The 60948-nt window shown below is 42.3% G+C and overlaps 2 protein-coding genes across 12 annotated transcripts in view; both read left to right on the forward strand.

Annotated features, from left to right (window-relative positions):
• med25 (mediator complex subunit 25) overlaps window positions 1-6461 on the forward strand; it is a 16111-nt gene extending 9650 nt beyond the window's left edge. For 2 of the 10 annotated variants that reach the window (XM_081353137.1, XM_081353139.1), the window contains exons 16-20: window positions 1744-1833; window positions 2015-2086; window positions 3498-3653; window positions 5650-5758; window positions 5939-6461. In XM_081353137.1, the coding sequence (XP_081209263.1) occupies window positions 1744-1833; window positions 2015-2086; window positions 3498-3653; window positions 5650-5758; window positions 5939-6045 (534 nt within the window). In that variant the 3' untranslated portion in view covers window positions 6046-6461. Of the gene's footprint in view, window positions 1-1743; window positions 2087-3497; window positions 3654-5649; window positions 5759-5938 lie in introns of all 10 variants that reach the window. The other 8 variants (XM_081353140.1, XM_081353142.1, XM_081353133.1 and 5 more) reach the window with 6 other exon arrangements.
• A 13001-nt stretch (window positions 6462-19462) lies between these two features.
• lrrc4ba (leucine rich repeat containing 4Ba) lies at window positions 19463-58671 on the forward strand. 2 transcript variants are annotated; one of them, XM_081386897.1, is made up of 4 exons: window positions 19463-19592; window positions 30219-30378; window positions 51989-52504; window positions 54660-58671. In XM_081386897.1, exons 3-4 carry the CDS (start codon window positions 52259-52261, stop codon window positions 56610-56612), a joined length of 2199 nt encoding a protein of 732 aa, XP_081243023.1. In that variant the 5' UTR covers window positions 19463-19592; window positions 30219-30378; window positions 51989-52258; the 3' UTR covers window positions 56613-58671. The 2 variants fall into 2 exon arrangements, with proteins under 2 accessions (XP_081243023.1, XP_081243024.1); XM_081386898.1 differs by lacking the exon at window positions 30219-30378 and having other exon boundaries at window positions 19496-19592.
• Window positions 58672-60948: the final 2277 nt, after the last annotated feature.

Genomic DNA, 60948 nt, shown 5'->3' on the forward strand with positions numbered 1-60948 from the left:
AGATGCACAGATGTAATCCACATCTAAACTAACACAATCATTTTGTCTCTGTAAAATGTTTACATGTAAAATAGCAAAAGTTATTTAAAAATGAAATCAATCCAGTTATGTGTGATGCGTCTTGTTGCCCACATAATGCACACAGCATCTAAATTAACACTTTCTAAGTGCTTATTGCGAGTTAAATGTAGCTTTGGCAATTTAAAACAAAGGTCCACAAGGTTAAAGACAACATTGCAAAATTGTATCCATGTGTCACTGGCGCATGTCCTGGTTGGCATCAACATGCCAGCTAAACAGCTAACGGTTTTAATGATCACTAATTGAAAGGAGAGAAAAATCGAGGATCATTCCAGCCACTCTAAAGGTAACCTGAGACAAAAGGCCCTGTTTTACCATGACATTGTTGGAAAAAATGCTTGAATTTCACTCTTAAGGAATATTCTGAGTAAAGAGCCAGTAAAATGGAAGAGCCAGTGAGACTTACTAAGTATATGTGGAATTTGGAGATTATTCTTTCGCAATAAATTCCCAATGAAGCTTTTCCTCAGATCTGTCTCACCTTTTTTGCATCCCCGGACATTGTTGATATAAAAAAATAATAATAATTTCAACTTGTCCCTCTTTTTAAAAATAGATAAATAAATAAATAAATAAATGTCTGGGTTACAGTGAGACACATACATTGTAAGGGAATGAGGCCAAATTGTAAACGTTAAAATTACATGATTTTAATGAAAAAAAATCACTTACCTTTCCTGTGTTAAGTTCTCTGTTTTTTCAACTTCATTGCAATGACAATGGAATGCCTTAAACCCTAAAATGGCGATAAAAATGACAAACTGACCCTTTTTACTTCTATTGTAATCATCTCACCATTACATTGACTTGGCACCTTAACATTATGCCACAAATGCTGTTGATAACTTGGATTGAACCCTACATTTGAAAACTGCATTTTCGTTTTAAAACGCTTTCCATCCACACTAGTGTTTTCAAGCATTTTCCAAAGGTTTCACGGCCACACTAAAAAGTCAAGTGAACCTTATTGTGCATGCGAAAAGCCTCATAAACGCTTGCTTGGATTATGCTGACTGAACAGACATAATCAAGTACTCATAGTATTCTTCTGCCAGGATCATTTTATTTAGCAAAATATCTCACCATTTACTGATGTGTTCAATTGGCACACACACACCATTATATGTTTGGTCTAAACACAACTGCCCTCATGTTTTGCCGCAGAACAGCAGTTGGGAGTATATATTGTCGTCTTTGCAGGACTGTGATATGAAGAGTGTACAAACGGAAACATATCTTTAGCAACAGGCACAATACCGGTATAAACATAGGTATCTGTCAGTACAATATGATTCACATGACTAAGAATGTGTCATTGTTTTCAAATACCTCTGTTGTCAACGACATTTTCAAATTTATCCACTTGGGAGTGCATTTTCAAAAAGCTTTAGCAGAGAGAAAAAAGATGCGTTTTCAAATGACAACGTAGTAGTGTGAACAAGGCCACAGTCACACTCTTGAAAATGCGCATGCACATGAACTCTAGCGTAATAACGTACAATAATGAAAACGCATACACCATCATGAAAAGAACTGCATTTTTGGACACTTCAGAGAAACCAAAAAGCTATTTTGCTTGAGAAGTGTGCTTATGCTACATTTGTTTTAATTCTGTCAGTAATTCATTGTATGTCCTTTTCTCGGATGAATAATGCTGGTCAGATGCAACCTGGACAGGTCCCGTCCAATCAGAACTTCCTCAACAGACCGCCGGGCCCCATCCCTGTTACGCATGGCAACGTGCAACAGCAGGTAAACCAGCAGTGCCTCTTCCCCTCTCTTCTCTCCCCTGCCCTGCTCTTTCTCTCTCTCTCTGTCTCTCTTGCCCTGTGCACTCACCCGGTTTGTATTTCTCCTCGGCCTGAGATGGAATGTGCATGCTGTTCTAAACCCTCCTCGTCTCCTCCTCTCTGTCCCTCTCTTTCTGCCTCAGTCTGTGGTGGTGGGCTTGCCCTCCGTCAGTCAGGTCACACTGATGGAGGACCAGCAGAGACAAAACAACATGGTGAGAATCAGAAACACAATTATACACGCATGCATGCACACACGCTGGACCACGATTCCTGCAAACACAGGATTTCACCACTTGATTTTCTGCCATTTCAGCACCAATCTTGTGAACAGCGCCATGTGTTAAAGGGGACATTGCTGAAACTTATGTATCAAAAATACAGTAAAACAGTAATATAAAGAAACATTACTTATTATTATCAATTTTAAAAACAGTTGTTGTGCTGTTTAATATCTTTGTGGAAACCTGGATACATTTTTCTGGATTCAGAAATCTTTTGTAACAAATATCTTTACTGCCCCATTTGATTTAATACATCTTTGCTAAATGAAAGTAATAATTTCTTTAAAATGAAATAAAAAATACTTAACCCAAACTTTAGAACGGTATTATGAAACTAAGCTGCAAAAGCGTGTCATTAAAAATGTGCCATAGTCACCTACATTTCATTTACATATCAACACCTTTTCAGTATTCAGCATCTAGACAGTGGAGTTGTTACTCATTTCAAATGCTAAGAGGTTAGCCAAACATAACAGAAGTCATTTACATATAGATGTCTTAAAGATACAGCCTGATTAAAGGTCAGAAAGAGGATAGTGTCACACTGACATGAAGTCTGGTCTGCTTTGCAGCTTATTCTGTCCAAGAAACTCCCAGTTAGACAGCAGCCGACATAAACCAGACAGCACAACCAGTGCAGTGCAGTCCATCCCATTCTCGGAGAAATTACTCTCATGAGTCCGTTCTTTTAAGTGAATACAAATCATACTGCGAGACCAATGTAGTCCGATTCCTGAATTGAATGACTGTCGAGTTGGTTATTTTTAATGAATCAAAAACATTCAGTTTTACATAAGGCTGTTGAGCCTTCAGTCAGTTTAGTTTCTGTTCTTATGACAATGCTTAGTTTGAAGAAGATGAAATTTGTCGTAGTATTTTATTTATACAAGTAAATAAAGAATGCATGAAATATGCTACTACGTTGTTTTGTATTATGTAATATTGAATCGCATTTATTCCGCCCCTGGAATCATTACATTTTCCTATGGTTTCCATCCCTAGAAGAAACAATTCTGCTTGTGAATATCCAGTTTACTAACTGTGTCAAACAAAACTCTATATAAAATGATATTAAATTCTATATAACAGAGGGAAAATGGTTATGTAAGTAAAACAAATAAGTTACAACTGTATTTGATGCAGGAAGCCTTGCCTTGTATTATAAGTGGACTTCTGGGAAAAAATGTCCCCTTTAATACCATTAACACAGTTACAGTGGTCTGTATTCACAGCTCTCTCACACAGAACTACCACTTATGTAATATAGTGTTTTACAGCAGTGCCGTCTAATGTTCACTTACTTTCTTTTTTCATCACTGTGTGTGATTTTGGTTTCCATTAGCTGAGAGCAGCCGCAACAGGCAATCAACAGCCGCCAGTCACTGGTGCTCCGCCCAATCAGGGCCAAGCTCAAGCCCAGGCTCCTGCTGGCATGCTCCGGCTCCCAAACCCAGGCGCAAACCCCCAGCTCCGCAGTCTCCTCCTCAGCCAACAACCTGTAAGTGTGTGCAGTGAATAGCACATGATGCCCTTCCACACCACTTCCTTAAGCCACTGTCACACTAGATTTTGAGCATGCAAAATTCCAACAGACGCTGCAATGGTCGTAATATGACTTCACAATCGGACGGGTCTTTTTTTTAAAAACATGATTTAAAATACTATACATCCAAAATGTAAAAATATTTAGTCTGAAATATTCAGTAACCCCAGGCTATTAAAAGTGCTGTGTTTTTTCACTGTACAAAAGCATGAAAATACCATAATATTTTTGCAGATATTTAGGAAAAATATGAAGTTCACACACTCGTTTCTCTGAAAACCAGTGCTATAGCCAGTTATTCTACTTTGAAACGTGCGTTTTTGTTTTGGTCTGTGCCATACCGCACATTGCCAATTTACCCAATAGTATTTCGACACCCGAGTTGCCAGTTGGCGGAAAACACAGCGTATTGCAGACATGGAAACCAGCAAGCAAACTCAGAGATCACAGATTCTACCCGACATAAAAAGCCTTGGCATCCATCTTAAAATCTCTATGAACGGGAGCATATTAAAATAAATCAATAAATCAACTCATAAACTTACAAGTCTCCTCGCCTTCCATTGTCAATTGCGCTTGGTTCTGTTGCATGTCCTCAATCTGGCAACCCACATGAGCACTGAGTCTGAGGAGGAGGGGGCGGGGGAAACAACTCTCTCCAATATTTAGAATTTGGATTGCAGTACCCATTTCAACCAATAGCTGTCAATATTACACACTGCTCCTTTAATTACAATAACAATTATTATTAAAAAGTATTCATTAGAATTAGGCTCTTAATACATTGCTCATTCTGAGCTTTTATACTGCTAAGTTCCCATCCGAACTGAAGCCCTGTTTATTTATTTTGTGCTTTCGCAATGTGCGAATCACCTTATACTGTTCACCAGCAAGCTCCAAGATTTGCGCGAGCTGTTCCTATTGTGATGCTGGCAATAAAATGTGGGACCCTTTTAAATTCTATGGAGAATTTACAACTTTAAAATGGTATAGAGAAAGCTAAACGTGATCTAAAACAGCCATATCAATTAAAAACATAAATTAGAAACTTTTTAAACTACTCACGACCACCCATACTAGAATTTATCACGTTTTATTGTATTTGTGATAAATTTTGACTAACTTGTAGAATTTATAATAGATGATCTGTTAATTAAATGTATTTTTGATTATAGATTTTTATTACAACTGTGGCATGTTGTAGCTATAGTTTCTAAATGTGTAGGTTTCTGTTTTTCATAACAAATGCTATAGATCTATACAAAAAGAAAGACGTCAACATTGCCCTAAGCATAGTAATGAGTCATCATCAATGGCCTTACCTGTAATTATAGCCTTATTGTAACAAATGCTACAACTGAAAGATTACAAGAACTATGGTACATTGTCATAAGGGCAAGTACTTTAAAGTCTGGACAGAACAATCAGTTTTTCCCCATGTGTAAAATGTGTTTTGTTCTAATGATGACTGACAGAAAAAACCTGGTGTTCAGACATAGCCAAAATCATTAAGAGCCTTATGAACGGTCAGGAGTCGGAAATAAACATTTTCAGTGTAAAAAAATGTTAAGTAAATTCATGTTGACTTCCCATGGGACTTTGAAGTACATAATTATGTCAAACTGATAAGGTTCCAGATGCCTAAATAATCTAGAATACACCAAATATCCTAAGTCATTGTTAACTAGGCTATTACCTAATTGCAGTTATGTTATCAACCAACTTTACATGTGTAGATGATTTGCACAAATAAATAAATAAACAAACAAACAAATAAATCTCAAGAGGGAGCATGCCCGGGGATCCCGCTAAAATGGTTCACTTCAACCCTCCCAATGTTCAAACCAAAACAACGCCCTTGAATGTGAACCCCTTCATACCTGTGAAATCATCTCTCCAATCACAGTTTGGCTTGCATTGATATGCCGTCATCTCATCTCTCTCTCTTTAGCAGGGTGGGATGCAGGGCATGCAGGGAATGCATCCCATCCAGCAGATGGTCCATCCAGCACCAGGAGGGGGCGCTCAGATGCAGGCACAGTGGAGGCAGCCTCACCAAGGTAGCACTTCATTTCCAGTACGGTATCATTAGCACAATTTATTTTTATCACATCTGTGACCTTGTTAATTGTGTAAGAGATTTCATTTATTTGCTGTGGTTTGTACAACTATTTATGTTTCCTTTTTTTTAATTAAAACCTCTTAGATACATTTATTTAATAAGTTTCACATTCCCACAGGTCCACTGATGATCCCTACAGGTCCACGTGGGCCAGTCGCACAGAATCCCGGGATGCCTTCAGTTTCGAGCGTCATGGAGGATGAAATTCTTATGGACCTTATCTAAGGACCACTTTACCCATCATTCTTTGCTTCAGAGGTTTCATTATGGAATACGAGAGTCATCTAAGCTCTGTTCTTTTTACTTTTTAGTTATGAACAAGTACGTAGGGGAAGAATATCAGTGTTTAGAGATCAGGACATTATTTTGATACTCATGTATCCGTTGATGCATTTAAACACGAGCCTCTCACCGGATCATGCGAGCGGTAACGCGATTTTTCACACAGATGGGACCGAAGAGCAAGACATTTAAAAAAACAGGCTCTTTCGTCATTCTACACCTCTTCTCGCCTCGAGATGAATCGATCGAATCTGGTTACTGTTGTATTTTTATGAAAGTTTTACTTTTTCTTAATTTGTCTTTTGAAATCTAGTAATGTTGTTTTATGAAAATAAAATAAACTTAATTTTCTCAAGCAATTTTTGTATTCAAGGTCTTCCTTAAAGGCACAATATGTAACTTTTTTGCTTTAAAAATAGCAAAAATCACTATATATGGTCCTTAGCGGCGATGAGAGAACCACACGCGGCCAGGCAGGCTCGTCGTGATAGGCTCGTTGTGATAGGCTGTTCCCCGGAGAAGCGGCGGTTTAGACAGTCACATAGCCATGGGTGGGCCAGCGGTGAAGAACTCGGAAAAATCTGTGGCGGGCAGCCATGTAAGGAGGAGCAGGTGAAGGACAGCGAGAGCGCGGGCGGCTCCGGATGCAAAAAACACAGCGGATAGGCTGAAGAAACGACTGCCACTCACGTCTGGCGGAGGCTGATCTGGCGATATGTCGTCCTGAAGACTCGAAAGTGAGCAGCGTAACGTAATCCAACCGAACTGTGTCAGTGCAGAGATCGCGAGAAGCGAATGTCAACTGAGGAATAGCAGCGCGCGGAGAAGTTATATGCCTTGGTAAGGGGTGTGGCCTTACCTGGCATTGGCTGCGCGCTTCTGTCTGTCTAGCCAGACTTGGTGCAATTGGATGCTTCTGCAGAGGTCAGGTACAGATGCCCTTCCTATAGGTGGATCTCGAAACGAGATGATGAAAGAGAATAGGTTACTGTCGTAACCCCGGTTCTCTGAAACATCGAGTGGAGAGATCCACCAGCGTTGCCCCGCTTGCCGCACGAGAAGCGAATATACTTACTGAGGAATAGCAGCGCGCAGATAAGTTATATATGCCTGGGTAAGGGGTGTGGCCTTACTTGGCATTGGCTGCGCGCTTCTGTCTAGCCAGACTTGGTGCAATTGGATGCTTCTGCAGAGGTCAGGTACGGTGTACCTGGTGTAACCAAGTCTGGCTAGACAGAAGCGCGCAGCCAATGCCAAGTAAGGCATAACCGGGGTTACGACAGTAACCTATTGTTCTCTTTCATCATCTCGTTTCGAGATCCACCTATGGGAGAGACATGGACAACTCCCCGATTGCCCAATACACTCACAGTGAGGTTCTGAAGGCCAGAAAAGGACGCAAAACTTAAAGGTATAGCGGAGGATGTTTTACTTCCTGGTGGGTAACCTATACTATTGGTCCTCCTAATTGTCAATCATTCTGGTGAATCAATCAAACTTTTCAAAAAGTGGAGAGGGCGGGTCTTATCTAAAATTTGGAAAGATCCTCCGCTATACCTTTAACTTAGAACCGAGACTCACAATGAAAAGAGAGGAAAACTTAGAAAAGAAAGGAAATTGAGACGAGAGTAGATGATGGCTTGAATGAAGTTGTTTAACCCATGTTCTTCTGATCTTGATTTGGGTTCTTTCGTCTGCGCGTTTACATGGTTACTGGTCTGGTTTAGATCTTCATCTCCCGCTGCATTTTTGGTTCTGCATTTGTTGAGAGCTCTTCTAAAACTTTGTTCGGGTCTTAAGATTTTAAACTCAAAGTTCGTCCAACCTCCAGGATGAGTTCTGGCCAATTAGACACTGGCTAAATTTAGGAGTTGGCGTTCTTTTCAGTTCTGATCGTAAATCATGCTTATCTGTGCTCTCCTTACTCATAGAGAGAACAGAGGCCACAGTTTAGACATTGTCAGTATTATAAGAATAAGAAACATTTTACACAGATTTCAATCAAGCCATCTTTTGAATCACGAGCATACGATCATACTGATATGAAACACAACACACTTTCATTCAAACATCTAACAGTTATAACCATTAAATGACTTACATGGGATTTAAACTTATTAAAAATGCACATATGTGGTAGAAACAACACAGGATTATGTAGTTGCATGATGTTCATCGAAACTTGTTCTGAGATGATTTTATTTATTTTGATATGTAAAGTGTGTTGGTGTGTAAAGTTTATGGGGTTTAAGAAATTCCAATCTGAGGTCATGTATAGTTCCTGCTGACGTCTGTTTTGTTCATCTCCTTGGTCCTTAAGAAAGACGGGGTCTGTTAGTCGCAGGGGTCATGTGACCTCTTGTTAGGGCCCTGAGCAGTACCATTCTCTGAACCGATCATTCTTTTAAAAACCATCAAACGTTGACAACGTTCGTCCTTAAAGTTAACCAATAAAAGTCTTTGGTTGCAGACTCTCTGGAGCCTGGGTGATTTGAGGCTGGAATGTGAGAACTCTGTGAGGGACCTTGGTCTCTGTCTTTCTCTTAACCAGTCAGTGTTTTGGCAACAAAGCTAGCATTGACCAGTTATTTCGTTAGTGCTGGGGGCTCTTTTAATTAGTCAGACCGGTGATGCCTGGACCCCATGACAAGATTGATGAGGATACGAAGTCCTGACCAAATCTTCCCCTTTGTTCGGCAGGAATTGGAAAGTTAGAATTAATTTTCTGGAAGAAGATTAGTTTGTGTTTGGTTCATTCTCGTAGTTGTTACAACGCTGTTGTTGTTTTGTTCAAACATTATGGACCATGACAAGCAGACTTTGGATAAAAAAGGAGAACTAAAACAAGAATCAATATCAGCGCGGTGTTTTCGAGATGCCTAGAAGACATATCCAAAGGCCATATTCCTACATATCCATATCCATATCCGTACATAAGAACGATTTTGTCCTCTCCCTGAAAGAAGGCGGTGAAGTGCACCAAAGACACAGCCATGTTTAGCGGGATCCGTGAGCTAGTGTCCGTGTTCGAGTGGTGGTGACGTTTCAAATGCGTCGAAAGCAGCGAAGAGTTGTAGTCCACAAAGTGCTCTCACACAAAGTCTAACCGTATAAAACTTCTACCCGCTAAATTGTAGCATTCTTTACACGAAAAGTTGTATAAAAAATTCACAGACAACATATGTTCACATTCATGGCAAAATTCAAACGGGACCAGAAAATAATTATTTTCTCCCATTCACTTGCATTGACGATTTTTCAACCTAGAGGTCCAGTGGGGTTAGCGGAAGGGGCGGGACTTACCAGCTCTATAAACGAGAGCTCCACTTCCGAGACTTCGACTGCTCCTACATGTACTTTATTAAACAGGTGAGCACATTTACATAAACTAATCAATGTTATATAGTTCAACAATGATAAAATGTTAGAATATGATCTGTATGTTATTCTAATGTTGATCTAGCTTACTGCTAGTCTCATACAGACAAACTAACACATACATTTCAACACATTTAAATGCAGTTTAGTGTGCTAGTGTAATGTTAGACCAAGTGAAACAGCGCTGCGTTACCTCACAAGTTTAATTTGTCTAATAAACTGACCTGTGTGAGTAGTAATTCTGCACTTGCGTGTAGTTCGGTAACGTTAGAATGAAATGTCCATATTCCTTTTATATCCGCGGGACTCGCGTCGCGTGTGGAGCTGATAGCTGTCTCTTAGCAATCCCGAACTGCTTTATATCACAGTCATGATAAAAGCATCGATGTATTCAGTCATCCATAAACATTATTAGATCGGTCAGCTTGACGCTGACGACAAGATCCATAATTCTTAGCAAATGTTGCGTCATCAAACTACGCCTTTGTTATTGTAAAGAGGTTAGCGACCCCTAGCGGCGAAAAATTCCATACTGTACGTTTAAAGTGATAATTCACCCCAAAACGAAAATTTTATCATCATATACTCGCCTTCGCAAAAAAGACGATATTTTGAATGCTGACCAGCAATATCCACACAATGGAAGTCAAAGGGAACCGAGACTTAGTTACCAACATTCTTCTCTTCTCTCTACAGAAGAAAGAGAGTCCTACAGGTTTGGAATGACATGAGAGCGAGTAAATGAGCTATCTCTTTAAGGCAAAGTATTTGTGTGTTAACCTGGTAGTGGTGTGATGGGGGCGGACGAGTGACTTAAATAGACTGAATGATAGGTTGCAAAACGCTTGATTCTGCCAAATGGTGTCACAGCGTTAAAATTAACCACTCCAATATGTCATGGAACTATACAGTGGACCCCTGTGCCAAGTAGTTCTACCAGATGGCAGCACTTGGCCACGCTTTCCTTGGCATAAGACATAATCAGGCTGGACACAGACACAATGTACGACTACAATCCACACATATACGGAGATATCTTGGATCAGTGTGGACTGTATATGCATAATCTGACACTGAACAATCCTGATTAACCATTTTGTGTGATCAGCAAACAGTTTTTATGGCCATCACTAAATGTGACTGTCCAATCATGCTTATTCTTTCAGTGCACCCTGAGGCATTAATTACGAAGCTTTGTGTGCAACTTTACTATATATCTGTCACATTAGGAAATAGGAATGCATGTTCTGAACCTATCACACCAGTAATGGGAACACTGGAGCACAATGCGAGTTACCAACCGCTGACATTCAGGAGAATTAAACAGCCTCTGGTCAGAAAGCAGTCAAGCGTTTGCACTAGCATGCATGTTTTTGTGTGCTTTTTCACGTGCAGACCTCTTAGTACACAGACACACATTCTCACACAGACAGGAAGTGATGTTAGTCCCTGTCACCTGGGAGATGGAGACGGTTGCTAAGATACGCTGACACTGGGATCTGATTCTAAGCTTTCTCTCCATCCCTCTTTCACACACACGCCGCATACACTCATAGATAGAGGCTCTTCTGTCTCGCAGTGGCGGCTGCTCATCCCTTTCGCTGCCATCCAGGTCACGTCAACCGCTGAACAACTGTGCTCTACGCGCCCTTGCTTTTTTCCTTCTCTGCTTTCTTAACTCTCACACTTTTCAGTCTGCGGATTTGCCTATTTAATGCCAGCTCGGTTTAGATGGCACTCCTTGGGATACGCAGACCGTTTGCACTTATCACAGTCTGATGTGCGTTGATGCACATTTTCTGGCTCGTTATTGTCTATATAAAGCACTGGAGTAGCATCACAGCGAGTAAATCGCTGCAGCGCAGACAGTGATGACTGGTGTCTCTGCTTCAGTATATTAAACGTGAGGAGTTGGGCCATTCTGCTCACTCATCTGGAAGAGCGAGTATTGTTGCAGTTCCAGTGGCCATATGGCTGCATTTAATCTTGCCGCGTCTGCTCGAACGGCGTTGAGCCGTGTGGCCAAGGGAATAAGTGGGTCACGGAGCCACACAGAGTTTGTTTTAGGGAGCGATCGCTTTGACTGACCTTAATAGATGAGGCTCAGCGTGCAGGTGTTTTCTTGTGATTTTCGACGGCCTTCGACATGCAAAACACAAGGGTCTGGGTGAAGATTGAGGGTTTCGGGTTTTCATGCCCATGAGGGATCATTTGAATGGTTTGTATTCTAACAGTGGAGATGTGTATTGGGTGTAATTGCAGCGCTGTGGGGAAGCTGATCTCTTTCTTGTATGACACGTATCATGGTTCAGTGAGGCAAAAGCAGCTGAGCTCCAATGGCGAGGTGGGGCAAAAGCTCTGGTTGTATCATACAGGAGCACCATGCTGGCCTTCTCTCTGAATGGGTCAGATCGAGCGAGGAGGGACAAAGAAAGATGTAATGCATTTCGTTCACAGCAAGACTAAGCCTTCCACGAATCCTGAGCTGACGTGGTATGGCAACTGACTAAGAACAGGAAGCGCAACTGAGAGGTCTGATTATCAATGGCACAGCCCATTGAGAAACAGTGTGCAGACAGGCAACACTAGAGCTTATCAAAATGGGTTCACTGCAGTGGCACTTTCATGATGCTCGCATTGGTCAAGGGACATCGCCGCAGAGTCTTCACTGTGTTTTCATGGGTTCAGTCCACTTACTTTTTAATCTCACCATTCCACTCAATGTTGTCATGTACCTTTTGTTTTGATGGAGCACCAGAGGCAGGTCTGGCTCACTTGTCGTGCCCCAGGCAAGACAAGACATGGAAAAAAAAAACTGTATATACAAATCTATATCAGGTCGGAATTTAAACCCAGGTTCCTTTGCTTTCCATGCATTTTATAATGTAAAAGAGCAGCTTTGATATTTTGATAACTCAGTGTGTTCAACATGAAAAAATCAAATGAGTTTCAAGCAGGGCCGGATTTATGCATAGGCATTCTAGGCACGTCCAGGGGAGCCCAATTATAGTAATGAAGAATAATATTTGATTATTATTATCTCACTTTAATGCTAAATCACTGTAAGCCAATTACTATAGGCTATACATTAATTACATTTAAAATATATAGTTTAGTATGTAAACTACCGGGTGGGGGCCAGGGCCAAAAAATTATTTTGCTTATGTCATAATATGAGATAAATCCAGGTATAAATATATATATATATATTTTTTAAACAAATATATTTATGCCCCTTTATATACATTTCATTCCATGAAAAAAAACACTTGTCAGTTTGAATGGGCATGATGCTGCTGATTCCACTCTATATGATTCATAAAACCGTGTTAAATAAACTGTTTACCATTTTAAATCTAGAACCAAAAGCCCAAAGAGAGCATTATTGTTTTCTTGTGATCTTGGACATCCAGAATGCATACTGCATATATTTAGAAATGGCTTTTGATACCCCTGGACCAAGAAAAAAAAAAAAAAAACAAGAGATTTTTTTAAATTGAGATTTCAAAAATGTAAAACTTTTGTTGAAAAAAAAAAAACCCAATAGCTGATGTATGGCTTAGGGTTTGTGTTGATTTGTTAGTCCGTGACCAGGAAGTGTTTGTTGGGCAGTCCAGCTCTAGATTTAAAGCACTCCTTCAATGTTAAGCTTTCATTCAGAAAATATTCGCTGTCAAAGGGAATATATTCATCTGTACATACAAACATCTAAGCAATCAGCACTGAACAAAGTGCTAACATTGTACAGTTAACAGTGCAAGTGTGCTTTGTGCTAATGCAGTAGTTAAACTTTAATGCAACTGTAAGTAACAGCAAGATGGGCTGTGGAGTGTCGCACATGGTTACATCACACATCATGTTGCATATATTGTTTTGTTTTGCTACCTTTCAATGGCACCCAAAGAACAGGAGCCCCACCTTTCTGTCAACCGAAAAGGACAACACAGGGCTTGACACAAACATGGCATGAATTACTTACTGCGTAGATGTATTCTGACATGCCCTTGAGAATAGCAAATTTTGATGTTGCTAAATCTGCTGACATGGTTTAATGCAACGGAGAGGAAGCAACGTTTGCCACATGTCTGGTGGACCTGTGTACAAAAAAAAAAAAAAGTGTTATGAAAACAGTAGACACACTCAAACATACCAGACCATAAGAATGGATTCTGGAGATGTAGTGGAGATCAGGGAAATTCTTAAAAGATGAAAGTTCGTGATAAATAAAATGAAAAATCTTTTCAAAATCCATTTCTTAGAAATGTGCTCTTTATATTCATATTGGTTGCGCATGGTTTTAAAAAACATTTATATTTTCTTTTAATTTATTTTAAAATATAGCCTACTTTCATATTCAAGGAAAGGTCCAGTTTAATGTCTGAACTCAATGCCTTCCCTTACACTTTGAACACACGTGATAAAAAAAGAAAAAAGTTGGGAAAAAAATCAAGCTAAAAAAATTAAATAAAAAATTAAATAATTGTTTTTATTATTATAATTTTGTATGCCTTTTTTCTTCATTATCAGGATCAGTACCGCCGCTCCCAAAACGCAGAGTATGCACTAGTACTACGCAGTTTGCGTAGGGCACCAACTCGAACGGATAGTTCCGGTCCTTGATTCTGATTGGTTTGTAAATTACTCAACAAACATACACCTGTGACCGCATTACATTAGTATTACTGCGTAACTGCCGTTTGTGATTCTTTGTTGCTGCCAAGCGGCAACCTCCCTGTCTCTTTCTTGAAACCAACAAGGAAGTGAATTAAAAGGCAATCCATATTTTTTTATGGTTGCTGCATGTGTTGCTTGGAAACCTCTTTGGAACTACATTGCTTGGCGGAGGAATAAATGTGTCATAACGTTAAAATTGTTTTTGTTGCTGGTGTTTATTTTATTAATAAAATAAATATCAAAATGAATATTTTTATGGAATAACCGTTTTATAAAAGCAATAAGCCCCTTGAAGCCGTCTTTTACAGTGAATTTAGAACAGCTAAGGGGCGTTGTTAGGCACGACGTACTCTTCGCAGGGCTTATTGCTTTATTCTAAAATAATATAAACATGAAAAAAAAAAAAAAAAAAAAAAACCTTTTAAAAAAGAAGTAAGCACACGCCATTCCCGTATCCACCCCGCCCCAACATCATGCTTGTGGCGGACTGACAACTAACTTATGCCCGGGAAAAGACAACAGCTGTCTGGCGCTGAGAAGCAAAAAGGGACAAAAAGCCCAAGATGAATCCCGTGCATCACTTTCGGGTATGTTCAAAAACATGTGAAAGTTTTGGCTGTTTAAGTTAATGGGTGAAATTAAGTGTTTAATGCCGCGTTAATAATTTGACCAGCTTCTGGTTTGATACTAAATGCATTTTGTCAATACCGGAAGTGTAGCATTCCATGGACGAAAATACATAAACAAAGCATCAACCGCATTAGACCGTTTTCTAATACAGCAGCGATTTATTAAAACCACTTAAAAATAATATAGCATAGTATAGTGCTATCATTTATATACTTAAGCTTACACAGGAGAATACATAAATATGTTTCTAAATATGCAAATTGATGTTTACCGAGTTTGCATGTTTTGATGTCCATGTGTTCTTGTTCAAGAAATTGCAGTGGCTGTAGCATTTCTATCGCGAAGAAGTGCCCAAATATTAAAGATTAAGTGGACTTTTTCATTAAGTGTTGTTTGGCCAATATTAAGCAAGGATTTGATTATGCTGTAAAGTGTAACAAAAACAGTCACCTGTTGGCGTCATCTGCAGGCATTTGTTATAGTATATGTAGATTCCATAAGATGATTGTTTATTATATTGCATTAGGGTTTTTATCAGTGTTGTTCAATAAAAGCATAAATAATACAATTCAGCTTAGGGCACCCATTTGGCCAACAGTGTATCATCCTGACATTTTTAACTTTATTCCAACAAAAGAAATATTTAAATACAAAAATGAAAAACATGCTCATCACATATTTGTATTCAAATCACTTATAGCATTTTGAATGTAAATTTGAACAAATGAACACAGCAGCACGTCATTGACCCACATCACAAAAACAATTAGCAGGCACAGCAAAACTGAGCAGAAACTCATCCCGAGAGCACTGTCGTCCCACACTGTGGTTTGGGAGTCTTTCAATCTGCAGGTGAGGACACGGCGGAGAGCATTAATTCCGACGCTTGCCGTGAAATGCGCCTTGTTCGCTAAAGGTAGTAAAGCATTGCAGCGCTCAAAGGGCCACGCGCTTTCCCGCAGCTCCCCGTGAAGGGCGGTAATCACACTCACAGGGCCTTATAGTGTACTGATCTGTCTTCATCATTTGAACTGCATTTATCCTCCAGCCGGCCCGCATCACTGATTATGTGGACACCACAGGCCATTAAATGAACAGTCAAATCTCAGCCTGCCCGCGAGGGAGACCGAAAGATGGAGAATGACAAAGAAAAACACAGTCCTTATGGTCAACCAACACACACACACACACACACACACACACACACACACACACACACACACACACACACACACACACTGCGCAACGTATACAACTGCCATGCCGGATAGTGTGTGTCGGGATGGGGGGGAGCTCAAAGCTAGAGAAAGGTTTTAATTGGGGTGAAAGCGGAAGAGATGAGACGATTATAAATGAGGAGGGGGACAGCTTGCAGTCTTAATCAATGGAGATTGAGGGCTTTGACTCGGAGAGAGAGAGAGAGCAGTCAACAGGGAGACACACAGAGATCCAGGAAGATTTCAACATAGGAGGGTATCTGTGGGAGAGGGGAGGAGATTGGAAAGAGGAGAGAGAGTGAGAGGGAGGGAGAGGGAGAGAGAGAGAAACCGGAGGGAGGGAGGGATATCCACTGCACTGTTGTGTGACTGGAAATTTAATAGAGAGAGAGAGGGAGGGAGAGGAAGAAGGAGCAGGATGCTGAAGCTGGACGAGAGAAGGAGAGAGAGAAAGAGAGAGAACCCACTGGTGTAGAATTCCAGGGTTGAGCTGTGGGCTGTGAACAATGCCTCCTCTACTACTGCATAGAGCGCAGTTCGGGGGCAAAAGGCAGGAAGGGAAGGGGAGGGGGTATTCAAAGAGAGCTAAGGGTATAGATATGATGTCAGTGGAGCGAGTGCGCCGCAGAGAGCGATGGAGGAGGGAAGGACGAAGGGAGTTCGTTCGGGGGCATGCTGATTCGGAGGGTGCCGGGATTGGCCACTGAACTGTAGTACGAGCCCTTCTGAGGAAGCCGTAGCCGAGTGTGAATATCATTTTAGGCTGAAAGACACAGCAGCTGTGTTCCATATCCATCCTGAGAAAAAAAAACAAAGGTATAACTTAGGGAGGTAAAGTCAGCCGCAATCTCATCTCTCAGACGTTTATTGCGGGCAGAGAACTCTCAGTAGAGTGGGACGTGAAGAGTTAAAAGTGGAGAGGCAGTGACTGATTCCTTGTGTCTGAATTTAGAATGTTATCAATTCTGTGCTAATCAGCCATCTGATACCCCCCCCCCCCACTCTCCTCCACTGACCTCTCCCTCCTCCTCTCACACCTCATTTACCCCCAATTCCTCCAAGCACCAACTCATGTTGTCACGCCCCCGTGTATCGAGCGATATCCCTCACAATTGTTTATCGCGGTGTTCTGCGCAACCTCGTACTAAATTGTTAAGAAAATGTGAAGCGTTTAAAGCCAGATGCTGGGTGCTCAGGAGCGCGAGCAGGGGGAGGATTTGGCTACTGTATGCGCCTCAGAGTTGCTATGCCAACGTAACATCTTAAGCGAGCGCGCACGTGTTGTGGTCGCGCATATGCGTTCTGTACCACACACACATATATATTTATACCTACACAAACACACAAAGTGTGAAGCAGGAAATTATTATGCTTTACCAGGCCTGTCTCGTGTCAATAAAAGGACAGCTGTCTGTCACTACCATAGAGTGCATCGATTGATTGACATGTCCTGCGTGCTTTGATGTGACGCGCGTGAAATACGGTCTAACTGACATTCACCTGCGCCATTGCTCATTAGATAAGAAATTGCTCCTGTGGATAAGAGATTTACATAGGCTACACGTTTTGTCTCTCTTATTGCCCAACCGTTGCGAAAGGCCGATACTGTGGCTTTGGTATATTCACATGACCGATTGGAATTCGGCAGCACATACTCAGAAAATAACACTGATGCTAGTTTAAATTGTTTGTATGCAACAAGTAATGCAATAAACACATAGACTAAACACGTAATACACATGCACATGACGTTACCGTTTACACTGAGGGTACGTTTACATGACAGCGATGTACTAAAATGGTAAAGGTTTTCCTTTGCTTTTTTCGTGTTCAGTGACGACAAGTTTGTCAAAACAATCCCCGTTCACACGGATCTGTGAAAACAACTAAAAATGCTGTATTATGCTGCCAGGCCTGTAGTTGGCAATGTCACTTTGTAAAGAAACACTACGTGCCTAGATTGAACAGGTAATATCCGTGACATCACCGTTTTCACAAATTCACGTTTTTATTGTTTAAGGCCTGTTCACACCGGGACGAATTTCGCGTGCGATATTCGCCGACGTTTAACGCCTCATGACTAAACAAAGGGCGCCAATGTGAGTGTGCACACGCGAAAAACGCCACGCGTAAAAGCGTCATTTTTTAAAAAACGCCTCGGGTTCGTTTTTTTGTTTGACGCGCCGCGTCAAAAACTATCCGACCAATGAGATTGGCGCTTTTGCTCACGTGTCTGGAGCTTCTGAAGTTACAGTAAAACACAACTTGGGGGCGCTCAAACACAAAACGGTCTTGCCGAGCACACATACGTAACGGCGAAGAAGATATACGCCGAGTAGCGTCTAAACACTGCCGGGAAGAAATAAGACGAGGAAGATGCAAGGCAAGATGAATGTAGAGCTGCTGGTCTCGTTGGTGTCGGAACATAAAGAACTATATGACAAACGCGACAGCGACTACAAAAATCATGATAAAAGAGAACTGTTATGGAGTGGTATTAAGCGCCATCTAATGTCAGGGAATGAATTTGCATGTTCACTCGGCTCATCGTCAGCAAAAATCGCTTGGGTGTGAACACGAAAAACGCGTTGAAAAACGCTGGCGAATAACGCGCGCCGATATTCGTCCCGGTGTGTACGGGCCTTTACGCGGAAACAATGATGGGATTCTTTTCAAAAACTTGAACTTTGAAACCCATTTTCAAAAGTTTGCATTTTCAGGACCCCAAAAAGGTTGTAAATGGTGTTGTGTAAAGTAAACAGCCCCTAAGTTCAAATCTCGGTGCAAGAATGATCGCGAGTGATCTCCATACGGCTCCGCTTCACTCGCTTGAAATAGGCCTGGATCCTTCAAACCCGTTAACAATTATTCCTGAGTATTCGTAAGATAATATTTCACACTGTATATTCCTAAACCCTGGGTTCATTTTCTTATTTGCGATGTCATTGTAATTGATTGGACAAACGCAGCATACAACCTAAAGGTTCTAGCCATTGAGCCTCATATTAAACAACAATACGTACGTTTTTTCTTCTTGAATGGACTTTGGAATATAATATAATATAATATATAATGGTAAGAATAAAAATTCTTCTTAACTCCAATTGACGTGTTTTTGATTAGCTTTCTGCCTTTTTGCACGTTCACAGCGTGAACGTCCATATTTGGGAACCCGGAAGCTAACTTGTTTTGCTTCTGATTGGTAAATTTTATTGCTAAAACACACTGCATGTTTTAGGGTTTTTAAACACACTGCATGTCCTCCAGGCTCATTAATATGTAAGGCTACATGCGAAATTTCATCATAAGACGTACTGTGGTAAAGTTGGCTGCTATCTCTTTCTGCGTGTATTTTTCCATCTGACCCGCCACTACTCACAGGCAGACAGTGCTCTGCTTCCAGCTCTGCGAAAGGGTGAATCAATTTGAGAGAGAGAGAGAGAGAGAGAGAGAGAGAGGGAGAGAGAGAGAGAGGGTTGAACAGCGAGAGAGCTAGAAAGACGGAGAAAGACAGGCGAGAGGAGACATCGACTCCGCACCAGAGCTTCTGACGGATATATTTAGATTAAAATCAAAGGAACAAGAGTCAAGGTAAGACTGTAAACATTTAGTAGTATTACTTGGAAAACAAACATTTTGTACGTATGTTGTTCGTTCGGTAGTCTAGGGCATTTGTGCATAAATTGCCTTTGCAAACAGCTGCGTTTAAAACTGTAATTTTGTATTTTCTATTATTTGTCAGCTGTATTAATGACTATGATAACGAAAACCGTGTTTTAATGTATATAAGTACAAAGGAATTAATGCGGCAGTGTGTGTCTGTGTCCAGTTGCGCGTGTGTCCGGGCGTCGATGTAAACTAATGAATTTGTGCTGTCGAGACACCTTTCACCAATATTTAGTAACCTAGAGTCATAAATTATGGATGGATTACTTTAGGATACAGGACTGGTTATTACAAGACGAGGAATGAGAGATGATTCGTTTTAAACACCTAATAAAACTGGAAATAGCCTACATCGTAACGCCCGTTATTTTAGTTAGTGCTGGGTATGTAGGTAATAATTCTAGACTTTTCTGCATAACAACAAATATCGGCCTCTGAATGCGTATTTTTCAGAGTCTAAAGGATGCTCACAAATGCGCATTTTCTTTAGTTTACTTGTCACGCTGTTTCTTGGTTTACTATAGCCTAACCAATGTAGCAAGCAACCCCTAAATCTGTTGCCTTCAAACTTTGGATTATTTTTGGAAAATGATTGAGTGTTTTCACTTTGAAAGACGCTTTGACCAAATTTATGGGTGTAAATACGAAGGCACTGTGTGGCCTGTGATAAATCTCTAAAGCGCGCGCGGCTTGTCTGCTCGAGCTCCACCGCTCGCGAACAAGAAACAAACAGATTAAGCGCAATGAATGAAGATCTACTGCTGTTATCTGTGACACATGAAACGAAGGGTTTAAATGCTGATGTGTTGAGCTGAGAGAGAATTAGCCCATAGGCATGTGCTGTGCTCCCTGAAAGCGTGTGTGTGTGTGTGTGTGTGTGTGTGTGTGTGTGCGAGAGAGAGTGACATGAGTGGTGCTGGTGATGACTTGGGCATCTGTTGCTAAAGGAACAGGGTGCAATTCCTCACACAGGTTTCTCATGCTGTATCCTATTTATGGATGGAATGAAGCTCTGCCTTATCACTCTGTGTATTGTTGGATACTAATAGTAGATGCTGCTGATATTGCAATGCCATTTCAGAAGTAAAAAGGTGATTTAGATTTTTAAGTTGAAAGTAGGCTATGAGGTGGAAATTGTGGGTGATCAGATGATCCTGAGTTTGCTGTCATTTTGGAAGAGAATGATTAAGGCTTCTTACACAGACCCCAGGCTCAACTGGAGTACATATAAGAGAGCAGAAATGTGTTTTCATTATCATATATGTTCCCTTGGTAACGTAAGCCATGACACATCACATACATATATCTGAACACAAGCTTTGAGGGAGACATTTCACATTGCAAACCAGGTATAGCTGGGCCAAAATCAGAATCATGACAAATGTTTGTTGGTAAACAGTTGTCTTTCACCTTGTTGAACTTCAAAATGTTTGCTCAGAGCTGGTTTGTGTTTGGCAGAAATTACAGCCTCAGTCACCATTGTATGGTATATATATATATATATATATATATATATAATATATATATGCTGTGAAAGTGATTAGTGACTGAACTGGTATCCTGACTAACATATTGTTTTGTGGGAATAAAAGTCATACAGGTTTGGAGTAACATGGTGGTGAGTAAATGTTAACAGCATTTTCATTTTTGGATGAACTTTCTCTTTAAACTCTGGAGTCACCCAGAGCTGTATTCATAAAAACCATCCACCATGTTGGAATTAATGCTCGTTAATAACTCTCTAATGCCTCTTGAATGGTTTGAAGTAAGCCATTTACCTGCTGTGGATTTTCCAATGGGTTCTTTTAACACGCAGGTGTTAAATTTAAAGGTGACATGAAGTTTTATGAATAATCATTTAAATGCCTTTGTTCACGCTCCATTCCTCTCTGTGACTCTGGCAGCCTGTGCAATATATTGCAAGTGAAGTTCTAACTGATAAATGATATCTAATGTTTTATTTTTTACATCAGCTTCAAGCTTCTCTTGCTAAAAGGCCCTTTAAATTCATACCTTTTTATGTGTGCGCTCTAGTCGACCTTTGATGCCTCACCTTACTTTTGCGTTTCATGTGCCTTTTTTTAAATGTATGAAGGGGCTTTTAACTTCAGTAGGTCAAAAGGTGACAGACATCAGCCGTCAGAGAGGAAGGCTTCTGCAGACATGCTTTAGGGAGCAGTTCACCGAGAGCATTGCACCCTCAACCCCTCTGCTCCAATCAGACCCTTCAGGGCTGCAACTCAGCAAGTTGCTCCTCAGCGCCTGCGGCAAATCTAGATCTAAATAATTAGATAATGATTAAAAGGTGGTTTAGAGATGCACAGAAAACCAAGGCAATGAAAGTCGTTTGACATCAAGGAAAAACAAGACACAGCTGCTGAACAGAACCAGACGCCTTAGTGGGATTAGATTATGAGCAAGTGGAGAGCGAGGTGCTGTTGCATGGAGTTGCATGATAACTTGCTCATGTTACGGCCTTGATCATCGATTAGAAGGATCAACAGCCAACTTTTTTGGTATTTTTGGATATTAAACAGTTTATTTTTGTTGTTGTCGGTAAAAATCGTGAACATTGTTTGTTTAGAAAACAACATATTAATTTAGACCAGGGGTGCCCAATCCTGCTCCTTGCGATCGACTGTCCTGCACAGTTCATCTCCAACCCTAATCAAACACACCTGCCTTTAATTTTCAAGTGATCCTGACGTGCTCTGAAGACCTTAATTGGTTGCTTCAGGTGTGTTTGATTAGGGTTGGAGATGAACTGTGCAGGACAGTCGATCGCCAGGAGCAGGATTGGGCACCCCTGATTTAGACGTTTAAAGGAATATTTCAGGTTCAATACAAGTCAAACTCAATCTACAGCATAATGTTGATTTTGCACTTCTCTTACAGTGAGATTTTTTACAGTGGAAGTGAATAGGAGTCAATCTGTAAACATTAAACGTTTCAGTAAAATAACCGGAAGATGTAAACAATACGAGTTAACATGATTTTAGTGTAAAAAAATATGTATTTAAATATGATTTACACTGTTTTACAGCTTAAATAATACACATAATACACGTTTTAACATAAGAAATAATGTAGAATTATAAGCTTCACGTTTCAGATTTTAAATCCCATTCACTTCCTTTGTAAGGAAGTTTCTTTTTAAAGAAAACAAAGAATGAATCTAAATGATTTGAAGTAAGCAACATTAATCCACAAATGCTGTCGACTGAGCTTAACTTCTATTGAACCTGGAATATTCCTTTTAATAAAGCAATCAGCCTCATTCTATAGGAACTGGATGTCCAGGGAGTAAACTTTGTGTTCAATTTGGAACTTTCATTTATTTAGGCTATTTTACTTTGTCCTTGTTCACCTCTATTTCCATTAGGAAAAATCAATGATGGATGTGTACAGTAATGCATTAATTAAACCAGAACACTCTTTAATGATTAGAGTCATAAATCTGTCTTGTTTGCTCATAGACAATAAACAAAAAGACACGTTCGCACATGGGACATGGTTCAGCTCACCTGCACACCTGTCTCTTAGTAAGAGATTTAGATGACTCACAGAAATGATCACACATGCATGCACACATGCTCACACACACTCCACTGGCCTAAACTGCCTCAAAGGCTTCTTGTTTTACATGCCAGGTGACACATCACACTAAGTCCTTTTTTTTTTTAAAGTCATTTAACCGTTGCACAACAATAGAAGGCTTTTACTAATTTAGAAGGGACGTGGGAGGGTTTTGTAGCCTGTTGGATGGTATTAGCCATCCGCTAGTCTTTGGTGCTCTTGTGCTATGGGATCCTGAGCTAAATCCTGGCTGATGACATGCAGAGAAATTTTGCAGTACGATATTGTTGATTATAAGACTGCATCTTAGTCCATATACAGTGGGTTTGTCTTCAGCTGGCATAGTTCAAGGGCTTCCACAGACCTACAAAATCAAGCCAAAAAATCAGAGCCTGTGTCAAATTTCAGTTTTATCTCCCATAATCTTCAAGCCATTACGTTGCAGGACGATTTCCCCTAGAGATAACGGCACAGACGGCGCTTTACGGTGCACTGACCGTGCTTGTAGTCTATATTCAAGGTGGTGTAACAGTATGCGAGAGCATGACTTTTCATGCATCTTACAACATGTTACGTCTACTGGCTGGCTGAAATATGACATTGAGCAAAGTTATAAAAGTGTAATGAATAAGTCAGAAGTGATGTCTGGGGACAATACTTACACCATCATGGCAAGTGCAAGACTCTTCTGTCTTATTTTAATACACCACACATAAAATATAAATCCCCTTGTTTAAGCGAGGGAGAAGGATGACCCTTCTTGGCTTGAACTGCTTTCCAACGATCTGCCGACTAGAGGGCCAGAGTTTTCGTGCAAAACATCTTCGTGGCATTCAAGACACGCCACTTTTGGCTGGATCATGAGAAGGCCATCTTCAGGCTTTATTGAAGAGATGGCTGGACTGCTGAATTGACCACTGCCTAACTTAGCAATCCGAGCGTCCCCGTCGATATGGAGATGGCTTCGTATAAATCATTGCATGTCACCTTGCGTGCTCAGACGCAGGGATGGAGTGACGCGGTGAGCAGTCTGCATACTCTGGCCTGCTTTCAAAACCGATAAATGGGGTGGATTGAGCCGTGCGAGAGCTGACCCATCCATAGTGCTGATTCTGGCCTCCTTCGCTCTCCCTGCAGAGTGGGGGCGTGGAGGAAGAGGGCCACGGCATAATTAGCCGTGATTGCTTTGATTGAGTTCCCCAGTCCAGTCCTGTGTGTTGGTCCTTCAGGGGAACAATGAAGACTGTCAGACCTTTAATTATTGAGTAATTGTCAGTAAGGAATGGCAGTGGTTAGTGATATAAAATTAATACCGAATCCAGCCCTGAAGTGACATAATTGGAAATAGTGGAAACGTCTCCCCAGGCAGGAAGCGTTCGCGGCGTTCGAGTCTCCTGTGGCAAGATCTGGAAGCCCACTGGAGCGATGTAAGTGCGTTCATGTGGAGGTAAAAGGCTTTGGGGATGAAGGGACTCGGGCCAGAGGTCTGTCATGTGTGAGGGGAGGGGGGGAACATCTTGATCGTGTGTTCGCGAAGACGGACAATAGGCATGGATGGCCAGTGCCGAGTTAAGTAAATTTCCCGTGAGGGATTATTAATGAGTCTGTGTGGATTTGAAGCGAAATAGCCAGCCGTGTGTTAATAAAGCAGTCTATCTCTGTTTAGATTATGTGTACATTAGCAGACTTTCATGTCTTGGTTGGTTTCACCATCTTGGTTGTGTTCAGCGCTGGTGTTGAAACCTGTCTTTTGAAAATCATATTTCATATGTTACAAAAACAGCCTTTTTCCACCTTAGAAACATTGCTAAGCCATGAATATGCTATCTGTTTCTGATGCAGAAAAGTTAGTTCATGCGTTCATGACCTCGAGACTAGATTACTGTAATGCTTTATTAGCTGGTTGTCCTGCAACCTCAATAAACAAGCTACAGTTAGTCCAAAATGCCGCCGCTATAGTTCTTACTAGATCAAGAAAATTTGACCATATAACACCTTTTTTATTATCACTGCATTGGTTACCTATAAAGTCCCGTATTAACTACAAGGTATTGCTACTGACTTATAAAGCCCTAAACGGCTTAGCTCCAGTTTATTTAACGGATCTTCTATCGCCCTATAATCCATCGCGCTCTTTAAGATCACTAAATTCGAGGCTTTTGGTCATACCTAGGATATCCAGATCAACCAAAGGAGGGAGATCATTTTCACATTTAGCTCCAAAACTCTGGAATAGCCTTCCTGATACTATTCGTTGCTCAGACTCACTCTCCCAGTTTAAAACTAGATTAAAGACGCATCTCTTCAACCAGGCATTTATATAATATTTTTAATCTTACAGTTAAATCCGGTCTCTAGTTCATAAACGCCAGAGGAGAACTGGCCCCCGACTGAGCCTGGGTTCTCCCAAGGTTTTTTTTTCTCCATTAGGTCACCTGATGGAGTTTTTCGGTTCCTTGCCACTGTTGCCTTTGGCTTGCTCAGTTGGGGATACTTAATTTAATTAATCAATCAACAATACTATTGATGAGCATTACCAAACGTGGACGTTTTACACTAGAAACAAACACTGATGTACTATTCTATTTAATACTGTGAAGCTGCTTTGATACAATCTGTATTGTGAAAAGCGCTATGTAAATAAAGTTGACTTGAATTGACTTGACTTGGTGTTGTTGGCACGAGGCAGGTGAACAACAAGCATTTAGATTTGTTTTGGCCAGAGAGAGAATACATGGAGGGATTTTAAGGTCACACGTGGTTTCATGGTGTATTTTTGGGTTTTCGCTTCATAAACTAAGTTGAGTCATGGCAGATGCTGACCTCTGTGCAGCTATTCGAAGAAAGCTCGCCAGCCAAGATGCTTTCGGAACATATTCTCTGCACAATGTGTTTGTAGTGACTGCAGCCATGCTGTGGTTTATCCATGCGTGACTAATGCTAACTGCAAGTGATGGCACTATGTTTAGCCCATCATGTTTGACTCAAAACATGAAGAACTGTACATCTGGAAGTGTTTTAGCCATGATCCTAACGCATATTGGCAAAAGCACTGGGTCAGCTTCAAGTCAACCTAAGATTCAGCCATGTGTTCATAAGTCATTGACATGAGGAGGTCGTAATATGATGTTATATAGATAATGGATTGTCACATTGATATTCCCTAACAGAGACTGTCAGGAACTGCCTATTTCATGGGTAAACAGCCAGAGCCTAACTTGTAAGGGTGGTCAGACAATGGCTCGATCATGTGTGAGTAAAGCTGACTTGGGGTAATGGAAGTGGTCAGGCTATGGTTAGCTCATGTGTTTGGAGAGGCAGTTTGGTAATGAGAGCATTCAGGCTTCAGTGACCTCACAATGCAAGCACTATGGCGGTGCCGCCGCATTGAGCCACACTATCTGGAAGGAGTTTGATTCGGGTCACCGAAGGAATAAGTGAGCCAGGGCAGGAGGAGAGCTCAGAGCAGCAATATAAACTCAAGCAAAGGGGCTTTTCCTGTTGCAAATCTGCATGCGAGAGTATGTGCTTTTCTGTGTAAGAATAAGCGTGTCAGCTGTGTTTTACAAAGCAGGCCAGCCAGAATACAATGTATCACCGTGATGATGATGATGTCTGATTAGAATTCCCAGATTCAGAGCCTCATCTGTTTTGCTTTTCGTGGGGCTTTAAGCAGACACTGTCCCTGAGGGAGAGTTTATTTACTGTGAAGTGGCGGTCACCACGATGTGGGCTTGCGTGCGTTTGGGGATCATCTTAATGCTGTCCTCTGGGGTGGGAGGAAGTAGTCACGAAGAAAGTGTCTAATGCGAAGGAAGTTTAAGGTTGGGAATCACAGTTAAGGTTGGGAATCATGAGGAAAATAATGAATCCGGTTCCTTAAAGATTCAATTTATGATTATCTTAGTATTTGCGGAAGAACACTCTTACTTATTCAGTCAAGTGTGTGAGTCGATAAACTAATTCAAACTAATGAGTTTGAGACAGATAGCCTATTGTAGGCTGCGTCTGAAAAGTTATAGGCAGTTGATTTGTTGCCTCGCTGCCTTATCAGGCAATGACTCTGTAGGCAGCTCATCACAATAAAAGGCATATCTTTGTATTACTGTTTGTAATTCAGATACAAATTTAATTCAAAATCAGAACTTGTTGACTTTATTGCATGTTCCTGGTTTTATTGTTCAGGTTCATGTTATTAAAGATTTCTTTTTATTTGAAATGCTTAATCAAAATGTCAATTATTGTATTTATTCAAATGGTTAATATGCTTTTGTCATATTTTATTTTTATTACAGTATTTCTGTTTTTATTTCAGTTTTATTTTTAATCATTTTAGTGCTTCAAATTTATTTTATTTCAGTTAGTTGCCAAGGCAACATTTCTCATTTTCATTTTTTAAGTTTAATTTCATCTAGGCTAATATTTATATTTTATTTCAGCTTTATTTCAATTAACGGAAACTTTTTTAATAGTTGATGCAATATCCACTTTTCACAATCCAGTCAATTCCCAATGGATAAAATCCCATCCCAATCCTTAATTTCTGCTAGTTTAGTATCTTGTTTCACTCTGAATTATCCACATTGTGTAAGTACATGGGTTGCAAAAGGCAATTCGCATTGACTTTCAGGAGGGAACTTTTCTGTCTGCATCGATCAGCAGAACAATTTGGATTTTGAAGAACTGTTAACAGAATAAAATCTGGTTCTGCATTTCCAACCATATTCACGATGCCATAAAAATATGTGCTATGTATAGGTCCATTAGAGAAAGAGGCGAATGAGAAAATGTACACCTTTGCTCATTTACATTTATTGTGATTTAAGAGTGAGTAAGGTGTTTATGAAAGTGATGAAAAACTGTAAGTTACCCTGTCTTCAGGTGAGAGTGCTGTCATAAGAAAAGGAGAGAGTGAAGGGCAAAGGAAGAAAGATGGAGAAGGGTAGAGCAAGGTAGCGCAAGACAGAAGTGTCCGAGGTGTGACGTCAGGCAGCCCTGTTACTGTGATAAATCAGAGCCTTGGCTCCATGTTTAGAGTGATTATGCAGAGTGCCATCATGCGAATGTGCTGGCCTTTATTCTTTCACCCACACATATACTTCTCTTTCTCGCTCTCTCGGTTTTCTCAGTGATCCAGTGCAGGCCTATTCAAGTAAGGATGGCCCAATGGCCCCGGGGCCCGTGTGAGAGAGTTTTGAGCCAGTTGACGGAACTGTCAGTTTCCCTATCAGGCCAGTGCCTCACTTGTCACTGCACATTGTGTTTGTTGAGTATGTACATGTGTTTTTATGCCTTGTAAACTTAAACATTTGGACTTCTGGGATGTTTTAAACATTATTGGTGTGAATTCTGCTGATTTAAATGTTATTTAGCAAGTGAGGGTCTTGGAAACATCATTTGAAATGAATAGAAATGTTTATGTGATTATTTGTGTTTATATTTAACTTATATTTATTAGGGATGCACGATATATATTAGCCGCCATATTTCATTTAAAAATTAAATGTTAATTTTTAATGTTATCATTTTCAGCCTGATAAGAAAATTTGGCCAATATATTAAAACAGTTAAATAATGGGCCATATCCTTCTGCAGAGACACTTCAGATGTGCACTGTTTGCCATGATGGTTTTGAATTGCTTGAAATATGATTGGAATCACTTCAAAAAAAGGAAAAACTACAGTTAAGTGCAACATCATCATCATCTTCTTCCGCTTATCCGGGGCCGGTTCGCGGGGGCAGCAGTCTAAGCAGAGACGCCCAGACTTCCCTCTCCCTAGACACTTCCTCCAGCTCTTCCAGGGGAATACTGAGGCGTTCCCTGGCCAGCCGGTTCCCCAGGGTCTCCTCCCAGTGGGACGCTCCCGGAACACCTCCCCGGGAAGGCGTCCATGAGGCATCCGGAACAGATGCCCGAACCACCTCAGCTGGCTCCTCTCGATGTGGAGAAGCAGCGGCTCTACTCCGAGCTCCTCCCGAGTGACCGAGCTCCTCACCCTATCTCTAAGGGATCGCCCAGCCACCCTGCGGAGAAAGCTCATTTCGGCCGCCTGTATCCGGGATCTTGTCCTTTCGGTCATGAACCACAGCTCATGACCATAGGTGAGAGTAGAAACGTAGATCGACCGGTAAATCGAGAGCTTCGCCTTGCTGCTCAGCTCCTTCTTCAACACGACACCGATCCTTCTGTCGATCTCCCGTTCCATCCTTCCCTCATTCGTGAACAAGACCCCAAGATACTTGAACTCCTCCACTTGAGGCAGGAACTCTCCACCAACCTGAAGCGAGCAAGCCACCCTTGCACCCTAAGTGCCCTAATGTGGCAGCACAAGTCTGTCATATACATGTAGGCTACATAAAATTATAATGAGAACATTATATTTGTGTGCTTGGGACATGGCTTTTAATGGTGAGACTTTTGTTTTTGTAATCAGGCTCTCAAAAATTATATAAAAATTTGGATTTAGTTTTATCGGCTAATATACCGGTTATCAGCTTTCAAATAATAAAGAATTATCGGTTACCGGTATCGGTAACATTCATATTGGTGCATCCCAATTAATACATCTTGGAATAATAAACAAATATATTTATTTATGTATTAAAAAATGTATTCAGCTTTTTTTATAGTTTTGCTGTCATAATTGAAGGGGGGGGGGGTTGTTACAAAAAAGCTAAAAAAATGTTTAATGAAAAACATAAATATATTCTGTTGCATAATAAAATATGTGGCTAAAAATAGCCAATTATTTATTCTTGGTGGTGCCAGTATAACTGATGGCAGGGCAAGTAAAAATCTGAACCGTTCGTGCTCGACCAACCCGGGCCAGCACAAAAAAAAAGGCTTATTATTGAGCCCTGCTGTGGGTGTTGAAAGTCTACAGATAGTTGACTCAGGCATGTGGATTTATTTATTTCATTTAGTTGCCCGGTCGTTAATTATTTGGTCGACCTTGTCATCTCTCCCTGTGTAGATACAGCCCTATGTAGAAGCAGTGGCAGCACGGAGAGAGACAGGGAGTCCCAGGTGGGGTTGTGAATCCCCAGAGCAGAGTGATGGAGCCGTCCCAGCCACATAGCCTCGGAGTTGGGCTATGGTCGTCAGGAGCTCATGTGATGATGACACGCAAGATGGTGAGTGAGCCTGTTACTATAGCAACCCCAGGCTCTCAGAGCGTGCTTCCATTTCACCCAGTGTGGGAGAGAATGATGGAGGGAGGACATTGAAGAGTAGGCTGCCAGGGAGCTTTAGGGAGTTTCAGGAGGGTCTGGAGAGCAGACAAGGAGAGAGCAATGCAATGATGTTACTAGGATGACATCCTGGGGTGTGCATTTGGAGGTGTGGTGTGGGCAGCTGAAGTTAATATGAGAGGAAATACAATTCGATTGAAGAAAGTTTCAAATTTTGTCAGGAATAATGATTTTACCATTGCCAAATCTGTGAAACACTACTGTTACAATCCAAATGATTAACTCAAATACACAGCAGACACTTTGTTTTTAAAAATTGGGCTGGATTTGTTGGTCTAAAGGTAACAGGGCTCAACAATAAGGAGGTCCTGATGACCCAGGACTAGGGCTGCACAATATATCGAAAAATTATCGTTATCACGATAATAGTATCCGATATCCGTATCACAGCGAGGTGCAGTAAATTGCATTTATTTTATGTGCCAAGCATTTGTGTGATGCATGCATGCATAGGTTGTTTATCCAAATTCGACCAATCTATCTAACTATCTTTATACCCGCCTCCCCAGTAGGTGCTATTATGCTATTGGCTAGATCGGGCCCAAAGGGGAACCTAGTGTCTCAGAGCAGAGAGTGGAAAATAAAAACTAATGGCGGGAGTAGAGACAAGCGAGGAAAATGACAACAGCGAAGAACCTGTGCCTAAAAATAACCAGAAGAATATCTATTAGCCTACCTGTTTATTTTAGTATGATCATTACATATATAAATGATAAAAAAAAAAAAAAACTTAATAGAAATAGCATTTCTCTAGGGAAATGTTATATCGCAAGAAATATCGTTATCGCAATACTCAACAACAATATCGCGTATTTTCCCAATATCGTGCAGCCCTACCCAGGACCAGTGTGAGAGTTTTGGACCTTATGGGTCAGTGCCACTTTGCCCCAAAAATGAATTCTTACATTCATTGTTGTTGTAGTGCATTGACTTTTTACACCTTGCAAGCTTAAACATGTGGTCTCCTACAATATTGTTGCAAATTGTGCTGATTTGTCACCCAGATAATGTCATCTAACTGGCTAACATATGCCAGTTTTGAAAGCTTCAGTATGAATTGCAAATTATATTGTTTTCTAATGATATTGCAAATGATATTGTTTTCTAGCAAAAGTATTTTTTTTTAAATGTTATTAATTTACAGATTTATTTTAATAATTTGAATCATTTTAATGTTAACTAAAAATGATTTGTATTTGTAAACTTAACATTTAATGAAAAATAGACATTTTTCTAGCAAATGCAAATGCAAAACAAGAAATGCATTACTAAAATGAATAATTAATGATTCTTTATTTGAGGGGCGGTGAAAAGGTTGTCAATGCAAGTGAAAATCGAATAACTGCTGCCCGACTGGACAAGCTGAAAAAAATCCTTATGGTTGAGCCCTGGTTAAGGTTTTTACTTTGAATATGTTTTCAGAGATTTAGGTTTAAATCCAGTTTTTTTTTCTGTAATAATTTGCCTACATATCTTTGTTAACTGAAAACTTAATACTTGTTATTTATTTTTAGTAGGTTTAATCTAAAGGCTCTTTCTGAGCTGATTATGCAGCGCTGACTGTCGACACTTGAATGGCCAATAATCAATTGGGAAAAATGTACAAGCTCAAGCTTAAACTATAATTTAATTGATTTTCTATCGAGTGGTAAATCAGCCCGTCATAGCCACGCCCCTGAAGTGATGGCCAAGCAGGGATGGAGAGAGAGAGAGTTGAATGAGAAAGGAGCTGGATAGAAAAGAAAAGGGGCAGAGATGAATATGTCCTCCTACAGAACGGTGCAACAAGCCGACAGGTTCGCATGAGGGAGGAGACCTCCAAAGAAACACTGCAGCATTGGCTGTCAGATAAACGCAGCATTTCTTCTGCTCTCCTCTGTTCATGTCCATCTCTCCACACCTCCCTCCCCGCTGCTTTACTCGCTCGCTTTGATTCTGATGGCACTGCACTGAGAGAGACATGGTGTCTGTCTCCACGGTGACAGGTATCCATGGAGACATCCATCAGTCAGTATGTGTCAGCATTTCCATAGGGATGCGGATCTGGGGGTGTTTGTCAGCGAGTTTTGCACCGCACTCTTATCATGTTTGTCATAGATGGTGTTTATCTGTGTATGTATTAGTCATGGTGTCACTCAGGGTGTGGGATGCAGCCTTTAGACCAGGACCAAAGCGTGTGTGTTTGTGTGTGTGTGTGTTTGAAACAAACTTTAAAACACTTTCTATCCCAGTTTAATCTGCAGGGAAAACTATACACCTGTGGTAGGGCTACCTGTTTGTCTCAGAGTAACATAAGACAGAAGGGTGGTTGGAAAACCTGTTTGGAAATAATCATTATTTTTGTTATATTATATTATTTGTTATTTCCTGTTTGCTAGGGGGTATTATACTTACTTCACTCTCAATATCCTTTTGGTATCCCTAATATCCCTTCACCCTAAAATTCTGACATAATTTATTCACCCTGAGTAAAGAACAATGTGTCCAAATTTTTTTTAGATAAAATGGTCCAAGACAACATTGGGTAAAAAATAAATAAATAAAATCCTGAGACATTCTTCAAAATATCATATTTTGTGTTCCACAGAAGTATAAAAGTCACAGGTTTGGACTGACATGATGGTGAGTAAATAAATGATCACAGAATTATAATTTTTGGGTGAACTATCCCTTTAAATCCCAATGACTGCTCATGTAAATACACTCACCAAAATATTTATACAGAAAAAAAAATGCGCGCACACACACAAGTGCGAACAGAAGCATTGATTTCATAAGAGGACACATCCACACCCCACTGACTGAGACATACAGAGTCTGCATGGTTGTAGCCTGCAGAGCCACATGAAATCACAGGAGCGAGAGGAATAAGAAAGAGAGAGAGGTGGTCAAAAGTGCTGAAGTAAGATTTCACAGAAGGCCCTGGAAACACATATCGCTGAGATGAGCTGGCATGGCTGCGGCCGCACTGCCACTGCAACAGTGTGATAGTTTACATGCTTCTGTAAATGGCTGAGAGACACTCTGATTAATGGCTGCTGCTCTGCTCCCCTCCCAGCCAAACAGGAATCAAGCGTATCAACACTTTTAGCACTGCAAAGTGCCAATTAATTGTTTGCCAGAAGCACGTGTATATATGTCTCACAACCTAGGGGTGTTTCGCTTCACAAAAGCTCTTTTATTACAAAGATAGTCAAGCGGGGAAAAAACTTTGGCTGCATTGCCCCAGCAACAGCGTAGAGTAAACTAGAAATGGAAAGTTCGGCAAGACAAGTTTTACCTGCAAGTTTAAAAAGCCTTGAAGGTTGTTTAGTCCTTAAGTTCTTGGAACTTCAGCACTATTTCCAGATCACTCAAGTGCATTAAGTACAAAATTAGTTGTTCCAATTTAGCAGACTTCAAGTATAACAATTTAGTGTACCAACAATACAATTGTAGGGTATTTATATTAAGTACATAAATGTAAACGTATTTGTAGTATACTTAGCATAAAATAAATGTATTTCAAATTATATTTTTCACTAGGGATGTTTTTGCTAAGACTTTTATTCATTTTAAAAAGTGTCTGATTACAGAGAGGCCGGACCCCAGCCCTCCAGTTGCATCCTAAATGCAGACAGACAGGAAGTATCAGTAGTCTCCGAGAGGAATTGTTAGTGCGAGTAAATCAAGGAGTGTTTGTATGTAAGTGTGAGAGAGTGGGAGAGAGTGCTGTGTACATGCATGCGCTTATGATCTTATAGTGTCTGTGTGTACTTAACATCTGATTGGATGAGGATCACAGAATACTTATGACTTGTTTTCTCATGCACACTCGAGGTTTCAAAGTGCCCCGCAAGTGTGAGTTGTTTACACGTCTGCATATGTGCGTACTGTCGTGCAGTCCCGCACGTCATCTTTCATCCCGATCCGTAACATCACTGTGCAAAAGCCCCGCCGAGGCTGAGCGCAAAAACTTTATGACACATGCGAGAAGAGGATCTCTCCTATACCATCAGCAGCCCCATCATTCCCAATCACATCCCATCAGATCTCATCCAGCCCTGCAGTCTTTCACAGACCACTCGAATACGGCCACGCACAGATCATGTCATTGGCAGACGGCAGCGTAACTCGAGTGTGTAAAAATAAAGTGTGAAAGTAAAATGGAGGTCGGGATTAATTTGCTGCGATACGTGATGTGACCTCTATGGAGAAGGGCAGCATTCGCGCCTGCTTCTGAGAGGCCCTGCTCGCCCCTCTCGGCTCGCTTAGCCATGGGTAGAGTATCGACTGCAACCATCGATTTACCTGTACAAACATTCAGCCTCAAACCCCACATAGAATATTTCAATAACCTGGGGGGCTTCTCTCCCCCGAGCCTACACATAAATCAGCCACTACACAGCCAACACAAAGCAGGAGAGTTAGCATACTATTAGTCATGTCTCTGACATCGCGCGAGCTTTGTGCAAACGTGGACGAGTGCTCGTGTGGAGGAGTGTGTGTGTGTGGGATGTGGGCACGTGACGTCAACACCTCATTCATTGGCTTACACGGCTGCACTGTTTGCAGATGGCTAAACATCTTCCTAAATGTTGAGATTAAATCAATTTTTTATGTTTGGAGTCACAGAGCCTGCAATTATGGACGTGTACAAATTAAAATATTGAAATACATTTTTTCTTATGCATTTAAATTCTTTTTATATGTTTCTTGAATCATGGCAATGGATAATTTATTGCATTTATGTATGTTTTATACATTTTTATTACATTTATGGAAGCGTGTTGTCAAGTTAAAATAGTTTGTAAGTGTATCTCATAAGATTAGGTAAAGTTGTGAAGTTTAAGCCTGCTACATAGTGTTAAATATATTTTGGTAGTGGACTTTTTAAGTGGGTGAGTGTCATAACGTTGCACAGCGAGCACATTTATTTATGTAAAAGTCTTGGCTCAGTGCATCTCTGAGGCTGTTTTACTTGGATTCAGCATGGCAGTTTGAAACCCCAGGACCAGAGCAATAATGGGAGACAAGGTGGGGATGAAAATGAAGCTGAGCACACAATCCTTACACCAAAGATCAGACGAATAAAGCATGCAGAAAGTCTGAAGATCCTCTTTGAGGTTACCGAATCGATAAATAATGGAAAGAAAAGTTAAAACGAGTTGTAACACAGACCTTATTGTGGTGAGTACAGACAGATGCATTTTTGCTGCCCAAAGTGAAGCAACAGAATAAAAAAAACATGTCAGCCTCACTCCCATGTGACTGCCTAAAAATAAAATATTGCTACGCGTCACATTACATTAGCACAACAGAGCTTAATTCTTCCTAGAAAAAGATACACTATAAACATTGAGTCAAATATTTATTTAGTAACACTGTGCTTGATGTAAACTTGTAAAAATGTTGCCTGTTTATTTATTTATATTTTTAGACAGAACCCCCCAAAAAATAATCACCTGAATGTTTTGATGCATGGATTGAAAAATGTGTTGCCTGGAAAAACAGCCACGCAATGCATCATGGATTCAGGGGACATTTTAGATACACAAACATGCTGATAGTGTAAAACATGGTATCAATAAAAAAATAAAAACTTAAAAAACATCGGATTAACAAACATACGCAGCACCTGCTACAATATACAATGCAAGTTCCTTGCAGTCATCTTGAGTGACTAGCAGTGTGAACTTTCTGTCTCTCAGTGAAGGACACCTGGCACATTTACTCCAAGAGCAGATCTGAAAAAAAAAAAAAAAAGTCCTGCGGGTATTTTGTGCTCTATAATTTTGGTCAGAAAATTGACCTGTAGATTAGTATCGAGGATGTGCAAGTGCCACTAGAAACTCCACTTGCACCAAAGAGTCCATGTTCTCAAATCCTTGCTTTTTTCATTTCTATATTATCAGACATTCTTGCAGACTCAGTATACATATCTCAATTTGATAATTAAAGATGTATGTGCATGCTTCAACATTAATATAATCAGTGTTATTATTATTGTTATTATTTAAAATGTTAATTCTAATTTTGTACGCTCCGAGATCCCTATTCAGTGTCTTTATTAATAAAGCGTTAAATTAGTTTTATAAGTCATGTCAGGGTCATCTTGTCTTCATAATTACAATTACATACTTAAACCATCAGATAGCCTTTAACTAACTTCTATTTTGGGATTAACGCTCCATCTTAGCCTGCGAAGACATAGAAAGTGCCTGCTGTTCAAAATAAATTCATCCTTATGCTGAGCAGAGATTTAAGTATATATGGTTTTTCTTTTTTCCCATAATGTTTGCATAATCAGAGTCTTTCCCCAATGGTGACGACTGCTGTAGAGTCTGTGTGGAGTTTATGTTAGCTCGCTCACTGTCTGTGCTGATGATAAGGTACTTAGCCGACTGCTGAGCCTAGTTAACGCACTGTACGGCTCTGTGTGAGGAACGTATGGCCCAGTTATTGGATTTAGTTACATTTCATTAACATCATCTCAACGCTGAGGATCAGGATTGTTATGTGTTACTTGCACCATTGATCTCGCCGTTTCACACCAAGATAACTTGATCGTCAAATATTTTTAGATATATTGCTCACTGAATGCCAGAGGCTATTTTATATAGTTTCCTGTTTTCAGTGATACACAAACATTTTATTAATGTCTTGTTTTGGAAAAACTCCACTTTCCTTAACTGCAGTACTCTTGTCTCAGCTGAAATAGTGCAGCCACCCAGTGGTAGCCGGTAACCGCCACTAAAATTAATTGTCACAATTTTATTATAGGGGAAACAATAACAGCTCAACATACACACTGTTGTAGTGCCAGTGCATCTGTCAATGGCAATCTGCCCGACCAATAATTACCATTTTTCATCATAGGTCCACATGTTTTGTTGTATAACAGCAGATGAATGGGTTATCTCTGGGGTTTTGCTTACACGGCAGAATCCTTTATTTGAGCGGCCCCCCTTGTCTGCGGCGTGCCACCTCAAACATCTCCCTCTAAAAGGAATAAACACAGTTGCTGGACTGAACTCTGAAGTAAAAATAGAATGGGCTTTTTTTTCTTTCTCCGCATCAGCTGGCAGACATGTGGGGGTAGAGTATGTTCACGTTTCCACTGCTTTCCTTCAAATCTCTCGCCGCAGTATGTGTATTGTTTGTGATGGGATCTTAAATGTAATGCTGAGGCATCACCTTTCTATTCCAGTTGATATCATAGAAGGTTTTGTAGCTGAAACAAGGAGGCCATGTCGCTGGCCCCAGAATCCATACTAGTGTCTAATACTAAAATTGGACTTTCCCTCAGGAGGAAGCAGTGCACTGCAACTGCTCTATGTAGCTGTGTACAGTATATGTGCTAAACGTAAGATATGTGCGTGGTTGAGTATTATCATTAAGTGGTTAAAGGTGATGTGTCATTTTTTATTTTATTTCACACCTTAAGGCAGTGATTTTATTTACAGCCCTTATATAACAGAACTATAAACCAAGTAAATGACTTTCCTGTAGCTCAAACAGTAGAGCATTGGTGCTTGCAACGCTAAGGTCATGGGTTTGATTCCCAGGGAAAGCAAGAACTGATAAGAATGCAAATGTGTACCTTGAAATGCAATGTAAGTCACTTTGGATAAAAGCGTCTGCCAAATGCATCAATGTAAATTAACTTGAAACTTCTGGTATCACAAAAGGAATTGTGGTTTACCTATACTTTCCCAGTTTCTGTTAAATGTGTGACCCTGGACCTCAAAGTTCACAAGTAGCACTTGTATATTTGTGGCAATAGCCGACAATACATTGTATGGGTCAAAATGATCGATTCTTTTATGCCAAAAATCATTAGGATATTAAGTAAAGATCATGTTCCATGAAGATATTTTGTAAATTTCCTACCGTAAATATATAAAACATTTATTTTTGTGAGTGGATGCAGCACAGTCGTAGCCTAGAAATCTAGACGCATCCTAGCGGCAGCAAAATGTATTTTGCAGCCAGGGTAGTCTAGCAACTCTCCGTAGACTTTCGAGCTGGAAAAACCTAAATTGGGTCAGGCCAATCACATTGTGTATAGAGTAGGTGGGGCGGGCTTAACATAATGACGACAGAGTTGCGACGGTTCCCTGCTACTTGAAAACAAAGAATGGCGGCTGCTGCTGGAGAACAGTCTTGCGAATCGGCTTTGACGCGACTCTGGAGGACTTGGAGTTAAGTTTTTCTTTGAGAAAAGAGGAAAGAACGGCACTTAAGTCATTCTTAGAAAAGGAAGATGTGTTCATAGTTTTGCCGGCCAGATTCAAAAGTTGAATCTATCAACTAACGTTAGCTCCGCTGTTGGGAGAACGCTCTGGTTGGTTGAAGCGCTGTCCTATTGCGTGCAGAGGGAATTTGAAAGACAGCCGTTTATCCCGCCCCTCGGATTGAGCCGTGTCTATGGTGAGTTGCCAGACCTAACATCTTGATGTAGCTCTGGTTTGCCAGGCTAGCACAGTCGCGAACATAAATGGACAATTTTAAAGGCGATTTTCTCAATGTTTCGATTTTTTTGCACCCTCAGATTCCAGATTTCCAAATTGTTGTAACAAATTAGTGTTTTACACATGGTCATTGGGTGTAGGTAATCTGTAAATGAATGTGCCATTTAAATGGCAGTGTTTTCCAAATGAAACAAGAACTGTGTGTAGCATTTGGCAAAAAGTTTGTTTTACAATTGCAAATGGTGTAATAATAAAAGTAGGCATATTTCTTCTGTAAAGATATTTTGAAGAAACTCTTCTTGCGCATACAACAGCTGTTAAGTAAAAAAAAACAAAAAAAAAACTTAAATGTAGTGCATCAGTCATTGGGGTAATTTTGTGTGTTGGGGATGGGGGGGGGGGGTGTTGTTTTGTTTGACGTGGGGCTTTTAGGCCCATTCACTCCAAGAACGCTAAATATAACTATAAGCATTGTAACTCTGTGAGAATAGTCTATACCACAGCTCTACTACACATATCGATAGCGACGCAGAGCAACAACATCGTTGGAGTCACTTTCAGGATGATTTTCCCCTGCTGATGAATGATAAAAACATTGACAGCCAATCAGAATCCACCAGCATTTAATGAGCTAGTGCATTTAAAGTGGAAGATGACATTATCCAAGGCATTATTCATTGGTGTGGTATCAAAGCAGCTTCACAGTATTAAATAAAATAGTACATCAGTGTTTGTTTCTAGTGTAAAACGTCCACGTTTGGTAATGCTCATCAATAGTATTGTTGATTGATTAATTAAATTAAGTATCCCCAATTAAGTGTGCCAATATACTTATCGTATATCGTATTACCAATATACTCACCGGATAATAAAACTGTCATCGTAGTAGTTGTAGGACATCCAGGTATTTTCTATATGCCTGTACCTATAATCTGTAGTGTTTAATGTGTGTGTGTGTGTGTGTGTGTGTGAGAGAGAGAGAGAGAGAGAGAGAGAGAGTGTCTGTCTGTGTATAAAAAGCACTATGTGATGGAGTGATATCCATCCATGAGAGTGATATCACTGTAGAAGACAATTTGGTGTTTAGAGAAAGTTTGGTGAAAAGTAACCATGGTAAATCTGTGCTAAGATTTGAAACAGAGAATGAGGCTGAGACCCTCCTGGATGCTGATGCAGAACGTAGGCTAAAGGGTTAATATGTTTTAGTGCAGCAGGTTAACCTTTCTTCAGGCTTAGAGGCCAGCGGCGTATTTACACACCTACTGGACACAGACAGAGCACAGAGACAGGAGTGTGTGGGAGAGAGAGAGAGTGTTCGTAGAATGGAAGAGAGGATAAAGGCAATCAGTGGGGTTTAACATGTTAATGGACAGACACAAATCATTTGATAAAGGGCTCAAGGTGGGTTGAGAATTCGAATGTGTGTGAGGCAGTGACCACAACAGGATCAAAGTGACTCGCGTGCACACTGCAAACACATTTCATGTGCCAACCATTCAAATCACATTTCCCAACAGGCTCACAGCTGACTCAATTTCCTGTCATCACTGTCATTTTGGACTCCATTTCCCATCAACATCACAGCAGATGCTATCTCCTATTACAGCCATTTAATTGGCAGTTGGCACTTTGAGCTAATTGTAGGTCTTGTCAATCATGCATGAAGATGACACAACACAGATAGATAAAATAAGGTTGCCATAATTTCAAGGATGATGTTTTAATAATTACTTCTTGGTGAGCGCTCTTGCCCTTTTCTTTTGTCTCACAAAATGCAACATTACGAACGAGTGTGATGAGATTCTGCAAACATCAGGGACTGAGCCCATGATCCATTTTAAACATCAGATGTAACCTGGTTAAGTCATTCTGTTAAATGCATAACCTCCTTGCAAATGAATGCAGGTACAGTATGTTTCCCCTTTGCCCACATTGAACTGTTTTCTAGAAGTGTGTATAACACCAAAACATTAGTATTATGAAATCATTATTATGCAAACAACAGTATAATGTTTGTTATATTATAAATATTTATGAATCTCTAAATGTCCATAAAAGAAATAAAATGTTTAATTGGGTATATTTGCAGCAGGATTCTTGCTCCACACATTTAGAAAGACAGCTCCATTAATGAATCTGACATCGTTTTTATTTTTTTATTTGTTAACATGCTTAAGAAATGCCAATGTAATATTTCAGATATTCCAAGTCATTGAGAAAAAGACCTGAATTTAAATCACTATATATGGAATCTTCTCCTCTAGTGAGCAGTTAACCTGAGAACCACTGCGACTGGATCAGTCGTTGAGCTGAGAAGAATCAGAAGCAGATCAGTCTTGTAAGTGAACAAATCATTTAGAGGTTTTGTGAAATGAATCAACAGATTCAAAATAAAAAGTTTTTTTTTTAAACTTTCTCACATAAAACTAGCATATTCAAAATATACATATACTTGGCATGTAATGTAGAGTTGAATGGACAACTTTTATACATACAAAAATTGTTAACCAAAAACAGTTTGCTTTGTGGTACTAGAAAATCTAAGTTAATTGAGTTTATTCGATGAATCAACCTACATTTACGTCAGGTTACATCAGCAAAATTGAATGAAGGGTTAAATCTGGTAGAAATAGATTCTTAAGGCAATGGTTCTCAACCTTTTTGGCTTGAAGGTCCCACATTTTCCAATACAGTATTCATTCGCTAAGATATTTCTGCTGTAATTATGACAAAGCTGCTTGTTTTCAAACTTTCTTTTTTCCATTAACAGGGCTTATTAATTTTATATATTTAATTAAACACCATTCATTTTGTGATTCCAGAAGTTATGTTCTGTATTCCAGAACTATTTGCAATAGAACTACGGAACAAAGATTTCCGTTTACATCTTGCTTTTTTAGCATGTGATTTAGATTCTTATTAACATATTAAACTAACATAACGTTTCGGTTACTCACGTAACCTCTGTTCTCTCTAGAAGAGGGAACGAGTATTGCGTAGTTGCTTACGCTACGGGAAAGCCTTTCTTTCTCGAGATACTGAAGCCAAAAATTATCCTTAATTTTTATAATCTTGTCAACGCAGTGCGGCAGCCTGCAGACCTAGGGCAAGCTAACTAGCGTGCCCATTGGCTGCCCTGCGGCAACTGCAGCAGCCTACCGCTGAGCCCTTGGCGTGACGTCACGACCAATGAGCGCGCTTGGCGCGCTTAATGCGTCACAGCCCGCGAAAAAGGGGTGTGGCTTAGCGTATATAAACAGGGCTCGGAGGCTGCTTCTCTGGTTTCTGTCGCATGAAGCGAAATGAGCTCGTGGCGCGAGCACGGCGGGCTACGCAATACTCGTTCCCTCTTCTAGAGAGAACAGAGGTTACGTGAGTAACCGAAACGTTCTCTTACGAGAGGTTCTCTCGTATTGCGTAGTTGCTTACGCTACGGGAACGCCCTTGTCAACGCCGTGCGCGCCCAGCATCCACTGAATGAGTCCCAGGGAGAGCCCGGGGAATGTGATAGCGGAGAGCCGGGCAGCCCGAAGAGGGCTAGCGCCGTACATAAGCACACACTAGGGGGTTAGGAGCGGCACGGCCGGTCCTAACTGACAATTCCCTGCATAGTGCAGCTCAACCAGTAGAGCTAAATCACACAACGTAGCCCGCGCACAGATAGTGGGCTGGCATACGCGAGACTTAGACTGCTAAGACTTTCGCCTGCAAGGCGGGAACATCCAGGTTGTAAAACCTAACAAACGTGGAGGGGGAGGCCCAGCCTGCCGCTGCACAAATGTCATGAATGGGAATCCCGCTGGACCATGCCCACGACGAGGCCATGCCTCTAGTGGAATGAGCTCGAACGCCCAAAGGGCACTGCAGGTCTTTAGACGCATAAGCAGCAGCAATAGCGTCCACTATCCATCTGGACAGGCTGTGTTTCGAGGCGGCGAGACCCTTGGTGCGCCCACCAAACGAAACAAAGAGCTGATCCGAGCGCCTGAAAGCGGCGGACCGTGAAATGTAGTTTCTCAACGCCCTGACCGGGCAGAGGAGATTACTATCGGCCTCGCTGCCGTGCGTCGGCAGGGCTGAGAGGGAAATGACCTGTGCTCTGAAGGGAGTGCCCAAAATTTTTGGAACGTACCCATGCCTCGGTCTGAGAATGACTTTGGAGTCATTAGGTCCGAACTCGAGGCACGCGGCGTTAACAGATAACGCGTGAAGGTCTCCCACTCGTTTGACTGACGACAGAGCTATCAGAAAAACGGTTTTGAGCGTGAGGTATTTCATATCCACAGTTTCCAAGGGTTCGAAGGGATGCGCTCTCAGGGCCTCCAAGACCAGAGAGAGATCCCACATAGGAACCGAGGGGGGTCGCGGGGGGTTCATCCTCCTGGCTCCCCTAAGGAAGCGGATGACGAGCTCGTTCCTTCCTAATGCGCGGCCCTGCTCAGAAACCGAGAGCGCTGAAATGGCCGCAACATAGACTTTGAGCGTGGAGGGGGACCTGCCCGCGTCCAGTAGCTCTTGAAGGAAACACAGTACTCGCGATACCCCACATGTCTGTGGATCGAGCCCCTTAGCAGTGCACCATGTGTTAAACACTGACCATTTCGACATGTAGAGCCGCCTCGTAGAGGGGGCTCTAGATTGTATGATCGTGTTCATGACCCCGTCTGGCAGATTAGCGTGTAATCGTTGAGGCTCCACGCATGCAGAGACCAGCGCTCTGGATGGGGATGCCATATCGATCCGCGTGCTTGAGAGAGAAGGTCTCTCCTCACCGGTATCGGCCAGGGGGCTGAGCCTGCCAGCTGTATTAGATCCGGGAACCAAGCTTGGTTCTCCCAGCATGGGGCTATGAGGAGCACTGAGTGGCGCGCTTCCCTGATTCTCTCGATGACCTGAGGCAGCAGAGAGACCGGGGGAAAAGCGTACAACGGGCCGCTGGGCCAGATCTGGGCCAGCGCGTCCTCGTTCTTCGAGAAGAACTCTGGGCAGTGAGCGTTGTCTTTTGACGCAAAAAGGTCGACTTTCGCTTTGCCGAACCGTCGCCACAGTGACTGGACTGTTTGGGGGTGTAGAGACCACTCCCCAGGGGGAACGTTGTCCCTGGACAGTCTGTCGGGGCCCTCGTTCAGGTGGCCAGGCACATGCGCGGCTCTCAGCGAGCGCAGAGAGTGCTGAGCCCACACGAGGAGGCGTTCCGCCAGGGTGCAGAGCATCTTTGATCTGACACCGCCCTGGTGATTCACGTAGGCCACTACCGATGTATTGTCCGTGCGGACTAGAACATGGTGACCGTGGAGGAATGGGAGGAAGTGTTTGAGCGCTTTCTCGACCGCGAGCATCTCTAGACAGTTTATGTGTAGGAGATTCTCCTGGTCTGACCAGCGGCCATAGACCGGTCTGCCTTCGAAGAGCGCTCCCCAACCTAGGTTGGAAGCGTCTGTCGAGACAACTTTCCGGTGTGAAATCACTCCCATAGTCACTCCTGTGTGATACCATTCGGCTGCCAGCCAGGGCTGCAGGGCTGAAATGCATCCCTGATTCACTCTGACTCGCAAGCCGCCGGCCGCCCAGGCTCGGTGGGGCACGCGCATTTTCAGCCAGCGTTGGAGCGGGCGCATGCGCAGTAAACCCAGCTGGAGCACTGCTGCAGCTGAGGCCATATGCCCCAGGATACGCTGGAATGTCCTCAGCGGAACCCGGCTGCCTATTTGGAGGGATGCGGCGAGGAGGCGGATGCGGCGCGCGCGCTGCTCCGACAGTCTGGCCGTCATAGCCACCGAGTCCAGTTCTATTCCAAGAAAGGAAATTGACTGACGGGGTGATAGCGAGCTCTTGGTCCAGTTGACCGAGAGACCCAGCTCCTCCAGATGGCTGAGAAGCGCTGTTCTGTGAGACACAAGTTCCGTCTCTGACTGCGCTAGAATAAGCCAATCGTCCAGATAATTCAGTATTCGCATTCCCTGTTTCCTCAGGGGAGCGAGGGCCGTGTCCATGCATTTCGTAAATGTACGGGGTGCCAAAGACAGGCCGAACGGCAGGACTGTGTACTGATATACTCGACCCTCGAAGGCGAATCTCAAGAATGGCCTGTGACGGGGAGTTATCTGGATCTGAAAGTATGCGTCTTTTAGATCGAGAGAGATAAACCAGTCTCCTGGGCGAATCTGCGCGAGGATTTTTCTGGTTGTGATCATTTTGAACGGCCGTCTCATGAGGGCTTTGTTCAGATGTCTCAGATCTAAAATAGGTCTGAACGCTCCGTCCTTCTTGGGCACGAGGAAGTAGCGGCTGTAAAAGCCCGACTCGCTCAAAGAAGGATGAACCTGTTCTATAGCCCCTTTGCGCAGCAGCTTCGCTATTTCTGCTTGAAGCAAGTGCGCAGCTTCTGAACTCACTCTCGTCTCCGTCTGTGCTGTATAGCGCGGAGGGCGACGAGCGAATTGAAGCGAATAGCCGTGTTTTATAGTTTTCAGCACCCATTCTGACGCGCCCTGAATCGCTTCCCATGCTTCCGCATGCATAGCTAGGGGTCGAATGGTCTCTGGGCTCAGATCGCCGCGCTGCGCGGGATGGGGAGCCTGTATCAGAGAGAAAGGCGCGGCGCGCGCGCCGCTGGTGCTCGAACACGGGGGCTGGTAAACAGTATTGGCCGACTGTACAGCGTTCAGTAGCTCGGTCCCATCGGATGGAGCGTGATTTGCTGTCTAACATCCCAGGCGCGAGAGAGGCGTGGGGATTATAATGTCTACAAGTGAGTGCGCGTGCTCGTGAGCGGGCGCAGGGTTTACACTTATGACACGGCCAGTGTTTGGGAGCTTTAGAGGGTCCGTGACCCAAGGTAACTGGCTGGCAGAGCGAGCAGCGGGTAGGTGTGAGCACAAGGTTGTGGGCACATTTCCTACATTTAATACTCGAGCGGCTTGCGACCGCTTCATGAGAGAGCGCTCTGTACGCGTTACCATGGGGACCCTGTTTGTGTGAAGCAGTGAGCACATGGGAGTGGGCACATTTTCTACACTTATAACACCCTCGGCTTGAGCCGCTGTTGCCCGGGGTAACCGAGTGGCAGAGCGAGTTACAGGTAGATGTGAGCACAGAGTTGTGGGCACATTTACTACACTTATTACTCGAGCGGCGTGTGACCGCTTTATGAGAGAGCGCTCTGAACGCGTTACCATGGGGACCGTGTTTGTGTGAAGCAGTGAGCACGTGGGAGTGGGCACATTTTCTACACTTACAACACCTTCGGCCGGAGCCGGAAAGCCCGAATTTACACTCTTTCTGAGATTTATTTGGGCCGCCGTAAAAACGGCGTTTGTGTGCAGGCGAGCGAGTGGTATTACTGGCTCGTTGGCTGCGGTGTAAGCTGCTGCAGTAGCCTGCACTGAGGGGACTGACAGAGCTGGGCGTTTTGATGGCGGTCCGGCCGCAGCGGGACTCAGCCATCTCTTCCTCCCTGCGGATGCTAGGAGGACTTCGCGGGCTCAGACTTCAGCGTTATCTTGGGACGCGGACCCCGGGGGGGCGGCGGTCTGTGACGGCTGGTCGAGCGCGACCTAGGGCGGCCGCCCTGGTGTCGCTGCGAAGTGGTTGGTGGCCGAGACGAGCGCTGTGTGGAGCTGCGCGCAGGAGGCTGAGCTTGAGAGCGGCCTGCGGCTGGGCTCGAGCGGCGGGGCAGGAAGAGATTCATAGCCTGCGACGCCTTCTGTACTTCAGAGAAGCGGTCCACAATCCCGCTGACCGCAGGGCCGAAGAGGCCGGTGGGCGAGAGCGGGGCGTTGAGGAAAACAGCGCGTTCTGACTCACTCATATCCGCCAGCGTCAACCATAAGTGTCTGTCGATGACGGTGAGCGCGGCCATAGATCTGCCGATGGCTTGTGCAGCGGTCTTGGTAGCACGGAGCGAAAGGTCCGTCGCGCTGCGCAGATCTGTTAAGGCTGTATGATCCGAGCCCTTCTCGTCCAATTCGCGGAGGAGGTCGGCTTGCAGGATCTGAAGAACAGCCATCGAGTGCAGGGCAGAAGCAGCTTGGCTGGAGGCGGCGAATGCGCGGCCGGCGAGAGCTGATGTGGTCCTGCAGGCTTTAGACGGCAGGGCAGACTTTGAGCGCCATCTAGCAGACGGCGGGCAAAGGTGCGTTGCCACCGCTTCCTCAACGGAAGGGATGCCGGTATAGCCTTTCTCGGCGGCCCCGTCCACCTGGGAGAGAGCCGAGGAGACAGACGAGCGGAGTCTAGCGGAGAAGGGCGCGTTCCACGACTTCGATAGCTCCTGGTGGAGCTCAGGCAGGAAGGGTGCTGACCTAGAGGCTGGCGCTTGGCGGCGGCTAGGCAGAAAACACCCGTCGAGTCGGTTAGGCGCGGGCTCCTTGGGTGGGGACCAGTCCAATCCCAGTCGGTCGACCGCTTTGGTGAGGAGGCGGATAAGCTCCGCGTCGACACTGGAGCGGGACCTGCCAGACTCAGGAGTCGAGGAGGCGGAGCGGTGAGAGCCCGACCACTCCTCGCTGTCCGAAGCAAGCAGAGAGCAGCTGTCAGCGGCGTCATCTGCTTCATCCCCTGAGGCGACGGCAGTGCGGGCAGTAGCCGGCCGCTGCGCGTCGGTGAAGGGCGGGGGAGAAGGAGAAAGCGAGGCTCGCGGGAGGGGCTCCGGCGAGCGCTCAGCTATAACCACCGGCTCGGGAGGCCTTTGAGAGCGGCGTTTCTTCTTACGCGGCCCTGAAGAGGCAGCCGGGGAAGGTGGAGGATCGTCAAACATGGCGAGTCGAGCCCGCTGGGTCGACATCGGCAAGTCCTCACACTGTTCGCAGCCGCCCGAGGAGAGGGCGCGGGCTGCGTGGTCGAAGCCCAGGCAGAGAGCGCAGACCACGTGGCGGTCTCCATCGCTGAGCGGGGCTCTGCACGAGCCACAGGATGAGCGAGGCATTTGCAACAACGCCTCGTGCTCTTTTAGATGCAAAAGTGTGTCGCGGGGCGAACACACAAACACATACAACACAGAGCAGTAAAGGATATGATCGCCGGATAGCGAAGCAGGCAGGGAAAGCTGAAGGCGGCGAAGGCGGCCGGCGTCCTCAGGCTGAGATCCTCGGCGTGCTGGTCGCTTGTTTCGACGGCGGCTTCCTCAGAGAGCAGCGATGCGAAGAGCTTCGCTGAAAAGACAGAAATCAGAGAAGCAGCCTCCGAGCCCTGTTTATATACGCTAAGCCACACCCCTTTTTCGCGGGCTGTGACGCATTAAGCGCGCCAAGCGCGCTCATTGGTCGTGACGTCACGCCAAGGGCTCAGCGGTAGGCTGCTGCAGTTGCCGCAGGGCAGCCAATGGGCACGCTAGTTAGCTTGCCCTAGGTCTGCAGGCTGCCGCACTGCGTTGACAAGATTATAAAAATTAAGGATAATTTTTGGCTTCAGTATCTCGAGAAAGAAAGGCTTTCCCGTAGCGTAAGCAACTACGCAATACGAGAGAACCTCTCGTGAGAGAACTAATTTATTAACTTAAATACTTCTAAGTCATCTTGAGTCCCTCTGGGAAGTTTGCTGAGGGCCCGTAGTGGGCCCCGGCCCCCTGGTTGAGAACCACTGCTGAAAGGAAACAACTACAGGTCAACTTCACAGCTTCAGTTTAATTTGTAAGTATTCATTTTCATTTAATCATTAATATTTTCCACATTTATGTAGTTTTCTTCTACTAAAATTCTACTAAAACAACATAAGATCCGGGGCTACTGAAAACAAATTTGGGGCTAGTGGGGACTGGTTACCCACCTGGTTACCAGCAGGTGCAGTAGGGAACAACTGATGCAGGTATTGCTGCAGGTAGCTGTGACGGTATTAGTGATGCTTCAGTTGCAGTGTTTATAGAAGAGGGCCTGGGGCATGGCTTCCTGTTACATGACAGCCTTACAAATGGCTTTTGCCCATAACGGAATGCTAATGCTTACAGTAAAACACTGGTTATGGTCAATGAAGCAGCAGCAGGGGACGTCACATTTGTTCTCCTGACTGGAGAGTGTGTGAGTGTGTGTGTGTGTGTGTGTGTGTGTGTGTGTGTGTGTGTGTGTGTGTGTGTGTGTGTGTGTGTGTGTGTGTTTGTTTGTTTGAGCTTGGGTTCATCACCTTGTATTTTTGCTTATAAAAGAGAGTCTGCAAATATTCTCATGCAGAAATCATAATTCATTAATTCAGTTTGCACTAAATCTAAATTTAGGATAAGTTAGGAAAGATCCTGCATATTTAGAGCATGTAAGGATACATGTGCAAAGAGAAAAGATTGTCTAAACAGATAAGGACTGGTGCAGACTTTCACTTCCATCCATATGCATGCATACCAATCTTTGCACATGTAAAGAAATTTTAGAATTAGAAAGTTTAACTTTGGTGAACTCTTGACTAAACTGCATAATCATATAGTGGATATTTTACCATTAGACTCTTGACTCAGTACAAATAATGCAACAAAGTAGAGTAGATTTTAACGATTTAAATTATTGTATGGTGTTCATAAGTATTATTATTATTGACAAGAAAATGCATAGAGTGTGGCATCATATCCAGCGGCAGATATTCGTTGCAGGGTCTGAAGGCATTTCTTGTTTTCAAAGTTTCATGTGACCTTTAAAAATGAACAAGAAATAACATAACACAAATGTATGTGCATACACACTTGTCTGGTGGAAATTTTGTCTGTGTGTTTGTATTGTCAATGTACTACTGTATTGTGTATTTTATTGAGTGTTCAAACTAATTTTATCGACTTCCAATCTCTCAGACACACACACACACACACACACACACACACACACACACACACACACACACACACACACACACACACACACACACACACAAACTGGAGTAGTTATTTCTCTCTCTACCTGTTTTATATTCATTCCTTTGTGTAGTCTTCCCTGCATCTCTCCCATCTTCCTTGTGCTCTTGTTGTTTTTGATGCACCTATGTTGTCGTTCTCCTCTTTCTATCTCTCTCTGTTTCATATTCATCCCTTTCTATTAAACCTTCCTCATGCTGCTCTCTCTGGGAGAAATTATTAATATTAATGTTTCTCCCTCTCCTCTCTTTCCTCACCCGCTATCTCATCCTCTTAACATTTCCTTCTCTCTATATCTGTTCCTTACTGTCTGTCTCTCGTTCACTTGGATCTCTCTCTCTCTGTCTCAGTATTCATCTATTAGTGTTGATGATTCTCTTCTATCCCTGCAGCTGTACAGTCATCTATCAGTTTAATAATCTCTCCATCCTTCTGCCTTCTGCCCTGCTCTCTCTCGCTCCATATCCTGTCTCTCTTCCTCTCTTATTTTTCACTGCGCCGAGTGTAAAATCCTGTGTTAAATGAACATGCATGTCAGAGTACGATAATTAGGGCCATCATCATTAGTAATGGCCTGTGTCTCATTGGATACCCTTATATAAGGTTACTGGAGTCTGAATAACCTGCAGTGAGAGAGCTGAGCCCCCTTGCACGGGGTTCGTGTTGAATTAGCAATCCATCAGCTGTAGCACATTGCACCAGTTAATGCTGCTCTAAGACCCCATGAGCCTCAAGTCTATGGGCGAGTATGGACATAAAGATTAGTACCATAGTTCACACGTGCAGTATTATTGCAGAAAAGCACAAGGGATCTAAGCACATTCATCTGGTAAAGGTGAGTAAGTGTAGCCAGATATGTTCTGTCAGACTGTATTGCATACAGCCAGGGTCCAAAATTAACACTCGCCAAATACAAGTAAAATTGTGGTTTCAGTGATTATATATATTTTTTGTTAATCACTAGCAACATAATACACGGTTTAAATTAAAAGGACGGTACTCTGACCAACACTTACGTAAGTGATGAAGACGGATCAAAAGTAATCATTTAGACATGACGGAAGATTTGATTAAAAATCGCAAGTTTAAAAAAAGAAAGAAAAGAAACGTGCACATATATTAATCATTCCCAGTTAGATCAATAGGATGCATTTAGAAAATAGCTGAGGTGAATTTCCATTTAATGTAGACTTTTAACTAACCCTAATGCTGTGTTGAAAACCCTGTAACAGCTTTGATGTTCCTGGCCTTTTAAAAATTGCATGTAAATCTCTCATTATGCTCTATTATCACCAAATATTGGATTACATTTTTTTTTGTCAACTTTTTTCCTTTCAATTAGGACAGGTTTTGTATTTCTTTTTGGAACTGATTGATCATAGGCCTAAGCTTTTTCCCACCTCAAAATCTACGGTGCATAAGCTCAGATCAATGAGACCTACGATCAATGAGTTCCTAAATGAAATACAAAACCTGTCCTAATTGAAAGAAAACAAATTGACAAAAAAGATTGAATCCAATATTTGGTGATAATAGAGCATAACAAGAGATTTATAAGCTATTTTTCTATAGGCTGGTCATTTTGGACCGGGAACACCACAAGTTTAACAAGGTGGGAAAAAATCCCAGAAAAGTATAAAAAATTATCCCCAATTTTTTGAGAAGTAGTCATACCCTGTGTGAGCAAAGTCAGTAAGTTTAAATTCAATGATAACATTATCTAACATTTTTGGGGAAAAGAATATCCTCTCCGGGTCAAAATGACTATATATACACTGCCAAACTCCAGGTGGCAATACATTTGTGAAATATCCTTTACATTATGCTTCCCAGATGTAAACATGAGAAATTTCAATGGGTCTCAGTGTTTTTATGATAGATGTCATAAATTTGAATTCTAGGGTGTTTTAGGTTGGTTACAGTATACATAACACGAATACCTATCATGAGGATCATTAATATGCACAGAGAGACAAGAATCCATTACAAATATACAGTGGTTGAGTTTTCCAGACGAGAGAAGGAAACACCTTTAGTCCTTGCATCCCTAAAAACTATTTTTGTCCCTGTCAACTTGATGCATTAATTTTCTTCAACATTCATTTGATTGCAAGTAATTATTATGTGGCATTTTATCTGTTATGCAAACCTTAAATATTTGACTCTGTAAGAGTAACAAAACACGGCTTTCTTCTTTTTCTCTCTTTTGCAGTAAAACATGTATTCATCACAAAGCGGCCTGTCACATTAGAGGACCTGTTAAGGCAAAGATGACACAACTTATGTAATTGTTTCTGGATGAAACAAAAACAAGGACAAAACACTCCACCAACCAAGGAGACCGAATATTTCGACTGAAAAATGCAGATGTGACATCCGTTGCGGGAGGAAGCTGCAACATTTAAAGAGACAGCATTCAAGAGCCATTGGAATCAGTCTATCATCCTCTTTGGAATACAGGAAGGGTCATGACCCAGTTGCCATGCGCATCACCACGGTGACCAGCCTTCCTAGTCCCTCCCCCCTCCTCCTCTTATTGGTTCATCTGCTGTTGCGGCTCATCCTCCCAGGCCAAGACGCAGTCGGAGCCGCCTCCACCTGTCCCACGCCGTGCAGTTGTTCTAATCAAGCCAGTCGAGTGATCTGTACAAGACGAAACTTAGAAGAGGTGCCAGACAGTATATCCAACAACACACGATACCTCAACTTACAGGAGAACTCGATACAGGTAAATACTGACCACAGCATTCTTTTCCCATTAGGCTTTGGGAAAGGATGTTTATGTGTTTGCTTGTTCCTTAGCTTTATTGAGTATCAGTTTCACTAATGTTGCTTGAACACTGAGTTGTGTTTACACTAATGGCTCAGCCTTGCTCAAATATTGAGGTTTCAGTGTGAAGTCAGGCGTTAAGATGACCTACTTTGAGTGTGAAGGTTTAGATTTATTCTCAAGATAACCGCAAATGTACGGCTAACCCTGGCACTGAAAGTGTTAACCAAAAACAAGCCTATTAAAAATGAGGAACAATAATGCTTTTCATCAAGCCTCCATTTAAGCATAAAAATTCTGATTTGGTTTGTTGTGTCCTCGAGCCCCACTTGAAATGATTAAAAATCTAAAAATGTTTTAATACCTGAAGGCATCCTAGATTCTTTGGCTTCTTTTTCTTCCATAGCATTTTACCACAAGAGTGCAGCTCTGACAGTTTCCACCCTCCTCTTCAACACCCCCAACCCAGTGTGTTTAACACCCTCCTCCCCTCCCCTGCTCTATATACAGAGGGGATTGTGGCAGTAGGCCAGGAGGAAGCTTCTCGCTGCCCAAGAAAAGCAGTTCTGGCTACATCAGATGCACAGAGACAAATGGTGTCAGAGCCCATAGTGTTTATGATGTGTAAATATTCTCTAGTCTTTTCATTACGTTTTAGCAAATGCTAATAAGACTGTTGATATTCTGTTATGACTGTTGTTTACTCTTTAGTTAAGTAATTTTTTCTTCACCATTACTAAGATTTACAGTTGCAAAACATGAACATTCTGTCATTGTCACCCTCATGTCACTTATAAACTGTATGCTTTTTTTATTGAGTTTTATTTTTTTAGGAATCCTCATGCAGTGATTTGTCTTACAGTTCATAATTTACATGTTCACAAAAGCATTTTTTTTCCCATGGCTAGCGCATTTTTCCAATTGTTTTCAATGGGAGTACCGCTTTTTTAAAACGGTAGCAGCGTGAAAAGGCGCTGAGTGTCTATTTCATGCTAAGTGCTAAGCGCTTTGCGATTTTTACCGGTCGCCAAGAGTTGAAGAATCTTCAACTTTGGGTAAAACGCAGTGCTCATCTCTGTCACTTTTTACCCAGCCGTCCAATTACTGTGGAAGGGGTCTAGGGGACATAGGTCATTTTCTTACGTTAACATTTAAAAGATTTCATGAGGTCAACTTATACCCTACGTATGGCCAGTCTGCACAAATACTGATCAACATGCTTATTTTCTTTTAAAGTTTAAATAAAGCCCCTTTAAATAAAGTTTAAAAAAAATCACGCCTTCGATCTACGTCAGAGCATCAGAGCGTTCCCGAATCTTTCTCCGGCGTCGTTGACAGGGCGGCGAGAGTGAATTTTGCCGCTCTCGCCGGCGGCGGTGTGAACATACAGTTAAGCACACACAGCAAGCATTTTCAGAAGAGCGCTGGCGTTTTCAGTTGGCCAAAAAACGCTTTGGTGGACACTCGGGCTTAGGATCCAGAACAACCTACTATAAAGCTATAACTGTGCGTGAGAAGAAAAGACTAAAAGTTTTCACAAATTATTCATAATCTTCGTCTCTGAAACGGTGCAACAACATGTCAGAACAAGTTCAAATGCCAGTTCAAATGTGTCAAATTACATTTGAGTGCTGCAGCAAAGGAAGATAAATTGTATTCTGTTCCTTGCACATAGCTGTCATATGGCTTAATTTTAAAGATGAATTTATGTTGTTGTTTTTTTGTCCTTTCTAGAGATGGAAAAAGTGGCCACTATGAACTGAAAAAAAAACCAACAAAAAAAAACAGCTTGAAGATTTTTCAAAAATTACCTTTTGTTTTTCATGGATTAAAAATAACAGCATACGGTTTTGGAACAACAAGGTTGAATAAACAATGACAATTTTTATTTTTGGGTGAACTATCCCTTTAATCTGTTTTTCTTCAAACATTAAGAGTGAATGATAACAACTTGTAAAACATTTTATCTTTAAAGCACAACAGTCAGTAATGAACGTACTTTTTTAAACTTTGTCTATGACTTTGTATTTTCAAAAATGTTCATCCTTCACAGGAACAAATTGATCACACATAACTCTAATTCTAAACTTGTACCTGTAATTTTCTCACTTAGGTGATAAAATCAGACACATTCAAACATTTGCGGCACCTGGAGATCCTCCAGCTCTCCAAGAACCAGATTCGTCAAATAGAGGTGGGTGCTTTCAATGGCCTCCCAAACCTCAACACTCTGGAACTGTTCGACAACCGCCTCACACTGGTGCCATCGCAAGCCTTTGAGTACCTCAGTAAGCTGCGAGAACTGTGGTTACGAAACAATCCAATCGAGACCTTACCAGGCTATGCCTTTCATCGCGTCCCCTCGCTGCGACGTCTTGACCTAGGCGAACTCAAAAAGCTGGATTATATATCTGACGCAGCCTTTGTTGGACTCATCAACCTGCGCTACCTGAACTTGGGTATGTGTGGCCTGAAGGACATCCCTAACTTAACTCCCCTGGTACGACTGGAGGAGCTAGAGTTGTCTGGGAACCGTCTGGAAATCATCAGACCTGGATCCTTCCAAGGCCTGGAATCTTTACGCAAACTATGGCTCATGCATTCTCAGATGTCGGTCATCGAGCGCAATGCTTTCGATGATCTCAAGAACCTAGAGGAGCTCAACCTATCCCACAATTCCCTACACTCTTTGCCCCATGACCTTTTCACACCCTTGCAGAAGCTTGAGAGAGTTCATCTCAATCACAACCCTTGGGTGTGCAACTGTGACGTGCTGTGGCTAAGCTGGTGGCTGAAAGAAACCGTGCCGAGCAACACAACCTGCTGTGCACGGTGCCATGCACCACCTTACCTAAAGGGAAAGTACATTGGAGAGCTGGACCAGAGCCATTTCACCTGCTATGCCCCCGTCATTGTGGAGCCGCCCACTGACCTCAATGTGACAGAGGGCATGGCTGCTGAGCTCAAGTGCCGCACCGGTACCTCCATGACTTCTGTGAACTGGATCACACCGAATGGCACCCTAATGACCCATGGCTCCTATCGAGTCAGGATTTCCGTGCTGCATGATGGCACACTGAATTTCACCAATGTAACTCTGCGCGACACTGGCCAATACACCTGCATGGTGACCAACTCAGCTGGGAACACTACGGCAACTGCTGTCCTGAATGTGACCGCAGCAGACGTTAGCGTCAACTACACCTACTTCACCACGGTCACTGTAGAAACTGTGGAGAGTACGGGGGATGAAGAATCTGCATTGCGTGCCATCAACGAGACCATTATCCACATTTCTGGGACGACACCTTCTGGGCACCTCTGGGATAAAGTTGTCCCCACTACTGCCTCTTCTCTCTCAATCCTTGGCTCATCGTCTTCTCCCCGAGCAACCAAACCCACTTTCACAGTCCCCATTTCTGAGCCCAGCTACCCCTCTGGACTAGACGATGTCATGAAGACCACCAAAATCATCATTGGTTGCTTTGTGGCCATTACCTTCATGGCCGCTGTCATGCTGGTGGTGTTCTACAAGCTGCGGAAGCAGCACCAGTTGCACAAACACCACGGGCCGGCACGAGCCATCGAGATCATTAACGTCGAAGATGAGATCGGAGCGGGAACGGGCATCCGTGGCAGCGGCATCTCAGGAGGATCCACAGTACCGCAAGGAGGGTCCGGTGGACAGAGCTTGCGACTGCACCACCCTGAAATCGTCAACCTCCCAAACCTTGCACGAGCAGAGCATCTCAACCATTACTACAAGGCCCATCACTTCAACAATAACATGATGGGTCTGGGCCTTGGTGGAGGCTCGGGCGGAGGCCTAAACAATAACAACAACCCTTCGCCCTGCTCCCAGGCCCAGAATATCCCCATCTCTTGCACACAGGTGCCAGTCTCTGCAGGTAGTACATCATGCTCCATGCCTTCTTCAATGCCTCTGCCGACCCTTGGCATCCACGGGTCACTGAAAGGCCTGATGAGTAAAGGGCAGAACCCACAGATCGAGCCGTTACTATTCAAGAGCGGCTCCAAGGAGAATGTCCAAGAAACCCAGATCTGAAGTTGAGAAAGAGAGGAAGGGAGAAAGGGAGAAAGGTAAATGTACAGATAAGAAATGGAGAAAGAGTATCAGGGAGACAGAAACAGATGAAAGGTATTGGCTGTTCAACCCCTATGGGTATGTTCTCAGGAGTAATGAGAAAGGCAGTCCCAGCATTGTATGAAATATAGCCTACACAAGAATACAAGATACGGCTGTGAAATCACTACAAAGTAAATACGCTGGCAAAGAGTGGGGGAATTTCTAGAAGGAAGAAGGCAACCACACCGCAGTTTAAAATCACAGTCTTTGCCATACTATGATCTGCACGTATCAAGGGGATCATCAGACATCAGCAAACAAAACCACACTTGCCAATACAATATAAATCCATACGTTTTTGTATAATGCAAGATTGATAATTATGTGCCAAACTTGCACCAATCTGTGCCAAAGCAAAATCTTTGCACATCAGCATGTGTACAGACACATTTCAGAAGATGAAAAGATCTGTGCGTATACTTTACACCATCATATACAGATCTCCATCAATAAAGCAGGATGCTACAAAAATCAAAACCATACGCACCATTAGGTAGGAAATGTATATAGAAATACATGAACAACCTTAAGTATTTATGGACACTGACTGAGAACGAAAGATCATGTGTGTAAATGGTTTAGAGAACCGTAAAGCTCAGATGACAAAAATGGATCATTAAAATTTTGTTGAGGTTCGTGGTCCTATGAAGGAAAGATGGATTAGTAGACCAGCACTGTGTTGAGGGCCTGTTTCTTGATGATGATGGACTCAGTTTCTCCCCTTTCTCAAAGGCTGTCACAGTTAAGGGGAAGAGATGAAAAACAAACAAGAACCTAAAGCGCAAAAAGACAATGAAAGATATACAAATTTTAAGAGAATATATAAACTATGAAAGTATACATGATATATAAATATATTTTCATTCAGAGAAATAAATTATGAAGAATCTTTACATTTTTCTGACTGAAGCCACGGCTTTTGAAGAATTAGCAGCTGCTGTTGTAGCGCTTTGTCACTGATAATTCCTTTCTCTGCATAAAAACAAATATGCGTCTTAAACTGGTATACCCTCGTGGGACTTAAGGGCATCGTGAGGAGACAGAGGGACAGGGATGGATATTCTGGAAATTGTGTTTGATTTCAGATACTTTGGCTTTGTTTTAAGTCTTAAAAGGTTTCTCTTTCCTGTTCTATCAGGGTTATTGAGAATAGGTCTTTTTAATTCACATTATAACTACTGTTTGATTCCACAGGCCTTTGAGATCTAAATTGGGTCGATATCAGTTATCACCATTATCAACAGAATTATAAGACAATAATGATGATACTATGTAATGCAATGAAACAAAATACTGTAAAAGTTTATCTACATGCTGCTATACTGAAAAAAGGCGTTTTTTTTTTGTGGGACATTTTAGCGAACCCCGATTTGAAAACTGAATAAAAAGAGGCTCCTGTTGACATTACATTACTACTACTATCATCATTATTGAGAAACATCAAGTGTCAAAAGCATAATAGATTTGTTTGGTTTCATTGTTTTTACCTAGAGGTGATGTTTGTGTAAAAAGTGGTTGTCGCCACAGCTGATAATCCCCTCAGTTAAGCTGGAATAGCAGTGGACCTACTGACAATGACAACGATTTGCTTGAAGCACCACAAAGCCACAACAACAAATCCAAACAAGGAAATGGATGGGCCTTAAAATGGCCCCCTCAATGGCCTGTCCCCTTTGTTTTGTACAAGACAAAAACTTTACCAGGACCCTGCTTTTTTTGCCAGTGTGATTGAAGGAGATTCAGAACAGAACACAAACTCTGGTGAATACTGCAGGGGTAAATGGATTATTTCAAACACTGTGTCCAGACATGTGGACGGCACTACTGTTTGAGCAGAAAGCCAACGGAGGATAGCTTTTGAAAGGTAAGAGAAAACCCACTCAGTGAACGAGATTGGAGTTTGGAAAGCTTTTTTTTTATGAAAAAGGACAAATAAATGACAACTATAGAAACTTATAGAGCTCTTTTAAAACAAAACTACTATGATAATAAGTGTCTTTCATTATTTGTTTTTATCTAGTTTCATTTCATTTTGTTTTTTTCTTTTTCAAAATCAATTGTTATCTTAATTGTAATATTGTTATTGTTATTATAATTAGCTAATATTACATTTGTTATAATTATGAAAAATGTTCTGTTAGCAAAAGTCACTTCGAAATTTTAAAAAAATTATATATATATATACACACACACATATATATATATATATATATATATATATATATATATATATATATGGCACACAAAATGGCAACTGAAATCGTGAAACTTGGTGGCATTGATTTGTTCTATGTTTGTGTCTTTTCTTTTTCTCATGTATTTGAGGTACCACTGTATGTAACCCTTTGGGGCTTATATACAGTTTGGAGATAGTTCTCCCGAGATGCAGACAGAATGTGATTTGGCTGGTGGTAGCGTTCTTCTCTGCAGAGAAAGAAATGAGAGAGAGAGAGAGAGGAAAGAGAGACTGAGTTTCTAATACACACTTGTTCTCAGAATGTCACCCATTATCAGTGCCGAGAAGTGCGACTGTGCCATGTCAACACCCTGTTGCCACGGCAACACGCCTTCGCACTAATGTGCCAAACACTGTCAGAGCCAGGGTGCCATCTTTGTGGGTCCCCGTGCCTGTGTTTGTCAAACCTTGTTAGCCTACAACACGTACAAATATCCACACGCGAGCACACCACTGTGTCAATTGTCATCCGACATATTGGCGCACCCATGCTCTGGCACAGTGTCCCAACTGGTTCCTATGGTGAGGTTTCCCTGGCAACTGTTGCTGCTGCGACGGTCCCCATCACCGCGTTCAGGTCTCAGATGCAAATGCGAGGACAGAGGCAGTATAGGACGCCATTTACGAGGACATAACAGTGTTCTTAAATTGGAAATTAGCATATTTGCAGCACACTGCATATCAATAAACCTCCTTACCATTGACATTCATGAACCTTGAGTAGCAGTCATCAAGATGCCCATTTCTAACACGCCATTGATCTTCCATAGGCACATCATCCCCTACTCTTGAAATGATCATATTCTCCCTCTCATACCGACGATATGCATATGTTCATTTGCTTCTTGGGTGAATTACGTACACATCTGTTTGTGTGTGTGTGCATGTGAATGTACCAGACACAGTAATCGTATTACATTCGTGCTTAAGGCATATGCTTTCTTTCCAAAGCAACTTACAAGAAAGTATTGCCAAGCAGATTGGTTGTGGGACAGGGCAGAGACTGTTATAACATATCACATATCTCATGATCTCCACCTAGCCTGCAACTTCAGATATCTCTCGCTTCCTGAAGTCTTTATGAAGCATGCGAATGCTGTGACAAAGGTAGGAAGACAGGAGCCCTCTCTCTCCCTCGTAGCACTGCGGTATCTGAGTCACAGGGCCCAAAACACACACACTCGTACACATCAAGCCGACGAATCTCAGCTCTCTCATAAACACGCTTGGCAGAGAAATACCCTGCTCACCAGCTGGTTTAGGACTTATGCAAAGTGCACCAGAGAATGTGGTGTTGCAGGTTTTGGCTTAACCATGTGTCTGTGTGTGAGTGTATGTATGACAACTTTGGAAATGGCCCTTTCAGCTTTTGTAAGCTTATTTGAAGACATCCAAGTATTTCGATCATTGTTTTTCATTGATTTAATTTTCTTTGCCCTCTGTGTGTGTGTCTGTGTGTGTGTGTGTGTGTGTGTGTGTGTGTGAGAGAGAGAGAGCGAGTTTGCGATGTGTGTTTTACAGTAAGAGACTCTGTTCTTGTTGTCATTGCAGTGTGTTTGAGCGTGCACGTGGTGAGCTTGTGTATGCATGTTTGTGACATCTGTGTTTTTTTGCATTAAGAGACAGCGAGAGTCAGACATCCATTTTCAAATTCCCGCTTTAAATCACTTTAGCATATTTTCCAATGCTTCAGGCCTGTGTATGATCTTCTGAATGATGCTCTTAGCCAGAATGGAGAAAAACATCAGTTGTGGATTTTCTTTCTTTTTTCCCCCTCCTAAATACCCCAATCGAGAAGTCAGGGGCCAGTCGTGCCAATTTCCTACCGGTTGAAACGGTGGGAGGTACTTCCCTAGTGGTCGTGAAACATAATTCAGAAATTCAGACGCGTGGCGATGGTCCCCGTTTTTTTGTGTTAAAGCTGCAGTCACGCTCAGGCTTTGACAGACAAATCTAGGACAACTTTTGCTTTGGGTGTGGGGTTAAATATCTTATTCCAGCTTTTACTTAAAAGGTTTG

Source organism: Scardinius erythrophthalmus, assembly GCF_964197995.2.
Source record: "Scardinius erythrophthalmus genome assembly, chromosome: 1".
NCBI classification, from domain to species: Eukaryota; Metazoa; Chordata; class Actinopteri; order Cypriniformes; family Leuciscidae; genus Scardinius; species Scardinius erythrophthalmus.

Excerpts from the sequence above, each read along its gene's own strand:
- lrrc4ba (XM_081386897.1), top strand. The coding sequence starts at position 52,259 with ATGCGCATCACCACGGTGACCAGCCTTCCTAGTCCCTCCCCCCTCCTC. Across the intron at positions 52,505-54,659 it reads TACAGGAGAACTCGATACAG|GTGATAAAATCAGACACATT; the intron begins GTAAATACTGAC and ends TTTCTCACTTAG.